Source organism: Solanum dulcamara, chromosome 3 (genome assembly GCF_947179165.1).
Source record: "Solanum dulcamara chromosome 3, daSolDulc1.2, whole genome shotgun sequence".
NCBI lineage: Eukaryota > Viridiplantae > Streptophyta > Magnoliopsida > Solanales > Solanaceae > Solanum > Solanum dulcamara.
Genome location: NC_077239.1, coordinates 77,911,742 through 77,983,830, shown reverse-complemented (window position 1 = coordinate 77,983,830; position 72,089 = coordinate 77,911,742). Strand labels below are relative to the sequence as shown.

General features: G+C 30.3%; 6 protein-coding genes across 7 annotated transcripts; 1 reads left to right on the top strand and 5 right to left on the bottom strand.

The window, feature by feature from the left end:
* Positions 1 to 22,931: 22,931 nt before the first annotated feature.
* LOC129883706 (transcriptional regulator TAC1) lies at positions 22,932 to 23,507 on the bottom strand. Its single transcript, XM_055958318.1, has one exon. It carries the CDS (start codon positions 23,505 to 23,507, stop codon positions 22,932 to 22,934), a length of 576 nt encoding a protein of 191 aa, XP_055814293.1.
* An 11,341-nt stretch (positions 23,508 to 34,848) lies between these two features.
* On the bottom strand, positions 34,849 to 35,749 carry LOC129881849 (transcriptional regulator SUPERMAN-like). Its single transcript, XM_055955958.1, has one exon. The coding sequence runs from the start codon at positions 35,584 to 35,586 to the stop codon at positions 34,993 to 34,995; it is 594 nt and encodes a 197-aa protein (XP_055811933.1). The 5' UTR covers positions 35,587 to 35,749; the 3' UTR covers positions 34,849 to 34,992.
* A 10,480-nt stretch (positions 35,750 to 46,229) lies between these two features.
* On the top strand, positions 46,230 to 48,191 carry LOC129881848 (beta-D-glucosyl crocetin beta-1,6-glucosyltransferase-like). Its single transcript, XM_055955957.1, has one exon. It carries the CDS (start codon positions 46,317 to 46,319, stop codon positions 47,664 to 47,666), a length of 1,350 nt encoding a protein of 449 aa, XP_055811932.1. The 5' UTR covers positions 46,230 to 46,316; the 3' UTR covers positions 47,667 to 48,191.
* Positions 48,192 to 49,246: 1,055 nt separating this feature from the next.
* On the bottom strand, positions 49,247 to 56,713 carry LOC129881847 (cellulose synthase-like protein G3). Its single transcript, XM_055955956.1, has 8 exons — positions 56,101 to 56,713; positions 53,817 to 53,903; positions 53,341 to 53,448; positions 52,931 to 53,143; positions 51,507 to 51,675; positions 51,225 to 51,403; positions 50,329 to 50,679; positions 49,247 to 49,724 (listed from the first exon to the last, which is right to left on the bottom strand). Exons 1-8 carry the CDS (start codon positions 56,689 to 56,691, stop codon positions 49,257 to 49,259), a joined length of 2,166 nt encoding a protein of 721 aa, XP_055811931.1. The 5' UTR covers positions 56,692 to 56,713; the 3' UTR covers positions 49,247 to 49,256.
* Positions 56,714 to 60,442: 3,729 nt separating this feature from the next.
* LOC129883100 (uncharacterized) lies at positions 60,443 to 66,396 on the bottom strand. Of its 2 annotated transcripts, none has more exons than XM_055957677.1 (6): positions 66,297 to 66,396; positions 64,240 to 64,309; positions 62,707 to 62,927; positions 62,093 to 62,209; positions 61,618 to 61,669; positions 60,443 to 60,993 (listed from the first exon to the last, which is right to left on the bottom strand). In XM_055957677.1, exons 1-6 carry the CDS (start codon positions 66,390 to 66,392, stop codon positions 60,734 to 60,736), a joined length of 816 nt encoding a protein of 271 aa, XP_055813652.1. In that variant the 5' UTR covers positions 66,393 to 66,396; the 3' UTR covers positions 60,443 to 60,733. The 2 variants fall into 2 exon arrangements, with proteins under 2 accessions (XP_055813652.1, XP_055813653.1); XM_055957678.1 differs by having other exon boundaries at positions 60,443 to 60,957.
* Positions 66,397 to 68,405: 2,009 nt separating this feature from the next.
* Positions 68,406 to 68,882, bottom strand: LOC129883705 (secreted RxLR effector protein 161-like). The gene has a single exon (XM_055958317.1). It carries the CDS (start codon positions 68,880 to 68,882, stop codon positions 68,406 to 68,408), a length of 477 nt encoding a protein of 158 aa, XP_055814292.1.
* Between the last annotated feature and the right edge of the window lie 3,207 nt (positions 68,883 to 72,089).

Sequence of the window (72,089 nt, the reverse complement as noted above, 5' to 3'; positions counted from 1 at the left end):
TTAGTTGATAGTTTAGAAACCCGCGCATAACTAATTCATGTATAAGTTATGAGGAAATCTATGTATTATTTTATACAAGATAAAAGATGAAATAACGAATACATAAATAACTAATCCTTTCATAACTAATACATATATAAAATAACACATAAATTTACTCATAACTAATAATTCCTATATTACTAATACATGCATAACTCTAATCAACTATCCAACGACCCTAAGAATTAAAATATATAAATTTGAGCAATATTTTAAGATGTAATTTTTACCATTTTTTTCCAACCGAGTGGAAAATAAAAAAACGAAGATGGACAAAATATTTCTATTTTAAGAAATATATGTGACTCTATTACTGTTTTGGCACTATCTTTATTTTATTTTTTTGTTCCTTGAATGGTTCTGTAGAACATAGATTTGTCAATCCTTGCTAAAGTTACGTTTCATCTCAACTCTCTAACTTTTCTCATTGATATATCATTTGGATTAAGCTAGATTTAGATGTGAAAACTCATTTTATTGGGAGAAACAAGAGAAGAAATTTGTATTATTTTTATATTTTTCTAAAAGTATTTAAAACGTTGTATCAATTGGTTTTGTAGTTTTTTTTTTAATAAATTTATATTTAATTTATCAAAAATTTTCACACATAAAATGAGATTAAATAATAACACGCTAGATATCTGAATAGATCATTTTCTTTTGATTCAAAATTGTAAGCGGTCATAAATTAAATATATGTTAGGTAGGTGCCTCTCCTCTCTCCTTCACCGTATGAACGTATTAATACTATTTTTCATTTGAATACATTTATTCTCATTTGAACCTCATAACTCAATTAACACTATTTTTCATTTGAACGACTTATAGGCATGCTACGTATGAATGTATTCTTTTAGACAATTAAGTACAAGTGAGTATGAGGGTGTGTTCGATACATAAATAAAAAATATTATTCAAAAAGTATTTGTATATAATTTATATAAATATTATGGGAGGTAAGGCTTTGAGATAGTGGCGAAGACAATAACTTGATAAAGAGTGTGTAAATTTTCTTCTGAGTTGTGTTAAAGATGTGCAAAATTAAATTATGTTCTGATAATGACTGACATTTAAATTTTATACATCATGTAATTTTTCGATTAATGATATGCACCAAACCATTCTTCGCTTAAGATGGTTCCCATCATGATGTGCGTTGATGAGGGTAACGGCTAAGAATGAGGAGAAGATGATATGTGTTGGTCGAATGTCAATAAAAAAAAATCTTTGTCTAAAAGAATTTAAGTGAATTCAACTTTTTCCAATATGCAATCAACTAATGACCTGTGATCCCATACACATTAAATTGATTGATATGACTGAATTTCATCAACCTTAATTCATCCAAGATACTACTATAGTTCCTCATGAAACTTTGAAAATTATATCATGTCTAGTAAAGTTTTCTTTGTCTACAATGGTGCACTCATGTTGGCCCCATAAAAATGATTTTTTGTTAAATAGGACCCCAAATAAAAACAAATTAAGAGCCCGTTTGGATGAGTTTAAAAAAAGTAACTTTTATGTATGAAGTGCTTTTAGAACTTTGAAGTGCTGAAAGTTATTTTTATAAATAAGCAGTTGAGTGTTTGGATAAAAGTGCTTAAATGAGGAAAATGATGTGAATTTTAGGGTTAAAAGAATAAAAAGGGTAGTTTGAGAATTTAGTTAAAATATAAAGAATATGGTCAAAGAAAATGACTTTAAGTACTTAAAAAAAAGTTAGGAATCCTAACTTTTCATTTTTGACTGACTTTAAGAACTTTATGGCTTAAAGTTAGCATTAGGCAAACACGTCCAAAAGCTAAAAAAAGACTTTAAATTATTTTGACCAACTTAAAGCTCATCCAAACGGCTCTAAATCAACTAACAAATGTATGGTTGGTTAGAAATAAAATGTTCATTAATGTAATCATGGATCGGAGTTTAGGTATATATTTTTATTATTATAATAAGACTAAGTCAAAATTTAGTTAGATACATTGCATGAGAATATAAATATGCTATCAATTCAGTTAGAAAAAAATGTCAGGACCTAGTACCCCAAATTGACATTTTCCATAATGTTTATCATATCATCATTTAGTATAAGAAGTTGATTAATGAAAAGTATAGTGACTCAACATAGAATTATGCTGGGCCTGGAATAACATTATCTCTAAAGTAAGCCACGTGTGGAAAGGTGAAATAAACTTAGCTTCTATTTTTTTATAATTAATATTGGTCCGACTAATTTAAATTGATGTAGTCCAACACACATTAAACATGGAATTGTTCGTATTAGAATTTGTTTTTTTGTTCCAAAGCCTCAAATTTGAGACTTTTAGTTATATTATAAAGATGAATAAATCTCATTCATTCCACCATATTTATAAGCTCATTTGTTAAATCAATATCTAGAATATTCAGATTATTCTTTAATCAACTTATTCCATACGTGTTGAAATTTAGTTTGGTTGATTAATATAGTTTAATTGGATGACTTAAAGTTAGTTAGACTTAGTTTATTTTAAGCAGTTTATAAACTGAAAATAACTTATAAGCTAAAAAAATTAAGTTGAGGTAGCCCAACTTATTTTTTTGGCTTATAAGTTGTTTTCAGCTTATAAGTTGTTTTAAATAAGATAAATCAAACAAATTTAATTAATTTTTGAGCTTATTTTAAGCACAAAATAACTTTAAAATGATCAACCAAATACTCAAAAAACTGAAAACAGTTTATAAGCAACGGACTCTTAATATCATATAATTTGGTTTGAATAAATTGACACCTTGTCGGTATTTCAAGGTTTTTTTTTGTTTTTTTTTTTGGGTTCATGTACCTAAAGAGAAGCAACATTTCTGCCCTAACCAACTTTACATTAGTCCAGTGTTGAATAATCTTAAAATTAAATCAATAAATGAATAATGCATTTACATATAATTTGCGTTCCTAGCTAAATCAATAATTGAATAATGCATTTATATATTTAAATAATTTAATTTAAACATCGAGTGCAAGGAAGTACTATTCATAAATTTGTTTTCCTAGCTAATCCCTCAACTCTTTGCGTTGATTCAAATTCATTATTTATTGATTTTTTTTAAAATTTACTTATTTATAATTGGGAAAAAAGTAAAACATTATCAACCCACAATTCCATTTTATTAAACAATTAGGCTTAAAATATTGATGTACCAAATGCGGACAAACATCTAGAGATTTCTTGTACTTAAATTAAGGAAGATAAATAAGCGTTAGCTTCCTTTGAATCATCAAATCTCTCAATAGGGCCCATAAAAATAAGTATCATATTCATATGAATACAATTTATTCCCACCATTTAAGCTTCCCTCAATCTATTTATGGAATCACAAATCACTATTGAATAATGATAAAAATTATTCCTATGTGATCGGTATACTTCACGAATTTAAATTGTGAAAACAATTATCTATTAATATTTATATTATAATAGATTATATTTTTCCTTCATAAACACGAAAATTTGTGTGCATCTAATTGTCCATTACTAGTCACTATATTGGATTTATGTATCTATGAAAACAATTTTTTGCACGTTGGCATTTAGATTAGGTTAGGGGAGTAGGTATAACAAATGGATTAGGATAATTTAAAATCATTATAATTATTGTTTTCTATTAGTGTAGAATAACACGTGAATTTGTCTCATTGTAGTGTCCTATTTTATGTTAAATTAAATAAATACTCTCTCTCCGTTTCATATTAAATGAATTTTTGAGGGATTTTTGATTGTTCAAAATAATTGAATTGTACAAATTTCAAAATAGATTTTTAAAACTTTTTTCATATTTGCCCTTTCATTTATTGAAGTTTTATATTTTCTAGGAGATAAATCACACTGCTTGCAAAGTTATATTTATGATTTTACAAAGAGCAATAGTGAAAAGTATGATTCAAATTATGTCTTTGAATGTTTTTCCTAATATGTGTGCATTGTCTCACAAATTCACTTAATATGGAATAGAGGGAATAATACTTAGTAGAAGATTATATAAACACAATTAATTAGTACTAAATTCTTTGATATTTAAAGTGATCTCCCTTCTATATATATTTCACACTAATTTAATTTTGGCATGATGTCCCATATAATTGGAGTCGAAATGTTGGAGGACTAAATTTCACTAAGTTTTTTGAAGTTATAGGTTTTGAACTTGTTATTATCATACTCATATAACTCGTTTAATTAGTTACTAAATTTATAATTAAATATTTATACATAATTAATAAAAAATTTAATATAAATATAAAATTTAAGTAAAAATTATTAAGTTCGTTCGAATTTATACTGAATATTATAGCTTCGTCGAGACACTGAAAGTGACATGTATTAAAGAAAGATAAACAACTTTTTAAATTCCATTTCTATTTTTAATAAAATTCACTTTACATGCACTTTAACTCACACTCTTATTATTGGATTTCCATTGATTATTCTAAAACATGATTTGATTAACACTTCAAAGGCCGTATTTCAAGGGATTTGCTTATTTCATTTCCTTTTTAAGGGTAATAGTCTAATCATAAAAAGTAGTACTGCTAATTAATTGTTTATATGTACCACTTGACTTAATAATCTCCCAAGAAGTAGAAAACACAATAGGTTTTGGGAAAATATCACCATAGGAATAAAAGATTTTGCGGCTATTATTAATTAATAGAAATAATATAATCATCGTTATATTATATCTAGTAGCAATAATATAATATGAATATTTATATGGAAAATGGTTAAAAATATTTCTAGACTATCCCAAAAGGTTTAAATATACCCCTCTTCCATCTAATGGGCTAAATATATCCCTCGGTCCACTTTTTAAAGGGAAATTTATATAAATGTACTACATTAAAAAAATATTTACCATTTATAGCAATAATATTTTTTTTTCACTGAACACTTGTAATATAATTATAATACAATTTTAATACATATTAGCGAGAATAATTTATAAAACTCATATAATACAAGTTTTATTCATGGATAATATATTTATCACATACTTTACTCCACTTATAATACATTGTGTCAATTTCTTACCAAACAAGTATAATATATTTTAAAACACTTATAATATATTTATATTGCATGCATAATTCACTTTTAATACATGACAGATATATCATAATATTGCTATATATTGCTATAAATGGTAATAAATAAAAAGTATCGCTAAAATCAGTAATTATTTATTAAAAAGTATTTTCCCTAGTAATTTTTCCCTTTTTTAATCCATTTCTACTCCTAAAACTAACAGCCTTTTATTTTATTTTTATTTTTATTATTAAGTATTACGTGTCATTTTTTTATTGGACAAATTTAAATTCAAACCCATTTTTTTCTCCTACCAACCCCGATCCATATCCATATCCCATACCCCGATCCATATTCATAACCCATACCCAAATTCAATTTGGGCATGGGGTATGGATATGAATTCGGGCGGGTAAGAGAAAAAAATGATTTGAATTTAAATTTGTCCAATAGAAAAATGACACGTAACACTTCATAATAAAAATAAAAATAAAATAAAAGGCTATTAATTTTAGGAATAGAAATGGATCAAAAAGGTGGACCGAGGGGTATTTTTAGGTGGAAGAGGGATATTAAAACTTTTGGAATAGTGTAGGGATATTTTTGATCCTTTTCCGATATTTATAATCAACACTTTATATAAATAATTAAATATCATTAAAGATTTTAGCGATTTTAAATACAATGATATTAACTCGATTACATCTAAATATTTTTAAAATAATAAATATTATTACTAAAAAAAAAAAAGCTTGGATTTGGGAACATAGTGTCAAATATCAATTGATAAGAAGTTGATATTTTTATCCCCATTAAATTAATTAAACATTCAATGTTTCTACTGAGTGGGTTTGAAACCTGAGGTACGGAAAGCACCATCACTTGTACTACGTACATGTCTAATTGTCTCAAAAATATCTAATTAATAGACCATTCATATTATATGATGGTTTTAACTTCGACATATACCTTAAGGAATTCAGTCATCCCTAAAAAACAAATAAGCAATATATTCACTAAATTACTGACAATTAAATAGTAAGTACATATTTAATATGTTTTATTGATTATGTAAAAATTCACTTATCTAAATAAAATAAATTTAAAAGAATTATAATTATACCTTTTTAATTATTCATCAACAACAACAATGCAGTTAAATTCCACTACCTTCTTAATTATATAATGAATTATTTATTTTGAATCAAGTGTAAAAGTTAAAAACATCATATAATATAGGTCGAGGAGAATTTTTTTTGTCGTTAATTAGTTTTATTGGGTTCCCAAGATGTACCTTCAATTAATTAAGCAATGTTTCCTAAAAGTCTCTATTCATTGAATCTGCCCAATTTTCATAAAAATCCAAATTTTAAGCCGTCTACTAATTGTGCTTTTAAAAAAAATAAAAATCTACTTCATTGATTTGCTTGTGCGACTTATATTAGTTGATCTCGTTATTTCGTTGACATTAAGGCTCAATAAGGCTAGCTAATTAAGAAAATAAGATTTAAGTTATATATCATATTAATAATCTAAAATTTTTAATTATATTATTAGCCTAATTTAACTAATTATCACAAATTTAATTTTACCCTATTTTTCCAATCTATCATATTAGACTTGATCGCAAGAGTTGTCTATTTATTATTGGAGATTTGTCCAATAAAGTAAAAATTGACACCTCGTCAAGCACAAAACTTTTATAATTCCAAAAGTTTGGTGCAGAGAAAAATATTTATGGAATTTTTTTCTGCGAGAACTTTATTTCATGTTACGTGAAAATTAAATCCAAAATAAATAAAAACAGATTTAGTCCCTAAGTTATTGAGTATTTATAAAGTTTTATTATCATTAAATATAAAATAACGATACAAATTTAACATAATTCTTAAATAATTAAGTGATGAAATTGTAAATAATTATGATTGATTTGTGAACATTCACTAATAAAGAAATCAAAAGCGCATAATTCAATTAATTGAAGATTTGATACGTTCAACGATACATCATAAAAATTAAAATCAGAATTTAATAATAACCAATAATCCAAAAATACTATTAATTATTTAATCCAATCTAAAGTATTAGTGCCAGTGTTAATGATAGAATGGAAAAAAGAGAGGGTCAAGATTCATGCATTTGTACAAAAGAAAAAAAACACGTCTTTTGAAAGTCAATTATGATACGCCATTTACAAAAAAACAAGGACAAACGTTGTTTTTACGTATTACTAAACATTGTTATATAAAAATAAATAATGACGTTGGTGGTTATATAGTTGTTTCTTATAATCCAACCAGCTGGTTGGAATATATATGAAAAAACTTGTAGGCTATCGGCTAGCTTATGTAGTACGCCAGAAGTGGATCTATATAGGAGTTTGGAGGTGTTACGACATTTAAATCGTAACTTATATAAATAAACATTGATATATAGAGGTATCAAAATGTGTGAGCTTAATCCATCATAAATTTTAAATGATTTGGTCAGTTATTTTTTTGATCATGTCAATTTGGATTAACAGTTTTAATTTATCTATATTTATAAGCACACTATATTTTATTATTTTTTTAGTTATAAATGAAAAATGGTATAATTATCAATTCTACCGTTCAAAACTATAGACACATAATTCTATTGTTTTTTTTCCTTTTTTTTTTTATAAAACGAAAATAATGTCATTATCAATTTTATAGTTAAAATTCTTGTTTCATAAGTGGAGTAAAGGAGGATTCAGTTTTTTCTAGCACTGTTATTGGTCAAAGTTTAGTAGACACACAACATGATTTCAATTTTCACTTTATTTCCCCTTTTGAATTTTTTTCTCCTCCTTTACTGTTTATTGCTTCCCTCTCATATTAATTGCCTACTTTACTGTAAATAATTATTTTAAATTACTTGTAAATTTACAAAGTCAGATAGAATTAATATTTTCTTGAGGAAATTTCACAAATAGCTACTATAAGTATTTTAATTATGCTCTTTGGCTATAGTTTGTCTAATTACGCTCCATAACTATAGTTCCATTTATTGTGGGTATTTTCGTTTGTATAATTCGCTGCCAATATATAAACAAGGTAAGTACATACAAATTCTGTATTTTTACATTTAGAAAATTTTCAGAACTTATACAAATCAAATGTATCTGCATGATAATTATATACAAGTTAGGATAAGCATACACAAATTCTGAATTATACAATTAGGAATATTTTGTATTTATATAATTGAGAGCCGAGTTATACAAATTCTGAACGCGGGTCACATAATTATAATTATAAAAAGACTACAGAAAAATTATGGCTTTGAGGTGTGAAAGATCACTTTCTTTCAAGAGTTATTGTCTGTATATTCTTTCAGGAATTACAAGTAATTCATAAAATAAAGTCTAAAACTTATTTGCAATTGAATACACTACTTTAGAAAATGCTTCGCATTTATATAATAATAATAAAAAAGACCTTTCAGGAGAAATAATCACTTTTTTTTTAACAGATGCAACTTTTTATTTTATTAAAATTTAAATATTAAATAAACAAATTGTCCAAAATAAATAAAAAATTATAGGCACTTCTGTGTATATATATATAGAGAGAGAGAGAAGTACCTTCGATTGGCTCAATTTAATAGATTTAATGCTTGAGGCTTTAAATTAAACTTACTCAACTAAATAAGTTTAATTTTTTAGGCCTTAAATTGCCTTAAGGGTGGCTTCTAGCCCCCGATGTGGGAATATTTACAACTAACACAACACTTCACACATGCAGCTAATTATATATAGGATTTAACATCTATCAACGTCTAAACATATTGGTTTATACATATCAATAGTGATCAATCTCATTCAGTTTCAAATAAATGGAGACTTATGAGTATATGGTACCAAGTTTCAACAAAAAAATGTTCTAGATATGCCCCATAAAGTTGCATGATAATATATGCTTTAGGAACACTCCATGTGTTAAACATGTACATTAATAGGGCTTTTATTTAGTCCTAGAATAGCTTTGAAAACAACCATCAATTTATTCCAATTTGTTTATTGCTTATTTTAATTTGACACGGAATTTAATAACGTAAAGAAGATCTTTAAATTTTGTGATCTTAAACTAAAAATATGTAGAATATATGTACAAATTATCAAAATACTCTTTAATCTTGTATTTATAAACATGTCATGTGAAAAATCAAAATTAAAAATTGACAAAAACAGAAAGAGATATTTTTTTAAAACGGACAAACGAAAAGTTAGAAAAAATCTAAATGGACAAATTGATTAGGACGACTAATTCCATATGTATAGAAATATCAGTATTTGATGGATCTAAATTCATGCAATAACAAATTAACGAGGAAGGAATATTACTTTTTGGCCTAAGTTGGAATTCATCAACTCAATTCTCAATTCTATGAAATATTATGCTTTTCTCTTTTATCTTTTTTATTAAAACAACAATATATATATCCTGAAATAGCTACATATATACATGTTTAGTTGTTCTTAAAAATGGGTGCTAACCAGATTTCTCATGTTATATGCAATATCATCACTAAGAAGCTTTAGCGAGCATCATAATATATCATGTCACGAGAGAATTTCAGTTTGTTAATGCATAAAAGTGGCAGGGTCAGCCATAAGTTGGATTGAATGCATGAATGAGTATAGAAGTCAAGTCCACACACCATTAGGGCCTTGTTTGTGTTCACACTTTAACATATGATATTAAAGAGAGAAAAATTGTAGTAAACTTTACCTAAATCCCAAAGTGAAAAGACTCAATTACAATACATCCCTCATTTTTTTTAAATTATCCGATTTTCCCTTTTTAAAAAAAAATTTCTGATACATTACTTATTATGCTGATACATCAGGTTTTGGGTGTAAAACAATTAATGTTGTTGGGTTATTTATGGGTAGTAACGTAATTCAAGCTATGATTGGTTGTTTCAATTAATTACCGTGCTAATTAAGGCAAAGAATCCTTTAAAAAAAGAAACAGTTCTGACTATGAAGGAAAACTCAAAAACAGAGCATAAGTTCTAACAAAAAATTCAATCCAAATTTCGAGTTTCATCATGCGAATCAAGATGAATATCGCGATACTACCGAGACATTCTGGAGTTTGGTAATCCGAGGTGAGTTATGAACTATACAAAAGTGATGGAATCGTAATGGGCGACAATGTATCGTACTTGTCTCTAAAAGTAGCAATAGCTGCTGAATTGACCATAGATGAATCAGTAAAAAATATAGAAATCCGATACATAGTTCAAGGTAATGCATTGCCAATGATTATTCGTAATGATATGTGTGTTAATCTTTACATAGAGTTGAAAAAGAACGAGCCGGAATTCGTAAAGTATCCCCTATGCATAACAATATCTGATAGAAAGAGACATGAGTTACAAACATTCGACGCTACATCTGGAGCAATTGTTTGTGCCGAACCAAACACGAATGAGTCATAAATTTTTGGTTTAGTGGAATCTGGTAATTCTGCAGCTTGTTATATATTAGAATTTGATGTGACGAACTACATAACTGATACAAATGGTGCGGAAGTGAAGGAAAATCAATTGTATAAGGACAAATCAATACTAGTTGATCTAATGGCCAAATACAAAATTGATAATGGTTTCAATTTCAAAGTTAAAAGATCTGATAGTAAAAGTGTATGTGCATTTGCTGAATTTAGAAATCTGTTTTTGTAGAGTTAATTTTCGTTGGTTAATATTCATGATACTGATACATACTAAGTATTATGTATCAAGTACAATTGTTAAAAAAACTGTTGTTAGAATGTATCAGATACATAAGAATCTCTGTGTATCTGATACATGTTAATATTTTTATTTTATTTTACCTGTCATGATACATCATAACATTATGTATACAACTAATTTCAATACTTTTTTCAGATATACTGTTGATTTTGTAGAGTTAATTTTGTTGGTTTATATTCATGATACATACTGATACATACTAAGTATTATGTATCAAGTACAACAGTTAAAAAAACTGCTGTAAGAATGTATCAGATACATAAGAATCTCTGTGATCTGATATATGTTAATATTTTTTAATTTTACCTGTCATAATACATCATAACATTATGTATATAACTTAGTTCAATACTTTTCCCAGATATACTGTTGATTTTGTAATTTTGTTATTTATATTCACGATACATACTGATACATACTAAGTATTATGTATCAACTACAACAGTTAAAAAAACTGTTGTTAGAATGTATCAGATACATAGTTGCTTGATACATAGCTATATGATACATCAGTTCTATATTTCATGTGATCATTATTTACTGATACATAAGTTCTGATACATATCTGTGATAATTATTTACTACAGGTTATTGCTTCATCGGAATATATTTATTCTGTTTATGAGTTAGGTATAAGATATATTGTGTGGCTCGAAAGAAAAATATGCAATTGTGGCAGGTTTCAACTAGACGAGATACCATGTCCACAAGCAATCACAGTGTTGAAGAGCAAGAACATTACAGACATGCACCCATACTGTTCTTATTACTACAAGTCAGAGGCGTTGACAAATACTTATGAATTGCCAATGGTTTCAATTGCCAATGATTTCAATGCCACATAAGAATCTGTAACATAATCTAGATATATCAGAAGCTCTAAAGCTTAATATATGAGATGCTGATACATAAATGTAGATGTATCAAAATTTTTAAATCTTGATACATTACAATCTGATGCATAAATAATATATATCAGAAGCTGTAAAGATTGATGAAAGAGATTCTGATACATAAATGTAGATGTATCAGAATTATTAAATCTTGATACATTACAATCTAGTACATAAAGTAGATGTATCAGAAGCAATCAAGTTTGATACATGAGAATATGATATAAAAACAAGATGTATCATAAATATTAAAGATTGATAAATGAAAACTTGATAAATAAATAAGAAGTCTCAGAAGCATTCAAGTTTGATAAATCAGAATATGATACATAAATATGAGAAAAACTTAAAAGTCTGCTAAATTATTGAATAGCCAAAAAAAATATTTACTATTAGTGCAAAAACATAATTGTACATTCTACTACTATAAAATTAAAAAAAAAAACTACTCGATGTCAATTGGTTCTCCTTGACCAGGAGATATGAAATCTCTCTTAGATTTTTTTGGATCGTCGTTGTCGATAACAAAATCATCCTTAGCCTTCCGACAATCATACTTTCATAATAGTGCGGCATATCTTGAACGGAAGAATTCGGCATGTAGTCTAGTAGTTAGAATAGAAATTTCATCACTAAGATATTCAACAAAAATAGCGATGAAAACACCACAATCCTTGCAAAAAAAAAATACACAACTTTAAAAAAATTTAAATTTGACACAGTAATGATTTAAATATACATATTTATTAATACTCACAAGCTATCACTTTCTTGTTGATTTGTCCTTGTATGAATCAAGCGATGACCAATCAGTACGTTCAGACTTCTCAAAAAAATCACTATCGTGAAGGTATGTAGGTAGCATTACTGCTATCTTTTGAATCTCTGGGAAAGGGTTGCTACTTCTTCTTCTAGATGATGAATCATAGACGCGTATCAACCTCTGTTTCAACACAATTACTGTCAGAATCCAATAAAAATCCACATCAAAATTTACCGGGATGTATACCTCTTTTACCAAATGTCAGGGCAACCCTGCGAGTATTGAGAAACCTCTTATTATGTTCTTCACAGATCTCTCATGATGAGCTACAACAGAGGCCCTTGCCATATCTTCTTGGATAAAAATGACAGGTGGAATGTGATAGTATCTTGTGTGTGCAAATTCGATGAAAATTTTAAAAATACAGTTTATTGTTGTGTATTGATACCGATTGCCCAACTACATCTTGGATTTCTTTCAAAGGTAGTAAAATATTACATCAATGTGCTGCACATTTTAAGAAAGTATTAGTCATACAACTGATACATATTCACTAAATATAGTAGAAACTTCTGAACTAGATATATCTGATAATGACCAAATATGGTTTGTCGAAATAATTGTATAGCTTCATCACCTATTGATGATTTGAAATCATCAATAAAATTAGTCGTATATACAGTGCCGAATCTCAGGGAGTGTGAGAGGATCTTCTTGAGGACGTACTTCATTCCCTACATTAACATGAAAACTGATTAAATACAACTTAATCTTGATACATAAACATGAAATATCAGAAGCATTATAGCTTGATACACGAGATTCTGATACATAAACAAGATGTATCAGGAGGATTAAAGCTTGATAAATGAGAATCCGATACAAAAACATGATGTATCAGAAACATTAAAGTTTGATACATAAGAATCTGGTACATAAACTAGATGTATCAAGAATCAGTAAATCTTCAGAAAAATGACATTTTAAAAAAATATATAAACAAGATGTATCAGATTCTCATGTAAGCTTGATACATAAGAATCTGATACATAAATAAGATGTATCAGAAGTAGTAAATCCCGATACATGAGCATTTGATACAAAACCACGATATATCAGAAGCATTAAATGATGATACATACGAATCTGATACATAAAATTATATGTATCAGAAACAGTAAATATTCATAAAAAACAATATTAAAAAAATATCTTATATGAACTCATACCTATGGGAGATTAGGGCGTGTTGAAACCCCTTCAATCTTCTTGTCGACTTCTTTGGGTGAATGTTGAACTTGGAATTTCAACTTCGATTTCTCTCGTAGCTTATCCATCACTGATGGATTGTTACGATGTTTGGATCTAACCTCGTCCGGTGAAACAAGAATTTCTTGATTTTTATTCAATTGAGTGAGACCAACACTAAAAGATAGAGCGGATTCCATGTGTATCAATGAACAATATGAGTAAAAAAAACATTACAGAAGAAAACAGAGGAAATCGAATGAGGTGGGAAAGAAGTGAGATACCAGTAAAGAAAAAACTTGAATATACCTTAATTATAAGCTTGAAATTGAGTAATAGATGGACTAAAATTGAAAAAATGAAACTGCCGGCGATGAGGCTGAAGAATAAGCGTGAATTTAGGATAACTGATTTAAAGTAAAAGTGATGTATCAGTGAAAGAGTGAGAGGGTTAAAAAAGAGGATTTTAAATATTTTTTCAACTAGTAGGGAGTATTAGTAAATATGATAATATAACATGTGTAAATGGGTAATTTTCCCAAAATTATATACTATGCAAGTCCATAATAGTCATGATGAGTGTTTTAAAAAGCAACTTAATTTGGGACTCGCCTCGAGGCTCGTTTCAAGGGCACACGTGTGTGGGTTAGTTATGTGAGGCTATGCATGTCACTTGTGAAATTTATTTTTTCTACTTTCATTAGAAAAATTATTTTTCTCATTTTCAAGGAGCTTGTTTTCCACGAGACATTTTGCTAATTCATGTCATTAGTGGGTTATAACTTCACAAGAATAAGAGAAACATTTCCTTTTTCCTGCTGCAAGGATAACTTTAGAATGTACTATTCAAACAAAAAAATGTATACATTATACATATTGGATAAATAATTTGAGGAAAAATTACTTAACTACACTTCATTACCTACTATATTTACTATTATTACCTACCATTCTAAAATATTTCAAAAATCCCTATTTATATTCAAAACTCACCTTCATCCGGATACATCACTCTTGAAACTCAAGACACGATTTTCTTTTCTATTTTCACTCCATCTCTTCCTAATTTCATTCCCTCAAATCACTGCAGTTAATTACCATTTTAAATTTTAAATTTTGTTCTCTCTCCACTCAATCTCAACTTCCTTTTACTCTATAGGTAATTTTCGTTCTTCTTCATCTTTAGTTATTCTATTTCAATTTTTTTTTGTATCTTCTTACTTCTGATACATATGGATGATGCACCTTCATTTAGTGTTGGTATTACCCAATTAGACATACATAATATTGATTGTCTTCATAATGTTGTTGAAAATGCTTTGACACAAACTAGATCCAAACTAATAAAGGATCAATTAAATATGGCGAAGCAGAATTCTAAGAAGGAGAAGTCGAAAAATGATGTATCTTTGTCTTTCAAAAGCAATGTGGAAAAAGAAACCCCAAAAAGGGTAGAAAAATTGGATCTTAGATTTCTCGACCTACATTACCCAAGGTATAAATTTTCATTGTAAATTTCTTAATTTTGATTTTTGATTCTAGAATTGTAGTTCATTGAATGCTGATAATATTTCTTTTGATGTATCATGTTCTAAATGGTGTTTGTTGATACATAAAACCCTAATTTTGTTATTAATTTCGGTTCTTATTACAAGTCGAACAACATAAGGATATACAGAGTTTAAAATTTTAAAGTGCATCTCGAGATATTTGTAATCAAATTTATGTACCTTATACAAAAAAATAATACATGATACATTTGTTTGATTAAGGTCTTAAGGGGCATCAAGTATATATTTTGGTTTGATGTGTATCTGATACATTGGAATCATCATTATGTATCAAATTTATACACTGGTTATGATACATGATTTAATTCTGTTTATCTGATATAGTTTGATCTATTTTTTGATAAATAATTTGGACTGGTGTTTATGTATCATGAACATTACTTTTGTATCATTGCAGGAGATTTTGTAGAAAAATCCTCAAATCCCGATATATCTTGTTGTTGCACTGGCTTGGGCTTAGCAGATGATGTGGAAGGCTCTGAATGTGAAACAAGTATATTACCATGTATACACTTAAATTAATGGTGGCTGAAGAGAAACAATCTGAAACATTGCCTGAGTCAACTAAACTTTCAATCCCAAGTTCTGTTTTACCAACTTTTTCATCTTAATGTTCATGGGTTTCAAGAAAATAGGTCCATTCCGAGGAACAATTTATTAGGGACAACGAATCTGTAAATGGCGAAGAGAAAGAATGTTCAATCTTCGAATTCTAGGTTGGAAGTTGATGAACCTTCTGAAAAAATCTTTAAGAAAAGGGGGAAAAAGTTGTTTCTGTAACTACACGCCCAAAGTTTATGTATCAGGAATCTTAAATTATTTTATTTTGAATTTTGTAGTAGTAGAATGTACAATTTTATTTTTGTACCAATAGTAAATATTTCTATTGGATATTCAACAATTTAGCAGACTATTATCAGATTCTCATGTATCAGATTCGAAGTTAAGATGAAAGTTTATGTATCAAATTCTCATGTATTAAGCTTTACTGCTTCTGATACATCTACAACCTATATCAATACAAGATGTTATGTATCAACCATAATCCAGTTGAAAACTAATACAACAATCTTCAATGTATCAACCCTTAATCTATCGAATGCATCATATATGGTTATGTATCAGCTATTCTTATGTATCAGCTATTCTCATGTATCAGTGTATGTATCAGATTCTCATGTATTAGAAGCTTTACTGCTTCTGATACATCTACAACCTATATCAATACAAGATGTTATGTATCAACCACAATTCAGTTGAAAACTAATACAATAATCTTCAATGTATCAACCCTTAATCTATCGAATATATCAGATATGGTTATGTATCAGTTATTTTTATGTATCATATTTTCATTTATCAGAAGCTTTACTGCTTCTGAAACATCTACAACATATATCAATACAAGATGTTATGTATCAACCACAATTCAGTTGAAAACTAATACAACAATCTTCAATGTATCAACCCTTAATATGTCGAATGGTCATGTATCAGTTACTCTCATGTATCAAACTCGAATATAAGATGAAAGTTTATGCATCAGATTCTCATGTATCAAACTTTACTGCTTCTGATACATACAACTTATATCAATACAAGATGTTATGTATCAACCACAAATCAATTGAAAACTAATACAGAGTCTTTAATGTATCAATACTAAATCTGTCGAATATGTTGAATATGTCGAATAGAGTAATATAAGTGTCAGATAAAGCAATGAAGGATGAAAAGGAGAGTACACTGGACGGAGGAACCTATTCAGAACTATTATTTGCCGGCGACGATGATGGCGGCCTAGCAGGATGTTTCAGTTTCACTACTTCATCTTTCCAAAAAATGCTCTGTTTTGATAATGATACTCCGATACTTGAAAATTGTTCTATACAAATACCAGAAGCAAAAACCCAAAAATCTGGACTCACATGTAGTGGAGATTCACAATCTACTTGTCCAAGTAGCAACATTAGCAAGCCCAATGTATGTAAACAATTTTAATTTTCCTTATTTTTGTACTAAATCTGTCTAATGGTCATGTATCAGTTACTCTCATGTATCAAACTCAAATATAAGATGAAAGTTTATGTATCAGATTCTCATGTATCAAACTTTAATGCTTCTAATACATCTACAACTTATATCAATACAAGATGTTATGTATTAACCACAAATCAGTTGAAAACTAATCCAACAATCTTCAATGTATCAACACTAAATCTGTCAAATGGTCATGTATCAGTTATCAATGTATCAAACTTTACTGCTGATTTTAGATTCACGTAACATATATTATCGCCCACTACGATTCCATCACTTTTGTATCGTTCATAACTCACCTCGGATAGCCAAACTCCAGAATGTCTCAGAAGAATCGAGATATTCATCTCGAATTACTTGATGAATTTTGAATTTTGGATTGAAGTTTTGGTACGATCCTATGCTTTGTTTATGCTCTGTTTTTTTACTTTTTCAAGTCTCTTATAACTGTTACGCTTTGTATGGGTTAATTCTCTTATTTAGCTAAGTAATTGATTGAAACAAGGAATCCTACCTTAAATTACGTTACTATCCATAAATAAATCAACAACATTAATTATTATACACCCAAAACGTGATGTATCAGAAGAACTACTAATGTATCAGAAATCTGGGAGAAATCAGGGAAATCGGATAATTTAAGAAAAATGAGGGAAAGTTGTAATTGAGATTTTTCACTATGGGATTTAAATAAAGTATACATATTTTGATTCTTGTGGCCCAATCCCTCCCCAGATGTTTTGTGCACTGTGCTGCTTTTTGTCCCCAAATAAAATACAAAGATCATAAATTACGAGATATAGATAATGAAAAACTTAAAAAAATCAGTGCATTCACCAATTTAAAATCACTATTTAATTTACCTTTATGTTACTCTTATCACTCCTAAAAGAGAAATGAAACTAAACTTTAAGAGCTATTCAATAACTTGATTTAAGAACTCAAATGAATAATGGTATGGAGTACAGTGTGTTATATCAAAATGATCAGTATTCTATTTTATATGAAGGATCTTGAGCACAAATTTGTATAATATATGGCCACAGAAGTCCAAGTATGTATATGAATCCACCTCTAAGTGAAAATTTTGTTCATGTTGAGTTTGTTTGCATACCTAGCATTAAATTCCTTAAAAGATTAGATTTAAATTTAGATTAGGTTTAAATTTTCACTCGATTTACTCTCAATTTCTTACTTATATTATAGTCTTATACCGAGTGTAATATAAAGAGTAATATCTTTTTAGCCAATTCAACATTATGCTAAAGTTCGAACTTCTACAAGTGAAATTCAAGCACACTCTGATCGAGTGTAACATGTTGGAGTCGTGCTTAGCAAGCACTTTACTCTCCATTTGGCGAAAACTCATGACAACACTATTCGTCGAGTCAAATTCCTACGAATTTCATCGGAAATTAACGATTTATTAATAGTGAAAATTATATGTCTCTATATACATTGCATTAGAATAAAATAAACAAAATAAAAATAAATAGACTTTAGTAAAATAAAGCTCCAAACTTGATCAAATTCTTCTTCTTTTTTTTTTTTTTTTGCAGTGATAGTCCACTAGATAAGAAAATATCAAAATGATATTCATAATATCTTCGGACCTTAATTAACAAAACATATTTCAATATCATTATATCCGCTCAGATTTGTCAACTGAACACGGAAACTATAATATGAGGTCCAATATCGAGTAAACCAAGCATTAATATTAACCTAACTGATTGACTCTATTATCATGATAAGAAATTAACTTTATGCCTAATATACCCCTAATAATTAACTTATGAAGTAAGTATGTATTTGATAAGGTATTTCATAAGTCAATTTAGGATACATATTTATCAGCCCCATATTGAACAAATTTAATTAAACGGATCAAAATGAATTAAATTAATAAATAAGCAAATTTTTCTTTCATTTGGCTAATTATTTAGCCACCCCTACTCAAGATCATAGAAATAAACCTTTTCATCTCTAAGTGGCAGATGTGGAAGCTCAACAATGACTATCTAAAGAAGCATGATCAAGAAAAATACCTAGTGTAAAATTCTTAAGGTTATAAATTAGATCTTCCCACCTTCTGAAGAAAAGCTGAAGACTAATACGTGGCAATTCAATTCACCTTGAATACTTTTCTGTATATACATTAACAAATGTGGTTTAAATGCAAAAGTATAATTGTTTTTATTCTAATAGAATAGAATCTCTATTGTCCTAAAATATAAAAGAAGATTAGGCTTTATGTCCCCTCCATTTGATTGGTAAAAAGATAGAACGAGGGCCCTTTGATAAACATAAATAAATGTGCATACAAGAAATGCTATTAATTCCTCCTAGCTTGTCAATTAATTACTTCTATACTTATCTTTCTAGGCAAATGAAGCCAATAAATGATGACTAGTTAGTCTTTACCACAAGATTTTATCATGTTACAAAAGCAAGGGCATCATTTTTGAGCATTACTAAGGATAAGTTTCTTGACCAATACACACACAAAAAAAATAATTAAAAATTAGCACACAAGTGTAGTTCACTTGTGCATAGTACTAAGGAAGAAAATCAAGAAAATTCAAACTACTCTTTTAGAGTTTATTTACTATATCAACCTAAATAAAGTAACTTTAAAAAATTAAAATTACATAGAAAACATCTAGCTAGCTACAAGAAAATAATTTCTAGATGTCTTAGTAAGAAAGTGAAATATCTCCTTCCCCCCTAATCCTCCTCCAATCTATACATTTTTTGTGATCAATAATATTCCTAGCACATATCTAATTTTGGAAGTTGGGTGGTTCCCCCCAAAAAAAAAAGTATAACTATGTTAAAGCTAGCTTCTTGTTCAGTTCCTATGCAAATATGCTTCTTCTTTTTTCCGGTTTCTCACTTGGTATCTGATATTCGTATTGAAGTCTAATTAAATTCGTATACGCATTGCAGGGTCCATTTGTAGGAGCGACGCTCCCAAAAGAATTTTTTCATTCTCAAAGGCTCAAACAAAGACCTCTGGTTAAGAATGTTTGAATCTCAACCAACCCACCACGACCAACATTGATGTTTGCGATGCTCTTAGACATTAATTGGAGTTTAATTCTTTCTAACAATTTTGGTTATTACGCATAAATAGGTGAATATATAAAAAGAAGAAACAAACATTAATGTGCAATTGTAATTCTCCATTGAAATATCATATTTGATGTCATTAATTAACTTGTCATGACTAGTTGATCCTAGTCTTGTTTCCTAGGATTCTTAGAGAAATTCGTATATATATTGATCATTTATGGGGAAAACACTAAGCTAATAACCTTGTTATTTCCTAATTTCCTATGGTGGAAGAAGCTAAAAAAAATGAAATTAATCAGCACTTGTAGTATCCTATATGATTTTGCTAAGGAATTGAAGCTCCCCACAACTAAGTCCAGACAAATTGGCAGTCCATAAAAAATATTTTTGCTACTTGAATATGATCATTCTGTTTGGATTAGCATGTATAATACTCATTTTAGAAGCTTCAATAAACCAAAAAGCATATGCCAAAACAATGACACTTGTGATCATCAAGTTGTGTTTTTAGCTCATGTACTAAAACAATATCTCTATAATAAATTCCGTAAGATTAATTCCCACTTTTACTTTTTTCTTTGTGTTGGGGTTGGGGCGGGGAGGGGGTTGGTGTTTATGGACAATATAGATATCTATTGACATGCAATTCCAAAAGTAGAGTGGTTGTGATAAAAGAAAATTTGGGGCTTAATCCAATCTCAAAAGTTAACTCATAGTTTTTTTTTTTTTTTTTTGTATATATAGAAAAAGTTAGCTCATGAGTTGAGAATTGTCAAGGATCATATAGGAAGATTAAATCCAACAACAACAACATATCTAGTGTAGTCACACAAATGGAATCTACGGAAGCCAGAGTATATGTACATCTTACCTTTAGCTACCACAATAGTAGGTTGTTTCTGATAGACCCTCGACTCAAAAAAATATAAGAAGATTAAATCACCCCTACATAATCGATGTGGGAAACTCAATTATCCCCAACAACAACATATTTAGTGTAGTCCCACAAATGAGATTTGAGAAAGACAAAGTGTACGCAGACCTTACCTCTGGCTACCGCATAGATAGAATAGATAGGTTGTTTCTGATAGACCCTCGGATGGAAAAATATAAGAAGATTAAATCACCCCTACATAATCGATGTGGCAAACTCAATTCCAAGCAGAGTGTACGTAGTCCTTACCTCCAACTACCACAAAGATAGAATAAATAGGATGTTTCTGATAGACCCTCGGCTCAAAAAATATAAAAAAATTAAATCACCCCTACATAACCGATGTGGGAAACTCAATTCCCCTTCAACCCCAACCCCCACACTCAAACCTTTCAATTGGAGCATGGATAATATAATTAGGGGCGGGGGTGTGGGAATACTTAAATGATCATCATTACTGTCCATGGAGATGATTAAAATGAAATGATGAGTACAAATATTGAACACAAACTATTTTCATAGTATATTTTTACCTCCAAATGTTTAACAAGTAATTAACTCCTTGGTGTCGATGGATTATCGTTTGCTTGGCTTGGCTTAACTTATATAGAAGATTGCTCTATATAGCTAAGAAAAACAATTTCTAGATTTACAGTTGCTGTAAATGGCATAAGGCTAGGAAAGTTAATAACTCATTGATGATCACTCAATTTTTAGGCATTATTGTACTAGCTGACCATCATCATTTCTTGGCATGTGAAGATCAAATTGGGGGAAAATGACACAATTTGTGGACTAGAAAGTAATCCTTGTTTACTTTTTTTTTTTCTTACCAAAAGCCATTCGCACAGGAGTGTTCACCTCCCGTGTGATTGGGGTTGGGGGGGGGGGGGTTGGCAAGACCCCTACACAAAATTATCTTTCTCGTTTACTTATTCTGAAGTTAATGGCACGAAAACTAGAAGAACAAACAATATATGTATCCAACACAAATGAATTGAGACACAACAACAACAATAACATAAATCAGTATAATCCACAAGTGGAGTCTGAAGAGAGTAAAGTGTTCATAAACCTTATTCCTACCACGAGAGACAGAGAAGTTGTTTCAAAGCATAGCGAAAAAAGAAATAACGGAAGTGAAGAAATCATGTCGAAATAATATAGAACATTTTGAGGCACAAATGTTTCTTTAATAATCCATATATATAGCAATAGAAGAACACAAAAAGTACAAAAATTGCAAACAATGTTCATATACCTACACACTAAAAAGATTTTCACTTAATGTGTGTAAATATATGCACATCTTTCTTGAGATAGATATTGAAGTTTTTTTTAAAAAAAACAAACTTAAACATTTTACTCACCAATCGGTCCCTATTTTCCCCTTTTGGCTTCTGAATAAAGCACTTCAAAGTTCAATGAGTAACCACTTTCCACTTGATTTTTGTACACCATGACCAAATATTTCATCAAACTACTAAGTATAGAAATAAAAATTGATCACTAACGACGATTTAATTAGTGATTATTATAGCCAAGACGAAGCTCCAAATCGAGTTCACTTTCATCTACATCTTTCTTCCCTCCTCCTTCTTCATCATCATCGTTAATAAGAGTAGGTCCAATTCTCAGACTAAGGTTATTAGCATCATAATAATTGTCATGCCTCAGACGCGAATCATCGTGGTGATCATGATGATTATAAACATGTTGGTAACTAGGGTTTTGAGGTAATTGGAAATGATGAAATTGATAACTATTCATTTGTGCCCTAGAATAGTTATGTTGTTGCAATTCATCATGACTTGAAATAGGTGAAGCATAGTACCTTGAATTATCAAAGGCATAATTAACTTCTTTGGATAATTTTGATGATTCTTGATGATGAGAATTATTTTGCTTGGCCTTCAACTTGTCTTTTCTATGAATATTCATGTGACCTCCTAAAGCTTGAGCATTTGTGAATCCTCTTTTACAAAAATTACACTCATAGGAACGTCCTATACCGTTGTTATCATCGTTCAATTTCTCCGATTCGCGATCCATCGTGTCTTCGCTTGAGCTATCGGAATAGTTGTTCTTTTCGGATGCCATTTGATGATGAAATTAAGGTATCTAAAATTTCTCTTTCAAGATCGGAAGAATTGAAAACATACTTGAAAACAAAACCCTTATGCACTTTTTTTTATTTGTTTTTGTGTGTGAAAATATACACTTAGCTTGAAAGATGTTTACATGGGATTTGAGAAATTAGGGATTGCAAATCGAAGTTGTTTTTGTAATTCTTTAGTTGAGATGAACATTTTATAATGGAAAATGACAAGGACAATAGAGAAATTTTTGTTTAGTTTTTTAGGTAAAGGCTATTTTTCTTTGTTTATTGTTTTTTTAGTTGAAATTTGGACTAGTTTTACCACCCTGCCGGCTTCCTATATACTTGATTTCAATTATTTGTTGATTTCATTTATAAACACTTATAATTAATGTATTTAGTTATATGGTTAATTACTTCATTTGTCTTAATTTATGACTTATGTTAATTTTTTTTAAAAAAATTGTTTCAAAAAAGAATATCATTCTTGTTTATATATATAAAAATAATTAAACTTTTTATTTTGACTATATATTTGTAGTTATTTTTTTAGATGATTTAATAATATAAAAAATTTAAAATTGTTATTTTCTCCTTTTTAATATATTTGTCTTACTTTATTTTTTAATCTATTTCAAAAAAATGTTTTTTTTCCTATTTTGGCAACTCACACATAAAATGTTTATTAACATAAGATTAAAGTGTAATTTGATACATTTTACATATCTTTAGTTTAGAATCACAAGATTCAAAAATCTTCTTTACGTTCTTAAACTTTGTTTCGAGTTACCAACAAACAAATTGAAATGGAGGGGCTAATATATAGAAATTAATATATAATTTCCATTCCATGTCTCATAGCTTTATACATGAGAATACAGCCATACGTGCAGCATCGACTAAGAGCCTGTTTGAATTGGCTTAAAAGTTGGTCAAATCAATTTTTAAGTTATTTTTAGCTTATGAGAATGTTTGACAAATTTAAAAATTACTTAAAATAAATTAAAATTGACTTAAAATAAGTTTAAAATCAAAAGTAAGACTCTCTCTACTTTTTATTTTTTTACTTATAAATCATTTAAAATTGACTTTTTATTTTTCGACTTAAAAACTACTTTTTTTGCGGTCAATTCAAATGGGCTCTAAATCAGCGGTCACTAGCAACTGCTATCAAAGAAAGTTAATGAAAGTTTAATTTTTCTTACGCCATCATTATTCTTATTTTTCTTTTGTTTTGTCTTCTTGTTCTCTAAGTTTGGAGAGATCAGACTAATCTGATTAGTACTACTATATGTTGAATTAGAATGTTCTAATTAAGATCTAATCTCTTCCCAGATCTCTTCAAATACTTTTTTCTATTGTCCGTTTTAATTTTTTTGTTCTACTTTCTTTTTTAGATTGTTTAAAAAGAATGTCACAATTTTTTTAATTTCAACTTTCCACGAATCATATTTAAAACCATAATATCTGCACATCTTTAATTTAAGACCACAAGAAATCTTCATAACTTTCTTAAACTTTATGTTAAAGTTAAAACATGATAAACAAATTAAAACAAAGGAAAAGTATATTTACTTTTACAATTACTATATGTACATTTTAATGACTAGACCTTAATTATCTCTTCAAAACTTTTTTTGTGTATTAGTTAGCTTTTATTAATATCACAATGCTAATTTTTGATGGCTTATAAACATGATCCTAACGAGAGTAATTGCACTTCCCCAGTGCTACGATGATGATAAATTCATTTAATTCATATAATTGATATATAACATATGTTATTATGAATTGATTACCAAATATCATATACATATATATATACCATGTGAAAGTACCTATCAATATCATTCTCATACCCCATAATAGGTGAAATAGACAAATTCTACTTTCTCACACCTCTTCTATATATATATATATATATATATATATAACTTTTATAGTATTAATGCAACTTAAACGATTATTACTTTGTTTTTTCATGTTACTGCATCAATTTAAATTATCACTCTCCTACTCGCTTTTTTTTTTAAAAGTCGTTCAATTTTACTTGGTTAGTTTTAATGGTTATTTTAACTGGAAATATAATTTCATTACCTATTCAATAACGTGACAACTCACCCACATCATTACAATTTCTTTAATGGTGATCTTCGAATTGTCCTCCGCCAAAGAAGTACATAAAGTTCTCAGAGTCTCACAGATCTTGGAATTTCGTCCTTAATTTCCAACACATTTTAATAATAAAGCTGTCATTACCTCTCTTCTAATATATATATATAGTAATGATCTAGAACATAATAATTATATTAAATACTTTTTCCATTTCTTTTTAGTTGTCATCGTTTTTTGATAGTCAATTTAACTAATTTTTAAAACTAAATTAAATTATTTTAATTAAATGTTATAAAAAAAAATTTTGGAACATTCAAAACTATAAAAAAAATTATAATTAAAAAAATTATATATAATAAATTATAATTTTTTTCATATCAATATAATTTTAAAAAATAATCATCTTAAAATGTTAATTAAAATTTATATCATTTGACTATCTAGAGAAAAAACTGTGAAAAGTGAAAAGGAATGTAGGGGTATTTCTTTCTGATATATTTTTCCTTTTGTTTGAGGTTTTCTTCTTTAAGGCACCCTAACCAAGTTGACTAGGTCAATTAAGAGCCTGTTTGTATGGATTTATAACTTATGACTTAAATTTATATTTCTAAACTTTTTTTTATTTTGATTTCAAAACAAGTACTTGAAAAATATTTTTTATTTTATTCAAATACTACAAAAATATTTAAAAACATCAAAAATAAATCAATTCAAACAGGCTCTAAGTCAATGAAAAATAATGTTGATAATAACATGTCTTGTTGCGCCTCCATAGCTTTGCTATAAAATGATTAATCGGCCAATAATCCGTTTAATTAAGGATTGAAACAATCAAATGTTATTATATTCTATTTTATTTTTGACAATGTCTTAATAACGAAATTAGTGTTAGCAGACGGCAAATTTAGTCAAAAATGCAAATCCAGTTAAGAGTAAAGAGATATAAATATTTAGTGGACAAATCGAAGTTTAAGAATCAATGAAAGTTACACAAGTGGAGTTTCTAATGCATCTTATTGAATTGACCAAGCCCTTTTCATTTTAGTTCTGTTCATTTTAAAATAATTTCAGATATGCGATGCGTTAACTGTTAAGATAAATGTCAATAAATTTACATGGTTGAAGTTTGAGTATTTCTACCTAAAGTTCATACAAAAATATAAGAACTTCAATCATATGTGTATTATATCAGACAAAAATGTCATATTTATGTGAAATTGCACTTTGTTTATTGTAAATTTAGATACATGGTGTCTAAAGTTACCTACTAGTTCTGTTGTAATGCTATAAGTTATATATTTAAAATATCCCATTTTCTATCCAAAAAAAAACTTTAGACACATGGTGTCCGAAGTTATTCTAAAATGAATAGACTTGCAAATATTTACCCACTTACTTAAATGGTGATTCCAAAATTGGATATCGGTGCACTTCGGCTAGACCTGAGAAAGCAACCCGATTGGGTGTCAGAGGATCCATAGTACCTGCAGCCTCGACTCTCCATTAAAGAAGGGAATCTTACATAAATCTTCTAGTTTTGGAGCTAATTACTTAGATACACTCGAGTTTGCAATATTATGTATATGATAAGATTTTTGTGAGTCCAGATACGTTCAGATATATGTATCTCGGGATCCGTGAGGTCAAAAATAAATGTAATTTATTCTAAATACATTGTATCCTAGTATATTCACATGAATCTGGATTACATAACAAATCTCCCTCGCCTTCCTTGCCTCTCTCCCATTTCGTTCATCACTCCAAATACATATATCTAGTGTGTATCTAGTGTGATTCTCATGTATTTGAGATATATAACGAATTTTGCTCGTCTCTTTTTCTATTTTAGTGTATCTAGTAGCAAATATACATGTATATAAGTGTATCTTCCTCAATATATGATAGAAAACTCTTAATTAGTGGTAAGATATGTAATATTTTGAAAGTACAGGTAAATGTATAAATGGCAGTGAAATGTGTCTAATTAGGTAGTTTTTCCATTAAAGAAGCCAAGTAAGCCCATCTATCAACAGTTGGTGTGGCAGTTTTGTTGAAGAAATCTAGGTCCAATCTCTGCCTTAGTTGGGCCTAGATTGTTTGAAGCCCAACGTCTTATAGTTGGACTCCCAAAGTGTTCCGTTTAGGCTTTTCATGTTTTTGCTGTCGGAGAGCCCATATATTACTAATTCAGAAACTAATTGTTTTGTGTAATTTTCTTCCTTTTTTTCTCTATATATTTGATGAGATAAACATTTTTCTGAAACTATTTCTAGTAATATAAGCAATTTTTTGACATTGGATTGCTAGAAAATTATTTTTATTTTTATTATTATTATTATTAATAATAATATTATTATTTTTTTTGAAATTACTTTTATTTCCAACCAAACAACATAAAATAGTTTTCAAAAAGTAAATCATTTTGCAAAAAAAAAATCTTTCATGATAACACTTCTATTTGTCATTACAACAAAGAGACATTTAATCGCAATAAATTTTTCTTGGTGCAAAAGTATTTAGCTGTAATTGAGTTAATGACCATGTATACAAAGTCGTTAAAATTTTTAGCAATATTTATATAAAATGTTAATTATAAATAATCTTATTTATTATTATCTCTAAACATAATATAATATTATCGCAAAATTCTCCATTTGTTGTAGCGTATGTTTTGTTTTGTTATTGAAAGCTATGGTTTAGTAGGGGTGAATTATTTGGCTGAAGTAAGGAAGATGTTGATGAATTGCTCTACCTTTTCCCATACCTTTTCATTTTCAGAGTGTCACTATAATATAGTACAATTCAGCATTGATTTTCGAGCCTGAATATCCCACCTCGTGATGAAAATGAAAGGGATCGAAAACTACCACATTAAACTACATGAAGAAATAAAAAAATAATAAAAAGGAAACATTATATAATTGTTCTTTTTGTTGTATAAGAAAATGTAATACGTAATAAAGTAGTTTGTATTAACTTTTATATTTTCATTCTAGCTCAAATATTGGATGAATATATATATAGTCTTCTTAAGTATTTGTCTATTTCTCATCCTATAAAATACACATACATATATAATGTACTTTAGTATGAGGGAGGGGAAAAACAATATTTTCCACTGACAATGTTTTTTTGGAAAAGAAATATTTCTTTTTTATTTACTTTTTAGTATTTGGTAAACTGAAAATAATATTTTAAAATTATTTATATATAATCTAAGTAAACATTATAGATGAATTAGGTGTTGGCCGGTGTGTAGGAGTCAATAATTTCACTTATATATGGAACTTGTCAAGTAGGGACCATTACTCGGAAAAAATTATTCCTAATTTTTAATAAACTTGTTTATCTAATCTAGATAAAGCACGGGACATTTTGACCAACCATGGTCCATGGATGTCCTCCATATTAAATTCGGATTTGCACTGGGAATAAGTCATACATTGAGGGTAAAACGCTTCCTAACAAAAGCTATTCCGTATCCAAGGGGTCTCAAATCCGAGACCTCTTGATTAAGGATGGGGGATTATTTACCACTCCATCACAACATTTAAGTTAAGTTCATAAAGTAAAATAAAATAAAATCTCACATTACAATACCAAAAAGAAGAAAGTAAATACTAGGGAGTATAATTTAAAAGACATATCGTATATATGGAAAGGAAGTAATTCCAAATGAGCATTTTTTTAAATTTCTTGTTGGACTTTTTGTTTAGAATAGCAAGGCATGGTATGATGAAAGAACACAAGAGACATGACGTTTAGAGGGTCAGAATAATTCAACTGATGTACTGTCTTCAGAGATCATTTTCAAGGCTATTAAGGTCACATTTGAATGTGCCCTTTTGCATTCAATTTGCTTTGGACTCATCATTCATCACTTCCATTCAATAGCTAGGTAGGGTTTTCTTTGACCATCACTTGCTTTTCTTGTGTTGCACCACATCAAGAATCTCCGGATCTTACTTACGAAATCACATTAAATATTTATTGTTATTGTAGTTAGTAAAGCATTCATTTGGGTAAATCAAGATTGATCGAGTTATAAGAGATGAGTATATTCGTTAATATGAAATCGATCCACTGAGTCAATCTAGCCTAACTCCTTATTTGATAAGGTTGGACTAAGATTTTTCAAGCTTATTTGAAATCGAAGATTTTTAGCCTTGCATAAGTAAGCTTGAAAGCTTGACCAAGGTTGGACTGGGCCAAGCTAGTGAAAAAAAAATAATATTTAGTTGAGATTTAATATATAAAAATTGAAAGAAAATAAGTTAATAAGTAACTAAAAATAACACGAGGCTAAACTCAAAATCTACTTATTGAACCCATCAAATTAAAAGCCCAAATCAAGCCTTAAATATTACTCCTGTCGTTTCAATTTTTTAGTTTGATTTTGACGTGATACAAAATTTTAAAAGTACTTAATATTTTTGAATTTTGTGATTTTAAACTAAAGATATGTGACATATACTAAAATGCCAAATAATCTTTTGGTCTTAAACATGCCACACAAAAAATATTATGTTTTTCCCTTTTTAAGGTTATAATTTAAATTGAAAAATAACCATAAAAATCGTATTAATATTGAAGGGTTGGCCCTGTCCAGTTCGATGAGTTGATCATTAACTAATTTGAATGATTAATGTTTTTCCAATACACCAAAAAATTTTTTTAGGTAAAGTTACGTATATATATACTTTTCGGTCAATCCGTTTATCAATATGATCGAAATATACACAACATATAAATTGATACATATGTATATTATACAAATGTTTGATATATTATATATACTACGTATAAACTTTGCACATGTTTTGTAATCTAGATGACCGAATGGACAGACCCATAATTATCACTTAATTAATTTAACTTTATTGGAGTATCATGTTACTAACCACCCATTTTTAATTTACCAACTTTCGATCCATAAATCTTTTTTTAAAAAAAAAAAATTCCATTGCTTGGCCTATATATAGCATCGTTTGCTATTTTGGTTGAAATTTATAATTTTGTATTGCTATCCTTTGCAACTCAGTCTGGTAATTTTTCTTAGTCAATTGATACTCATTTAGATCTAGCATAGGCACATAATTAGTTTTTATCAACACTTTTTACCTGTTATTGAATATCATCTCTATTGTACACAGTATTCATGGATGTTCCCTATATTTTTATTTTTATTTTGGTTAAAAGAAAATATTTAATAGACGGAGTACATTCATCTTGGTTATTTAGACCCTTTTAAGTCCTTAACCAAGCAACTCTCACATAGATGAATAACGTAGAACAATATGATATTTAGTAAGAATTATAAAATCTCGATATAAGTGAATCATTGAGTTTTTGATTTCTTTATACCTAAAGCTCGAACTCGAAATCTCTGATTAAAAATATATGGAGCAGTCTCACCACTGTATCACAATCCATGTTGGTCCGTCAATACTAAAATCATTATGTTGCTAGTAAGACTCTTTCAAGAAATATTGAAATGCTATACCAGTTCAGTTGGGATCTTTTAAATTTATTTTAAAAGTATTGTATATTTTTATATTAAAAATAATTTAATTTTTATATTATTATATATTTATATGTTGACTAGTGAATCTTTATAAATTTATGTATATTTGAAAGTTTGTAAATTTAAACATTAACTTAATAAAGGATGCGTTTTCTCAATGCACACCTTACAATATTTCAATACCTTGTTTATATATGAACTACATTTAATTTTCTCATTTGGTAAGATTATATAAGAATTGAATAATTTTCACAATTTATAGGGTTTTCAAATTGGCATAATTCATATATATGTCATTTATCTTAGCTTTAACTGACATTTATGTCTTCTAACTTTAGTTATACACAAATAAATATTAATTAAATTTATATAAAATTAAATAAATAAACATATAAAATTTAAGAAATCTAAATTACATATTCAAATAAAATTTCAATTTTATATGGTATATCCAAACGACGTATCAATTTATCACATATAAAACCAGTACCTAGCAGGGTGTAGTTGGGGGCATATTGTCAATGATTTAGAATTTTGTCATTAGACACTTTTACCCAAAATCTGATAGTTTGCATGTTCCCGACAACCTCTGGGTGTCAAAGGGCATGATGACATTTCCTAAAAGAGGGAATGAGAGTTGTTTTGGTCAGTGTAACATTACAAACAAGTAAAAGAAGTTTCCTTAATTAGTACAAAGGAGCACTTGTATACTTTCCTCTACTTCACACATGCCCTTCAACCCTCTCACCATTTTTTGTTATCTTATACTCCATTCGTTTCAAATAGAATGATTTTTTTTTATAATATTTTAATTTTAGTTTTCAATATAACATGTTTAAGATCACATGATTAAAGGGTATTTTGATACATTTAACATAATTTTAATGTTTGATAAAGTCTTTTTTATTTTTTTAAACTCCATGTCAAGTTAGACTAGATTTTTTTTAAATGAACAGAGTGCTAATATGATTTAATATACAGTACCTACCAAGTACCACTTCTTATTCAATGGCAATGACACTCGATGACGAAAGTAGAATTTTTATTAAAATCGGTCAAAATATATAAGCTGAATACAATAAGAGTATTTTATGTCAAATTATTGATGACAACTATTAAATAAGGGTTATTTTTTTCAATTTTACATGGTTTAAGAATAATTTTTTTCCCATGATATTTATCAAGAAATTTATTTGATACTTACCTAAGACCCTTTTATATAGTAAATATCTTTTACGCATCACGTCATATAATTTAGCTACCGTTTGATTATAGATCTTGAAGTTGAAACTTGAAATATGAGTTCTTATAGTTGTGATTTTTTGAATTTAAAGTTTTGCGAGTAAAAGCGAAATAATTTCTTTCAAAAGCTCATTCAATTTTTGAAAACTTGAAAATATTTTAAAGATAAATTTTTAAAATATAATCAAATTTTATGACAAAATGGATATTTTAAAATATTTTTTTTGAAATTTGATCCAAAAGTTATGATAAAATGCTAGCTTAAACTCTAGGTAAGAAAACTTAAAAAAGGAGAAAAGGCAATACTGCATGACTTATACTAGCTCCAATTCTAGTACTTCATCAGATAGAATTGTCATTCTTGAATTAAAGTTTTCACAATGGTTAAGGAAACATGAAATTAAAAGTACAACAATATTATTCAGTTGGTCCTTATATAAGCTACATGAATTTTTGTAAAGTTCAGATACATTAATTAAATGTTGGAAGCTATTTTTTATATTCATCATATTGCATAAAAACATCTTAGCTTACTACAGTCTCCAATGTGATAAAAAGCCAATAAGACTTTAGATGCAATAAAATTTTAGTACCTATTTATGTGTTTACTGTCTTTATTTTTCAGTCAACTATACTCATTGCCTAGAGTAAGTTACTTAGTACAGTAGATGTATGATAAGTACTGTTGGTATATAATGCTTAACTCTAAAGTACAATAAAATCTTATGTGACATAACAACACCCTTGAATTTGTTACAAAATTGAAATATTACTGGAACTAGCTAGTGATTTCGGTCGACATATTACTTTTTTATAGTGGTACTTTGAAAAAATTATATAACATTATATTGCGAGATTATGTAATTTTGTTTCATATAGACACTTATACATGTATTTTTGTATCGAAAAACCCTAGTCGCACCTGCCCACATATACAGTTGATTCGCGTGATTTTTAGTTATGATGAGATATTATATGTGCGTGAATACATGTATTCTGCTACGTTTTGAGATATAACAAAATCTCTCTATTATTTTTTTTTAATAAATGGACGCTAATTGTGCTATTTACAAAATTTGCTCCCTTTTTTCATCCAGGAGGTAATACAATAATAATAATAATAATATATACTCCTCAATATTAGGTTGAGGGGCAAGGGAATGTGGGATCGTCGAAAAAAAATTAATACTTAAAAGAAAAATTAAACTTAAAGTAGATTAAAATATTAAATCTCACATTTTAAAGTTATAAATTATAGTACGTACATAACGTGCTTTATTTTTATAATTATAAATCTCACATTTTGAGTAATGGTGGTAGATGTTGAACCATCTTTAATTAACTTCTTCGTGTGTTTACTTTTCATATTTTGAATCTTTTAACAAAAATCATATCTCCGCCACTGGTTCAATCACAAAGGCTTCAGTACTGAACATGAACTTTTCATGAAATTTAATATAAACAAAAAGGGCGGTACTTCATGTCGATTCACTTTCCTGATAAATGCAACATTTTTCCATGTGCGTCAATGAATTTTTACATGCTTGCAAGGCCATAAAAATGAAAATGATTGTCCTTTCTCAAAGATTGTTCATTTACTTGCTTTGTCTAATATAAATTTTATTAATTCCCAAATAGAAAGTAAAGCAAAGCATTAACCATCTTTATTAAAAGATTGATGAAGATAATATAAACAAGTCATGTCTTAAGTTAAAAAAGGTTATTCAGTGCACAAAACATCTCGTTTACATAAGGTCCGCACTCCAAGGGGTGTAAGGTAGCAAGCTAACTTATCTTGACACAAGCATAAGTAATTGATTCCATGACACGAAGGGATATTATTAATTTTTGGTCGTTAAACCAGAACAACTTTATCATTGCTCCAATAAGCTTCTTTCATGTGTCTAGGTAGACTTACTATGTATAATAAATACGAATACTATATCTTAACTATGTCTTTCTAATACCCTAAATTCTGGTATTAGATCAAAGATGCAGACTGTTCATCTTTCTTTGACAATTTTATAGCTAGTATTTTTTCATAATAGATAAAGGAAGCAGACTCATTACACAAAATCTTCTCAAATAACCACTTAAACCCATTAATTATCACATAAAATCATAGCAATAACATACACGCTAATAATAACATATTAATCAAAACTACAAGAAATTGAAAAACAATATAGGAGAGAAAGAAACGAAGACCGAAGAGAAGAACCTATGATTAGCTTTTTGGGAAATTTGTAGTTTAGATTCAAAAGCTTAAATTATATATTTACATTCTAAAAGATCAAGCAAAAGATAAGAACTTCGATAACAATATTAATTTAAGTAGATCTACTAAAGTACAATACATACATAACATAGAAATTAAATATGGAAGGAGACAATAGTAAGAAATTACATAAAGAAATTAAGATAAAATAAAACAACAATATTATCTTAGCTGTCTTCATGGCAATCACACCTTTACATCTTCAATCTCAACTACAAAGGGTGCACTTTTTGTTAGACTTTCTTTTATTTTCTCTTCTTTTTTTCTTGAACTAGTAATTAAAAAGCAACAACAAGCACCACAAACCTTAAAGCAATGGAAATTTGTCCTAAATGTAACCAAGTCTAAGCTCCAAATCCAAATCATCTTTTGATTCACTAATCAAACCAATTCCCAAATCCAATCTCAAAAATTCACCCCTCTTTACCATTTCATTACATTCTTTTCCATTTTTCTCAAATTTTGCACATCCCATTTTTCTCAAATCTCCATTTTTCATCTCATGAGAGCCACCGCCGGTGGTAGAAGAAGAAATTGAATTAGGAGATAATAGTGGGGGTAATGTAGAAAGAAAAGGAGGGTAGAATTTTCTTGAAGGTGAAGATGGTGATGAAACAAAACTAGGGTTAGGGTTAGGGTTAGGGTTAGGGTTAGGGTTTGATTCAAGAATTGTTGGGGGTGATGATGATTGAAGTCTAAGCCTTGCTCTATCTCTTCTATGAACATTCATATGACCACCAAGAGCTTGAGCTGATTTGAATTCCCTTTTGCAAAAGCTACATGTGTAGGATCTTGGTGGCCATAAAAACCCTCCAACGAAATCTCCTCCTTGAAAATCTCCATAATTATTATCCCATGAATATTCTTTAACATTCTTCATGGTTTGGTGTTTGTTAAAGTACTTGCTACTATCTTTCTCCATGGACTACAAAGACAACTAGGAACAATATTAATTTTTCTATTATTTTTTCTTTTTTTTTGGAGGGAAGTGGTGAGGGAAGATATATAGGGTTAAATGGGAGAGTTACTAGCAGAGCATAGGTGATGATGATATAGAGCTTACATTTGGGATATTGTGCTTGTATTTGTGAGAGACAAAAAAGCAGTGGGGTTTGTTGGGGTGTTGGGGGGGGGGGGGTTGAAGAATTGAAGAAAATCCCATTGGTGACATTATATATAGGAAAAGCAGATTCATAAATAGCGAGATGTGATGATTCTTATATATAATTTTTGAATATATTCATAAGTAAGTTGCGAGATTATGAATCTGCTTTTCCTAGTTACGATCCTTCTGTCTCAATTAATTTACACTATTTTTTAGTTAGTCCAAAAAGAATGACATATTTCTTAGTTTCGTAAGAATTTAACTGAAAATTTCTCATTTTATCTTAATAATGATATGATGTATAGTCACGCAAATATATATGACGTATTTTAGACTACGAATTTCAAAAGTCTTTTCATTCTTAAACTTCTGTCTAGCCAAACACCTTCACATTAATTGGGACAGGGGATCGGAATATAACGGAAAATGGTATGATTGGCTGGTCCAGGCTATTATTGAAAGGAAAAAGGGCTAAATATACCCTTTTAACTGTTCAAAATAGGTCAATATTACCCTATGTTATATATTTTGCTCAAAATTATCCTCGTTGTTATGTTTTTGGCTCCAAAATATTCTTTCTACTGATGCTTGTTCCAAAACAATGGAAAATGCACCAATTTTTTCCTTGAACTATTCTAAAATGGGTCATTTTTACTCTTAGCTTGAACTACATTTAGATTAATTGGATTTAGGTAATTATACGTAAGTTTTTGTAATAAATATTACTTCATCTGTTTCAAAATGAATGGTCTCCGTTTTTTTTAATCTATTTCAAAAAAATGACCCTTTTCTCTTTTTGGCAAAACATTAATTTCAAATTTTCACATGACATGTTTAAGACCACAAGATTAAAGAGTATTTTGGTACATTTGACATAACTTTAGTTTAGGACTACAAGATGGAAAAATCTTCTTTATTTTCTTAAACTCCGTCTCAAGTCAAACTAAGTCATTCTTTTTGAAACGGGGGAGTAGTAGTACTAGTAATATATTACCTGATAAAAACGCCAACTAAGTTCCTTTCATGTGCTAAAATTTATTATAATGTGATGAATTTATACCGTAAATATAACTTAATTGTTGGGAGGAAATAATAAATATATATATCCTATCTGGCTTTATCCTGCCAGTTTTAGCCCTTTGCTTATTCTAGGAAATATAATCAGAGGATGTTCCTCTGATTTACAATAAATACAGTTTAAACCTTATGTCATCCTCTTTCATTTACATTTCCAACGCTCAATTTAACAATTCAATTCAATAGTTTTGGATATTTTTATGGATTTTAGTTACAAGAACTTTATAAGTGAGGTTATATATAGATACAATTCAATGCACTTAGACTCTACTAAATTTGAATTCGGGCATCACATAGCTCATTTTTGGAGGCAGCGCTTTCAACGGAAACTTCATTTTCAGCAGTTTGAATTCGAGGCTTATGATAATCAATGATGGAGTCAGAATTATAAATATAAAGAAATAACATATGTAGAAGTCACCAACATAGGTTGTGGTGCAGTGATAAGACTGTTTCACCCTTAACCAGAGGTCTCGGGTTCGAGCCTTGCGTATGAAAAAAAATCTTGTTGGGAGCGCACCCACAAACGGATCCTGTAGTACGCGATCTGAATTTAGTCGAGGCTCCACATGAGCTCCGAACATCGAGTTGAAAACCAAAAAAAGAAAAACATACGTAAAAGTCGAAGAGGGTCGGACGAATGATGTAAGCCCTACTTGGCTAGCTCCACTCCTGCTCATTACAAGTGGAAGGATCCCAATCATTACACCGCAATCCATATTCATCTTAATGCTACTTAATTATTTGAAAATAGGAGTTTTAATATTTTTCAATCCCATCTATTATATTAAAGTTTTTCTTTTCTAGCTAATACACAGTCAAAGCATTTTAATTTGTTCAATTTGTAAACCTAAGAGTTGATGCATGTCAAATATATGTCATCATCAATTTTTCTCATTCTAATTTCCAATTCGTAATCATTATTTATGACAGTTGGTTTAATTTATTCATTTATTTATTTTAAAAAATAGCTTAAAAGTACCACAAGTAGATTTCATATATTCCTTGTATTCTTAAAGTAGAAATCACTAAAAGAGTGATTTTGATCTAAAAATGATAGTATATGCTTAGCAACTGATAGAGAAAGACAATACCTCAAGTGAAAGGCTGTTATTTGTTTAAAGGAACATGCAATTAACCTTGGTTCTAATACATAAAAGCTAGTAGTCAATATTCTTGATCTTAATAATTATGAATAGTACTCTCTATATTCTAATTCAAAACATGTAATGCACTTTTCTTGTCTGTCCCAAAATATAATCTAGAGGTGACATATGGATGGATTTGATTGAATTTGGACGGGTGAAGATAAATTGAGTTTAAGGGGATGGTTATTAGTCCATTTTAAAGTTATTTGGTGTGAAATGAGTTGAAAACTCGGGTCAAAATCTAATTTTCCGTCAAATTCTTACTAAGTTTTAATTGTTTTATTTATTTATTTTTATAATTTTTTAGTATCTAAAAAAAATTATTGCTTTTCTTTATGATGGTTACATACAACATATCAATATATATATGTAAAAATATTTTGACAAAATTTCTTATGGATCCATTTGAGCTAGATATCATCCCAAAATTTGAAAATAGGTTGAGCTAATAAATGAGCGAGCCAATAATCATCACAAACTTTTATGGGTTGGGCGGGTTATGATTTTATGGGCTAATTTTGTCACCTCTCAAAAATAAACTTATCCGACCTCTCAATTTATGTGACGGTGTTTGATAGGACATACATTTTAAGCTATAGATATTTATGTCATCATAAATCATCTCACTAAGGTAAAATGTGAAATTTGAAGTTAAATTGTTCCTTTCTATGTCCCAAATTAGTTGTCTTGTTTTGCTTTTCCAGATTCAAGTTGACTTATCTTTGAAGCTAAATTGGACTAGATCAACTCAATATTCAATATTTTTCAATTAAAATTAAGAAATTAAAAAACTATATATGAAAAGTACTACGAATTACAATTTTTCTCATATAAATTTAATAAAAACATACATTTTAAAATATTGATCAAATTTACATAATTTGACGATCTCAGAAAATAAAAATATGACAACTACTCACGATAGATGGAATGTAAAATATAGAAAGATCATTCTCGTTAGAGTAAATAAAAGGAAACTAGTTTTCATATAAGAGGAGTGCTTTTTTATAATTAAAAATAATTTAATTATAAACTTTTTTTTATTTTACCCTTAATAGCATTAATAAATTATAGCCACACAAATAATGATAACTTGTTTTAAATCATAAGTTTTATTTATTTAGTTTTAAATTCTATGTTTAATTAAATTGTAATCACATAAATTGAGAGTAAGTTACATTGTTGGTACAATCAGACCTCTCTACATATAACAATCATTATTTATGATATTTTTCATTATAATAATCACGTCTTTTGTGGAACCAATGTATCTTTTATAAAATTATGTTATATTATATAGAGAAGTAACTTTTTTTTAATCAATTACCCAGATAGGGTTTTGTATTAGCAAAAAAAGAGCAAAGAGCTAAATCTGACCTTAATACAACATTGAGCCTTGAGTGATGTAATCACTCAAAAAAAATAAATTAGAAGGCTTATAAAATCTACTACGTACAGAGTCTTCTGGGAATCTGCGAAAAAGAAAATAACTAGCTTAGAAATTTGCTCTTTCATATTTGCTCCTAATACTAGGCATTTGCCATTTGTCCAGCAGAAAGAAACCTTTAGCTTATCTAGGGAGAATGGAATAGAATTGAGTGATGAGCATCTGGTGAAAAGTATAGCTAAACAGTCTGCAACTCGATTTCCTTCTCTGAAGCAATGTTTAGTTTGTATTTGCACTTTTTTTTTTTGATAATATTGATGGAATCAATGATTTGTTTCAGCTTCATAGTTGTAACTACATCATTAGCATATTGAGTATAGTCATGGAGTCAAGTTCCAGAATAAAATTAGTATACCCATGCCAATCACATCATTTTACACCAAAGCATTGAAAAACATCCCTAAATTCGGCGTGAATTATGAGTTTCATTTTTGACTTATTAACAATCTTAAAAACTCCCTTTTACTTAATTAACTGAGTTTAAATATACCCATCATGTAACATGAGTGAAATACACCCCTAAATTCTCGCTAAGTTTAGGGGTGTTATCAACAATTCTTTCAATTTTTTATTAAGAATCTCATATTCCTAGAAGAGTTTAAGACCACTTGCGATGTTATGTGGCAGATCGGAGGTGTATTTAAGTTTAGTCAAGTAGAGAAATATTTGTAAGATTGTTAATAATTTAAAGACAAAACTAATAATTTATGTCAAATTTAAAAGTGTGTTTAATATTTCTTTATATTATATTATATGTTCTTTGTATATCGTTTTATTAGAGAACTCATAAATATCAAAACAAACAAAGCTGTCATTTAGAAGTTTTGACGGGAATTGGAACTCCATGCATGTAATGATGGGTACTAAGTAGTAGTTCGTCACGTCGCCCTTTGATTTACAATTCCAAAGTAAAGAAAAGGAAATTCAAGGTAGAGATATACATGATATATATAATGTGAGTGAATTTTATTCCCAAGATTTGATTTCCATTTACAACAAAGAAAAAGTACTTCTTTTTCAGAGTCACTCAAACTATACAAAAGATCGTACCATGTTTACCTCTAGATTTATGGAATGACCGGTGGCCAATTAGAGTCCACCCCCTACCAACATAAATTATGGTGTAAAGGTGAAACTGTTTTACTTTTAATTAGAGATTTTAAATTTGTCAGAGTTTTAAATATGGAGAAAATTTTATTGAAAATGATAATTCTCAAATAAATTTTGCAGTTCATAATTTGAATTTAATTGAGACTTTAATGTAGATTTCGAATACACGGCGAGAAATAAAAAAGAGTCCACCCCCTACGCCTAACCCCTAACCTCCCAACAACCACCACACAAACATAGTTATCCAAAAGTATAATTCAGAGCCGAAATTGCAGTGAGTATTTAATTAATTTACACACCTAGAATAATGCTTTGCTTTTTGTTTTTTTTGCTTTTGACGTCTCTTCTATTAAAGGGTTTTAGTATGTTAAGGAATACTTATGTGTGACAAAAAAGATGGTCAAGAAAGATATCTTCAGTCAACACTGATTCCAACCCTCACAACAATTAATTAGGAATAGCAAACGAGCGGGTCTGCTGGAATATGAACGGATCGAAAGTAAATTATATAAAAAAAATTAAACTATTTATATTTTTGCTTTTGCAGTCTCTTTTATTTGAATGGTTATATTTTTGTACCTTTTAGTCAACTCTACTCACAAATTTCATGATTTCATTTGAGTATTGTGAAATTATTAGATATTTGATATTTATATTAAAATTTGATTAATTTGAATTCATATTATGTAGGATTCTATTTGAGGAAAGCGCTCTCAATCAGAACTTGAATCTAAAATCTTTAATTACTGGAGAATCAATTTCATTCAGTGCATTATATTTTTTATGGTGAAATTTTTTAATATCAGTCCAAATGGCCCTAAAATATTCTCTCTTTTTGGTATTGTTTGGTGATGAACTTACATCAATGTCTATTAGGATGAATGGATGGAATAGAAATTAAGAAACCAGTGGATATTTTGTAAGTATTTATTTGTTTGTTTGCTAGTAATCATGACACTTCTGTTTTTAGTACAACTCACGACATGTATTATTTTTGTCTTTTTTCTTTTTATATGTTAAAAAGTTACTAATATATGCAGTATGTAAAAGCTTCTTATATACTAGTATACATTAATTTCTCCGGATTCACGGTAGAAAGTCATATATTCTAGGAATAGGTAATTTCATATTTAATAGGATTCAAACACAATTTTGCTAATTAAAAATTTAAAAAATATATATTGATTGGGTTTGGATTTATCTTTTTTAAGAATTTTAGGATCAAGTATTTATTATTATGCTAAAAATTGTAGCTGATCGCAAAAACTCAATTTTATTTCTTAACTAAATTCATCACACAAACATCATGTTCGATCATGACTTCGACTCAAATTACTCTGTCCCTCGTGGGCCTTGCCATACATAAGATGTTGCCATTGCCCAGCATAAAGGTTAATTGGTGTCACGATCCGAATACGGGTGTGATGGCACTCATTTCAATCTACCGAGACAAGTCAGCCTAATACCCAACAGAAAAATAGATACGGAAGAAAAGAAATAAATCAAAATTTAACTTAATCGAGAACATGTAAAACAAACTCAACATCCCCCAAAATTGGTTTTCACGTGTACAAGCCACTAATAAATTACCGAAGTACGAAAGAGAATATAGTCACAATGTCTTTGTCTCTAGAATAGGACTAAAACATAATAAAAGAGTAAGAGGTGTCCGCTAGATGGATGTAACAGCTACCTCAACACTCGAGATGATAGCCTCGGATGTGGTATAAAATGCGAGGAGATCAAGCAGGTCCGAGCTCACAACCTACACAAGTGTAGAAGCAAGGGGTGAATACCAAACAACACGGTACTCAGCAAGTGGATAACTAAAACTAAGCCAAGCTCAATAGATATAAGTACTCCTGTCCTCTCAACCGAACCTCCTTAACTAGAACCTGCATAAAATCAGCCCAACTCTACACTTGTGCAATAACAACAGTAATAAATTTCTCATCAATAGTCTCATCAATGAATCATACCAAGTCAAGTTCAGCATACACAGAGTAATATAAGGGTAAACACAAATTAACAAATATCAGAAAGGTGCAATGCAATGCAATGAAATGATGCATGTCTGTCCTATCGGTACACATCCGCTAAATCACAGTCCGGAACCCATGGGGACATTTCTGTCCATGTAACCTGCCATGGAGCGTGTGGCCTTTCCCCTCAATATATATATCCTGCCACGGAGCGTGTGGCCCGACCCCTTTTGTTTCATATCATTTTCAGTCTCAACACAATATGTCAGAACCAATGCAATCAATTCATGTTCATATAATTCACGATAATAACATAACAACAAAAATAATTTTTCCTATCTCATATCAATATAGTCATTTGATCGCCATTTTATATCCCTCACCTCCATTATTACGGCCAATCATACCATCAATAGCCCAGTCCAATTCTCATTACTCCTCAGTGCACATAACAAGAAAATACAAGTAGCTACAAGCTTAAACCGATATTTAGAAATTTACTTGTCTCAAATAATCAAGCAATTACTCCGAGACCTGAGCCTTCCCCTTTCGCTGGGTTTCCAAATCAATATAATCTAATCAAATGAATAATCACCATAAGATTTTGAAATTAACAACATTTAGTGGCAGAAACCAATTGTTCGACGGCGGCACCATTCAAAATTTCAATATTATAATAATAGAATGCTAATATGAATCTAACTATATATAATCTTACCTGATTGTTCTCTCTTTCTTTGCAACGTTTCTCTTCCGTCGTTCGAGCCGCGCAGGTAAGTTCTCGCCTAATATCTTTAACTTTTCTCTTCTAATTAATTATGTACTACAAGTGAAAAAAAATCTACTACTTATTTTAATAAATATGGGACAAGTGGTATAATATATTAACTACATTATCATTTTAGCCCACCAATTAAATTAGTTATCTAAAGTTACCCCTCAACTAGATAACTGTAGTTATCGAATAGTCCAAATAAACCATTAAATTTTATTTTTATTTTTTTTACGGAAAATATCTTTTATAAAAGGAGGAGAATTCGTTCTCGAAAAGACCTAGCGGGTCATTACAATTGGCTGGTAAATGGGCTCTTGGAGAGTATTCAAGACAAGCTGAAGTTATTCAGAATAAGAGAAAATCCTATAGCAATAAGTTTGAATAAGATTGATCGAATAAGCAGTAATTTATCTTAACAATCCAGTAATGGATCACATCCAATTTTTGATTTGTTTTGAATTTAGAGAACATTTCTAATGTTAAAGCCCAATGAAAAACGAATGGCCTTAAAATATAGAGAACTTTATGTAACTATACAATGTTAAATAAGGGAACTTATATAAATATACTATATTAAGAAAATATTTATCGTTTATAGCAATAATATATTTTTTTATTGAACGCTTATAATACATTTATAATACAGTTTTAGTATAATTTTAATGCATATTAGCGAGAATAATTTATAAAACTCATATAATACAAGTTTTATTCATGAATAATATATTTATCACAAATTTTAATACACTTATAATAGATTATGTCAATTTCTTACCAAACAAGTATAATATATTTTAAAACACTTATAATACATTTATATTGCATGCATAATTCACTCTTAATACATGATAAATATATCATAATATTGCTATAGATGGTAATAAATAAAAAATATCGCTAAAATCAATAATTATTTATAAAAATATATTCTCCATAATAATTTTTTCGTTAAAAAACTTACCCCAATAAAAAAGAATGGCCTTAAAATATAGAGAACTTTACGTAACTATACAGTGTTAAAAAAACTTACATTATATATTTCCTATTAACTTTTTATACGAACAATAGTTTTTTTTTTCTTTTTCTTTTTCAATTTGGAATTCAAATGTAAATATTACAAATATTATATTAACATATTAGACGAGGTTAGACATCATCTATCTCGTGTTACATATGTTTTCTCTTTTTGAATTTTAATATACACTAGATAGGGGAGCCTGACCTTCCACCATGAAGATGGCTTTAAATAAATAAAAAAAATACTATCATCTAATAATCTATAATATTCTTATAAAAGCTTAACTTTCCTAAAATCTCATCTTCATGATAGTTATGTAGAGTCAAAATTTTCATTAAAGATGTCAAAATATTATTATGCTATTAGAAGGGTTAGAATAGATAACCTCAAATAATTTTTGCAATCTTTTAACCAATATATTAAATTTTGGACTTATATATATTAAGAAGCGTCAACACTATATATATATATATATTAAATCAAAATTTAACCTATATAAATAATATATTTTTTTATAAAGAGGTGTTACTTTGACACCCGAAGGTAGCTCCGCCCCTGTAATATAATAGTATTGCTGACTTTATATAAAAAGGCAGTCACGTTTTTTTGTAATCTATAGCTAGATACTATATTTAATACTTAGTGACCATGAATTATTTTCTGATAATGACAATTTTAATTTCTTTATCCAGTATGTTGTAAATAGTGGCAAAATCAAAAATTTTATTAAATATATTCAAATTTTAGTATGTATGAAATGTAATTTCTAACCATAGACTCAGTATGGTATCATTTTTTATATACATAATAATTTTTTAAAGAATCGTTTTCTAGTGTGACCATTTTTACTGCACGTGGCTACTGATCATAAAATATTAAACTGTTCTTACCGTCGGTGTTGTTCTTTAGTCCCTGATTTGCTACCTGATGATAACATCTTCAATTAATTAGTGCATCACATTAATATAATTAGCCTATATTTGTTGGATTTTTCTTATAATTGTACCATGTTTTAAAAGTTTCGCTGTAGACTTTTAGTACGTAACCTGTCAAAATCCAAATTAAAAGATTCACCATATCTAATTATTTTGCCGGTGGTTATTATATCATATGACTATGTTTAGAGGGTCCATGCCATTACTTTAGTCTCAATTTATTTTTGTCTTATGCAATGAAAGAGCCAAAAAATTTCGTAAGGGTTCAAAATCTGAAAAGTAGATATATGAACTAGCCGAAGGGGGTTCGACATCTATTATATATACATAAAAAATTATTTTAACTATATATAAATAGTATAATTTTTTGTCGAAAGTGGTTCGGATGAACACCTGACTGTAAGGTGGCTTCGCCCATGCCTATATGTTACTCACTCCGTTCCTTTTTAGTTGTCGCAGTTTCTTGTTTTACAGTCAAAGAATATGAACTTTGACTAACATTTCAAGATGTATTTTTTATTATATTGATATGAAAATAATTACAATTTATAGTATTTGTCGTACAATTTTTGAATTTCTAAATTTTTATGTGAAAATATCGAACTAATATAATCTAATTTAACTTTGAATATTAATCAAATTAATTTTCGAAAAATGTAAAATAACAACTAAAAGGGAACGGACGAAATAATAACACAGAATAATTATGCTCTAAATGAAGAATGAACATTCAAAAGTATCTGTTTCTTTTTAACTTCATTCAAAAATATCTGTTTCCTTTAAACTTTTATATAGTGCTAATGTAAAAATATCATATGATTTGAAGTATAACTATTAACAACAATCCATACAAAAAAATGATAATATAAATTGGTTAAATTCTTTTTAACTTTTTTACTTTGAATTCTCTCAATTGACATGCAAATAAATTGGTTACATCCCAATCGAGTAGTGAACATCAAAAACAAAATGAAAAGTCCATATACCTAAACTTATTTTCTTACCCTATAAACTGTGATATATGCTTTATAAGAATTTCCATAATTATTCCATTCATGGAGAGAACTAAGGTAAATAGTCCTAGTATCCTACTGTTTCCATGGTTAGGTTTTGGCCATGTAAATCCCTTTTTGGCACTAGCCAAGAAATTATCAAAAATGAACTTTCACATATATTTTCTTTCCACACCAATTATTCTCAAATCTATCAAGGAAACCCTAGATAATAATAATCTCTCCATACAACTTGTTGAATTTCACTTGCCTTATTTGCATGAGTTACCTCCTCATTACCATACAACTAATGGCCTCCCTCCCCATCTTAATTCCACTCTTATTCAAGCCTTTCAAATGGCTTCTTCCAAATTTCCAAGCATAATTGAAATCCTAAAACCTAACTTGATTATCTATGATGGGTTCCAACCATGGGTAGCAACTATGGCTTCATCATGCAATATTCATGCTATTATGTTTTATGTTTCTTCAACTTCTTGCCTTGCCTACCTCTACCACCAATTTCTTTATGGGACTTCAAGCCTTACATCTTTTCCTTTTTCTTCCTTATACCTTCATGACTATGAGATCAAGAAATTAGATATACAACCGATAAAACCACGCGATGAGAAAGCCTTTGGATACGTGATCCTTAAATCCTTTGAACAATCTCACAACATTGTTTTGTTGAACACTTGTAGGGAGATTGAGGGAAAGTATGTAGACTATGTTTCTACCTTAGGAAAGAAGGAGTTGATACCAATTGGACCACTCATTCGTGAGGCGACCATAGGTGAGGAGGAGCATTGGAGGACAATTCAATCATGGCTAGACAAGAAGGATCAATTTTCATGTGTGTATATATCATTTGGAAGTGAATGCTTCTTGTCAAAGCAAGAAATTGAAGAGATAGCCAAAGGGCTTGAGCTAAGCAAAGTTAGCTTTATTTGGACAATCAAATTTCCAAAAAAGGTGAACATTACAATAGAAGAAATGGTTCCACAAGGTTTTCTTGAAAGAACAAAGGGAAAGGGGATGGTTATTGAAGGATGGGCTCCACAAAGTCAAATTTTGAAGCATTCAAGTATTGGTGGTTTCGTTAATCATTGTGGATGGAGTTCGATGTTAGAAAGCATGAGTTTTGGCATACCGATAATAGCCATGCCTATGAATCATGATCAACCATTTAATTCAAGATTAGTAGAGGAACTTGGCATAGGGGTAGAGATTTTGAGAGGTGAAAATGGAGAAATAATGAAAGAAGAAGTGGCAAAAGGAATAAGGAAGGTGGTAGAGAAGAAGACTCGGAAAGAAGTAAATTTGAAGGCAATGGAATTGAGTGAGAAGATAAAATTGAAAGGGGAGAAAACTATAGACGAAGGGGTTAAAAAGTTGTTGAAGCTTTTGTGTTGATTTATAAGGGAATGATGAATTGGAATTGGAGACACTATAAGTATTTAGATAATAAAGATTGAAATAAGAGCATTTAATATATACAAATTGTATCGAATGCTGTAATTTAGAGATAGGCTTCTTATGATCATATTGTCTTGTATATGAGTTCAAACTCTAGTTGAACAAGATCTCTCTTCCTTGCATTGTGTATTTAGAGAGGATTATACCTCTTAGTTGAAATATTGAGAAATACATACAAAGCATAAATTATTTCAGACGCGAACAAGATACTTCAAGGCTAAAATTCACCATCAAAGAGTGCGATGAAATGGATGAGATCATATTACTTCACCATTTCCAAAGATCTCTGGCTCGACTCCTGGAAATAGATATCAGAAACTCTGGCATTTTTCCTTTTATATCAACACAAATCTATGTTAGTTGGAACAAAAAATTTTGGATACATATATACACATGCCACATGATGAATACGACATGCTTACATTAGTGGGCTAAGACAGCCATATTAATCAATCGAACCCATTATTTCTTATTGTCTATGTACATTTATCCTCAATCCCCTTGAGAGTTTATTAATTTTTCAGTTATGAGTTAAATTTATTTTTGAACTATGTCAAAAGGAACAGATTTGTTCTCTGTTAATAGCTGGGATCATCATTATTAGTTAGGATCAAATTTTCCCCTAAACTATATAACCTAAGGGGGGGAAAATTGCCCTTATTTTAAAACGATTTTGACTTTTTATATATTACGTTTTTTACTTGCTTACATATTTTTCTAATCAAACTGGACTCTTAACTCTATCACCTTCAAGGCTTCAACAAAGCTTACGTGAACAATATTGTTGTTTCTATTATAGGAATGTGTCACATTATCAACATGTGATTTACAACGGCCATATGATTATAGCTATATAGGAATATGTCACATTATTACTTTGCAAATGACTTAATCAACTACAAAATATCTTTACAATATAATCCATATATATAATTGATTAGACCTTTTTATTTTGCAATGAAAAGATGAATACAGTATACATTTAACTTGAAATTAGAGAACTCTCAAGCTTGGCAAAAATTAGTTCAACTTACATGTATAAATAGTGTAAAAAATTATTACACACAACCAGATCACCCCCAACAATATTTACACGTAATCTTTTTTACTATTCGATAGAATTTGTAATTTTGAAAATAAAAAATAAACAAAAAACAAGTTACCATCGGACAAAAGGAAACGATTTTCCCCGAATGATGATGAAAGGGGACAGTCTTTGGCTCAAGTAAATTAAAACCCGGCCTCCCCTTCCATCCAAGTGGACTATGATCTTCTTATGAAGTCTACGTGCATAAGGCAAAAATTTGATGTCCTTCATAATTTTAAAAAATTCAAAATTGTTTATCTTTAACTCTCGTCTTTCTTGATTATGAATCAAGATGAAAGCTCGAATGTATGAAAATTAATATTGCCAAAAAAGAGGAACATAGTGATAGTGTTAATGCAATAAATTGAAAACATAAAACATTTGTGTTATTTTCACAATATTAAATATTAAAGCATTATTTATACATGAAAACAATTTTTTTACTTGTCTTTCTTTGATACTACTAAACCCTCTAATATAGGATAACTGAGAACTAAAACATAAAAAGAAAGAAAGCCTTGTCCAAACATCTCCTCAAAGTTCCTCTCTAAGACCAATCTTTTCATTCCAAATATGAAGCACACCACATTAAACACCACTAAAAATGTCAAAGGAACCATGAACAACTTAGCACCTTGGAAATCAAATTTACCCTTTTCATATGTCCTTAATTTCTCTTCATCTATGGCTTTGTTTGTTAACCTGAAATTTGCCTTTGCAACACCTAACCACTTCATTAAAACATCTAAGCATCCAAATAAGCAAGCTGTGACTGTTTTTATTATCCAAATTCTTTGTTCATTCCACCATGTCCTCAAGTTGTCACCACTAGACAAGACTTCATATAAATGTTGACTCAGAGATGATAAGAATATGGTTGTGAATAGTGCAAACCATGGGCTTGTCACCTGTAAATGGAGGGGAAAAGTAAATAAATAGATAAAGATAATTGAATGAGATCATGTACATGAATTTTAAAAAAAAGTCATGTCTCACTAAAATAGTTCTATAAATTGTTCTTAATGGACTAGCAATTTACCACAAATGGATGGGGTGGGATAGATGAAATCTATTTTAATCAGAGGTCTCGAATTTGAGTTTTGAAAATATAAATATTTCTTATAGAAAGTGCTTCCTTCTTAACGGGCCATAAGAGATATGACCTGACTTAACCACACCAATAAGTTCCAGATACCAAATGATTAAACCAAAAAAAAATAGTAATTTTATTAATAGTCACTATAGTTTAATGAAAATTCCATCAAGCCTTTTGGAGATCGACCTAATTTCTTTCTCTTCCATCTAATAAGTCGAGCTTCTCTTGCAATCAATCACTCATATGTCCATTTTGACTATCAAAGTTGCAATTTTTTGCATTTTTTTAATGATATTATACTTGAAAAAAATGCTTAATTATATATAGGTGATAAAAAAGTTTCATACTTGATTATAGAAACTCTAGCAAATTACCTAAGTATTGAAGCATGTCAAAGGGATAAATTAAGTTTTTACCTTGGGAAACACTGGAGTGCCCATCAAGAAGCACAAGGGTGGAACAATGCCATAAAGGATGCAAGGAATGGATAGAAAATGTGAGAACATGAAGTATGCATAACACATGTTTTGGGCTAAAGGCATTCTTGACATGAGCCCATAAGTGAGTGGACTATATTTTGAAAGCCCAACTTGTACTAGCCCAGAAGCCCACTTCATGAGTTGGACCAAAGCATCTTTCATATCAATGGTGCTACAACCAAGAAAGCATGGCCTCTTTGGATAAAGATATACTGATTTCCAACCCTTAGAATGCAAGAGATACCCTGTGTATGAGCTCTCAAGTAAACTGTTGTATGAATACCCTATCTGTAAATGAAATAACAGACTAAGCTTTTAGATGAAATGTTCATAAAACTAAATAAAAATGGATACAAAAGTATTAAATAAGACATATCTAAGTTTGGATGGACTAACGACTTGTTCATTTGTTAATTCATCTCTTTTCACTCACTCAATTTAGTCAATCCAAAAGTTGGGCCTAATTCAGACAAGATATTTCACACAAATTCAACTCATGAAAAATTTTGTCAATTTTTTTTTGTTTGTTAAACAACTTATTTTTTTTTGGTTTGATATGTGTTATATACGATCATAATAAAGAAAAAAAATCTTTTTAGTATTTTTTTTGTTGATAATCAACATAATTATGACAATACAAATGAATAATTTAAATCTTGGTAAGAGTTGTCAGATTCGATTATGATTCATTATTTATCTCATCTTGACTCGGACCATTTCAATCTTGGATGAGTTAATAACTTGTCTATTTATTCACATAACTCAACTCATTCCAACCCGCTTATTTAACATTCCTAAAATTATATAGAGAGTTGTAATAATATGATACTTACTTCTTTACCCCAGCTTGTATTTTCTTCAAAGGTGCAAGAAGCAAGAGTTTTAGCTTCATCTATAATATCATCACATAAAATAATCTCCCTTCCATTTCTTTGATCATTCAAAGAGTTAATAGAATTGATAAACTTTCTAGATGCACCAAACTTTTCTTCTGCCTCTTGAAGTGACTCCTCTGTGAACCAAACATTTATTTAAATAATTATTAAATCTTCAAAGAATTATATGCTAAAAAATAAAAGTAACTACAATTCTGTGTAAATTAATAAGTTGAAGACCTGATTGATACAATTGAGATTCCCACTTGTATTCTGATTGAGCTTTTAGAAAAAGTGGAGTCATATTATCTTGGTTAATTGGACTACCATATAATGCTTCTTTCTTCAAATAATAGCCTGTGCCTGCACAAACGGTCCCTCCTACTCCATCCATCCCTTGATACTTATTCTAAAATTAAAAATAGAGAGAGATATGAGATCTTAAGAAGTTTATACCGATAATTCAAAAAATATCTATACAATCAGATCATTTATAACAATTTATATATAATAACTATAAGCAAACTTCTATGATTAGCATTAGTGGCGACCTAGTGAAAATGGTCACTAACAATATTAAACAATAATATTAAAAAATCTTGTTGTAAGCTTTGAAATTGCAAAGTTATCAATGAAATTTATTTTCAAATTCGTGTCCACTTAAGAAAGTTCAATAGCTTCAAGAAAAAAAAAATAGTTACATAGCCAACAAAATGAGATAATTACAGTCCAATGTCTTTGGGTGATCTAATTTACAAAATAATCGGCAAATATATAATTTTTGTATACTTAAAGTACAAATATACATAGCTATACATGTACTATACATAATCAATATATAAATTTCGTATATTTGAGTTAATTAGCATCCATAATTTATGTTTGATCGATGGGCCAAAAACAAAAGAAGCTCAAAAAAGGGCAACAACCTGGCCCATCCCAAGCCCAACTAAACCGTACGGTCAGAGGTTGTGTTAGGCCACTTTTTTTTCCGATGAAACTATCTTATTAGACATATATTCATACGATATAAACTAATTCTATCTATACTTTCAAAAAATAATGTATTTTACCACTAATTAAGAGTTTCCTACTATATAATAAGGAAGATACATCTAGATGCATGTATTTTTGCTACCAAATACATTAAAAATAGGGAGGGAAGCGAGTGAGATGGGTAGGGAGACGAGCGAGATAGTCATGCAAACACACTAGATACATGTATTTATAAGTATCTGGTGTAATTCACATGTTCTGGGATACCAAGTACATAATAGAGTGGCGAGCGAGATTTGTCTATGTACTCAGATATAACAAATCCACTTGGATACAATGTATCTATAACAAGTTCCACCTAATTTTGACCTCATGTATCCCGAGGTACATGTATATGATCGTATCTAGATACACCAAAATATGGTAAGATTAATAATATTGCAAATTAGAGTGTATCTAAATAATTAGTTCCTAAACTAGTGGGGTTTTGTAAGTTTTCCACTTTTTCCCCCAAAAGCCGGCCCAAATCTGGCCCATTAAGAGCTCCAAATTTTGGATCAGGTTTGTTCCAGCCCGGCCTTGTAGACACCAAAAAATTGTACATTGAAAATATACTCATAGCACACAAATATTGCAACATATATAACAGGATATATGCACGTACATACCTTGTATGCGGATCTTGATTGAGCATCATATATGTCATTTTTACTAACATTATAAAAGGTTTGAGGGAATTGTACATAGGAAAGAGTAGTAGAAATGTTTTGATCAAGATGAAAACACATTGCTTGCTTGGCTGAGGAAGGGTCATTGCAATACATGTCACAATCCAAAACAAGCATGTATGGTGCATTGCTCATTATTCCTGAAACTCTAAGCTGCATGTCATAATAATTAACCATAAGTTTCACATTCAATATACTATGTTGTAAAACAAGAAGATAAAGCTATCGCAAAGGCTACGAACTGCATGTCATTAGTCTTTTCTTCCAAATTGCACGAATTCTGAGTGAACACGAGATGCATCGAATAAAAAAGAAAAAGAAAACCTTAATTAGGAGAAAATGTTACTCACAAGAGCATTTAAGGCTCCAGCCTTGAAACGATGAGGGTGCGATGGTCGCCTCTCACGTGACATATAAACTAATAGTGGTAACTTGCTTTCCTTATTCTCATGTATCACCTGCACCTCATAAATATTATTGTTAATCTCACCTTAATTACTTTTTCTAACTCTAAAAATATTCTTTAATATTCACTAAAAAATTAGAAAATTATATCCTCACTTTCTAATACATCATATATAATTTTTACTCCCTCACTTCATTTTTACTTACGACAGTCAATTTAACTAATATTCAAATCTAAGCTAAATTCAATTAGGTTAATTTAATATTCAAAATTTAAATATTTAAAAATTATATTTAAAAAAATATTATAAATTACAATTTTTGTTATATTAATATAATAAAAAAAATTATTTTAAAGTATTAATTAAAATGCATATACAATTTAACTCTCGAAAAGCAAAACACGGGAGCAAGTAGGCACCTCAATGTATGGAGGTCGATCCATTCTGACGGACCCTTCAACGCTACTGGCTTTCTCTACATTTTTCTTGAATACTTCGTATGCGGCCTGCATAATAAAATAATAATATTTCACTGTCTTAAATATGTGTAAAAGTCCATATTACCCTTTATAAAACAATTAAAACTCACCTATCCTGTCAAAAAAAAATCCAGTTCTAAGATTTCTAAATAAAAACTTCAATCGTGGACAAAATTATATGTCGAAATCATAAGATACAAGATAATAATAAACAGATAAACTAAAAACGTATATTATTTATGGAAACTTACATAATTCTCACTAGTTTAGGAGTTAATTATTTAGCTACACTAGTTTGCAATATTACGTATTTTATCAGATTTTAATGCGTCCAGATACCTTTGGATATATCCAGATACATATATATTAGGATACATGAGGTCAAAATTAGGTGTAATTTATTTGAGATATATTGTATCCAAGTGAATTCGCATGTATCTGGGATACATAACAAATATCGCTCGCCGCTCGCCACTCTCCTATGTATTTTGTATTCTAGATACATATAGATACATGTATCTAGTGTGGTTCGCATGTATCTGAGATCCATAACGAATTGCGCTTGCCTCCCTCCCCTAACTCACTCGTCTCTCTCCCTATTTTAGTGTATCGGTAGCAAAAATAAATGTATCTTCTTCAATATATGATACGTAAGAAACTCTTAATTAGTGGTAAGTTATGTAATATTTTGAAATTATATATACTAATAGTATATATGACAGTGAAGTATGTCTAATTATATAGTTTTTCCAATTATTTAACTATATTGAGTTTTGGTTTGATAAGCCTAAGTAGAAGTTATTGGGATAAAGAAAATTTAGAAGTATGTGATCATCTCATTTAAAAGTTTTGAGTTATTGAAGAAATTATACTTTTTATTTACTCATTCGTGTGTTCTACAAAAAGTAAAGTTAACTCTCTCGTGATGATAATTTCACTACTCTGGTCCATATTAAGTGATTAGTTATTGAACTATTTTCATAGTTAAAATAAGTCATTTATTTAATGTTTAAGAAAATTGTAGGGACTTCCTTTTATATTTATTCGTCATTTGATGAGTTTCTTAACTATTTAACATTTTTTAAAAGAATAGTTTGGGAACAATCAAAAGAATAATAATAAAAATTAGCATTTAATAACTGAAAAGTAAAAATTATGAGAGGGATCTATACCAAACCCTATGTCACCACAAGGTGGATTTTTTTTCTTAAAACAAAAAGCAAAAAAGCAATTGATAATGTCATTACTTTAAAAGAAAAAAGAAAGTTATATAATTTTGGAGGTAGTTGTTAAAGTTGACGGTTTCTATTATATTATTGTTCTTAAATTAGTCCGCCAAGATTTTATCAACGAAGGAAGAATTCAAGGTTACTATTACAAGAAAAATTTTGTTTTTATCCTAGTGTATTAATGTTGCTCAATTTAAATAATTAATATGCTCAAATTAAAATGTTTTATGTCTAAATTACTTCCAAGTGAGAGAAGGATTATCAAAAATTATGGTGGAGTGTTAAGTACATATTCTTTCATTTTCATTTAGAGGTTTCGGCGAGTCCAAGGAACTAAAGTCACCTGCGATAAGGAGCGTCTTAGCCCTCAAGTGAGATTTCCTGGTGCGAATACTCATTAGTTGGGCTCCAATATGATGAAGTTCCGCATCGATTGTGGGAGGAATAATTAATTTATTGATATAACTTTGGACAATCCTGACCTCATGACCTAACTTTTGGGGGTGAGTTAGCCCCTATGTCTATTTCTTTAATTCCATGGTATCATCAGAGTTAAATCTATCCTAATTCTTAATTTACTTGATGTTGGATTTCCATGTTATATTGTTCACACGCTCTAGATATTTAGTCCTAAGCGTGAGAGGAAGGTTAAAGTTTCCTATCAATTGTAGAAATTGATTTATTTACTGTCATCCTCTCTAATAACATTTCACTATAACAACAACATTTTTTGTAGAATCAACATTTCATATTAAGTTATTATTATCTGTTCTCTATAATAATATTTCGTCATAGAAACTAAAAATTAAATATCGTGGCAAACGATCTTATTATAAAGAGCTAGGTTTCACTATATATGATTTTGGACAATAATCTTACCTTGTAAGTTAACTTTTGAGATTGATTCACACTCTTACATCTATATCTTTACGATACCAAATATTAGAACGTTTTATCATTCAAAAGGGTTAAAAAAAATAAAAATAAAAAATTACCTTAATATTTTCCTCTTCATTCTTGAATTCATTTCCTCCCATCAAACGTTCATCATCACCAAAACAAGAGAAAAATGCATCGGGACAAATAGTCTTTATTCCATATTTCCTACAAAAAGGCACCCAAATCCTAGCAAATCCACATGCCTCCTTTATAGCAAACAACGTCACGGCAGCGCCACCGTCATCGGAGAGATAAACGGAGAGTTTTTCCGGTGGATAATCAAGTGACATAGCTGCTAAAACCGTATTCATAACCTCAACAACCGGTTCCTTAGTAGGATCAGCCGTGCATATAAACACGTCGACGCCGGGCAACTCAGTATGATCCGCCGGAAGATTTTCTGGCATGACGGAGCGAGCCACCGGGCGCCAACGGAAGGATTGTGTAACTAACCATATTAAAGTGAAAATAAGCTCAGAAATTGTAATAAGTCCCCATGAAATAATTGATACATCTCCTTGGAATAAATGTTTTATTCTATAGTAAAGTAACCCTAATATGGCTGAAAAATGTAATAAGATGTGGATTCTACTAAATATTGCACGACGTTGTTGTATTGTGCATGTATGTAGATAAGATGCACCCATGACCAAATATATTTATTTTTGCACCTCGTTCTTGAGCTTGTCTTAATTATGGATTGCTCCTTCTGTATATATAGGAATTTAAGAAAGAGGGTCCAACATGATGGATAGGTTAAAAACAAGTTGAGGATTTAATTTTGGGAAAATAACACAAAATAGGCCCAATTGTGAAATTATTTATCGATTCAATTCAAACTATTTATTCTTAATAGACTATGACTTAAATTATTTACCCTCTTACCACACTTTCTCCCTTTTAATTTCACTCATGACGTCAGCATCATTGTTATGAAATAATCTTATGTGATAGTCGATCGGTATATTGATACCATATTGGTATCATATAGAATTGAGCTTAATTCTGTGTGATACTCTGTCGGTATATTGATACCCTATCAGTATCATATAGGATTGAGCTCTTTTTTTAAGAAATAAAAATAAAATAATTAAGAGAAAATTATTAAAATCACAATCTTATATATTAAACTAATTAGTAAATATATTCTTTGTGATACACCGTCAGTATAATTATACCATATCGGTATCATATAGGACCGAGCTTAATCCTCTGTGATACTCCATCAATATATTTATACCCTAGTGGTATCATGTAGGATGGGTGCTGACGTCAGCATGATGCCAGCGCGCGAATTTAAAAATAAATTTATGTTATTTTAAAATAAAAATAGAGTATGAAAAAGGCATTTAAGGATAAATATTTTCCCTTTTTTGATATAAGTGTTATTTTTCCTTTAATTTTTATGAATTCTGAATTTTAGGATAGCAACCTCAAGTGCTAATAATTACATCAAAATTATTAAAATCATATCTAACTGCCTAGATGCGTCCCTAAAAAACAAGTGACAAGCCTTTTTGTAGAAGAGTAAAATTATTTAAAAATAACAATTGACGTTAAAGGAGTATATATATAAATGACAAGAATTTCACAATACGAAGGTTAAAATTAAAAGTTATTTAGTAACAACGTGAATCTCTTTCTTTAATGTTTTTAATTACTTTATTTATTATTTTCTTTACCATAATTTAAATAAAATTTATATAAGATAAAAATATTAATTTTAAAATTTTAAATGATAATTTTGTTAATTATAAAGTTTTTTAATAAAAAACGAAAAATTTAATTAATAATTTTAAGGACCTTCATATTTTTAAATAATATTAATTACCTATAAATAATGTGAATGTGGTAAAACGACATCCCTGTGAAAAATGACAAAATAAGATACTTATTTTTGTTACGTAACGTCTGTGTTTTTCATCAATAATATTCAATACTTTTTATATTTAGATTTATTGAGCACCCAATTTCATGAAATCTTCTATTTTAAAAAAGATAACAACAAAAGAACGGCAAAGAAAGGGAAGAAACAAATCCATACGTCAATTCTAAATTTAGTGGAGAGTCTATGAAAAACAATCTATCTATTTTTTAAGATTAAGTTATTAATTAGTCTGAATACACATTATTCTCTTCAGATTATATTGAATATGTTATTATTCTAAAATCGAAATATACATGTAGAAGGGTGTTTCTATTATTGTTATTTATTTATTTTGCAGGAGCGTGATAAAGTATATTAACATTTTTCATAATATAATTAATGGCTTCAAGCAAACATATATCTCTTTATTTGAAAGATAATATGTCCATCATTGTTATTCTTTATTCTTCTTGGGGGAAGTTGCAAAAAATATTCATATATGATTAACTATTTCTTACGTATCTTGCTCATGAATGTTAATTTGTTCGACTGAATTGTCGGCCAAATATATATATATATATATATAATGTGTATTTTCAAAGAGATTTCTTTATGAAAAATGAAATATTTTTTAAAAATCTTTGGACTATAGCAAGGAATAGAAGTGGGGAATGAGATATCTTGTCTTTTTATAATTTGAATAGTAGAAAACAATATTTTATATGTGTAATAATGAAAATTTCTTGCAAGAAAAATCGTAAAACTAAGAAAAATTTGATCCCTAATGTTTGGTGAGTTCGACTAATTTGGATTCGCAATGTGTAGGGTTTCATTCGAAGGAAAGTGCTCCTACCAAGAATTGTTCTATACACAAGGCTCAAATTCGAAACATCTGATTAAGGAAGAACATCTAGCTCCATATGCTGGACAACATTCGGGGGTTAAATTTTAACCATTTCATAAAATTCAAGACAAATTTAATAGTTTATAGAAGTATTGGAAATTGTCCTTAACCTCCCAAGAGTTGATCCTGTATAAACGAAAACGACTAAAATATTGTTATTATTTTCCATTCTAAATTGAAAATCATGTAATCCTAAGATTCTTAATTATGTCGTCCACGAGTATTTAATACCATCAAAGATAATGACTACAATGTAAATTAGTCCCATTATTTGTCTAAACGTAAGCATGGATAAGTTTTACTACTATTATTAATTAAATATAACTTATTTTTAATTGAGATAAGTGTCAAAAACATATCTAAATTATTATTTTTTTGAATTTCATACCTAAGCTATTGGGAGTGTGAGTTTCATGCCTAAATTATTACTTATTAGTTTAAAAACACACATCAGTGGTGTGTGTAATATCGTTAGTGCCTTGAACCATTTGACTAAACAACGAAAAGAAAAATAAAATATAATATATGTTATCGATTTTTCATGTTATGTGATAATATTTCATACATAAATATTGTAAGGCTAATTGTGTTGATTGATTAATTATCTCTTGTATCATCTTATTAAAAAGATGAAATCGTACCTTTCTCTTTCTCGTTATCTTTTTATATACATGCAAGTCTGTATTAGTCGATCGAGAAAATACTATCTATCACTGTATTTTAATTAGTGGTCTTGCATCGATCATTTAATGGTGACATTGAAACGATGAGCTCAAGAGTGTATACTACATGCTATCGATAAAATCAAGATGTATGAATTAATAACATTTAACAATAAATAAAAAATTAACAAATGCAGAGCTAGAAAATGCTCTTACTAATGGAATTTTCACCAAACTAAAATATTTTACTTCTACTTCATTTGTAAGAAGAAAGTAATTTCTTTTCCTATATGCATTTTAAAAGAGAAACTTGCAAAAATTTCAATAGTTTATAAGCTAATTACTTAGATACACTCTAGTTTGCAATATTATAAATTTTACCAAATTTTGGTGCATGTAGATACATGTATCTTGAAATACACGGGGTCAAAATTAGGTGTAATTTGTTCTAGATACACTATATCCAAGTGGATTCGCATGTATCTGGGATACAAAACAAATCTCGCTCGCCTTCCTCCATATCGCTCACCATTCTCGTGTGTATTTGATATTCCAGATAAATGTGAATCACACAAGATACATACTAGATATATGTATTTAGTATGTATCTTGTGTGATTCACATGTATGTGAGATACATGACTATCTCGATCGTTTCTCTCCCTATTTTAGTGAATATGATAGCAAAAGTGCATGTAATTAGGTATATCTTCCTCAATATATGATAGAAACGCTTAATTAGTAATAAGATACGTAATTATTTGAAAGTATAGGTAGAATTAATATATATGGTGTGGATGTATGTCTAACAAGGTAGTTTTCCCATTTTAAAATGAGTACTTCTCCTTTTACTTATACTTTTATTTCTAGATAGGTCACTTTGCTAACCTTGACTTCAAATCTTGCAAGCTTTCCACAGATCTAACATCATTATTATTTGCATTGATAACAGAAAATAGGAAACTAAGTTTCATCTTACTCAGACAATGCAATTGGGGCAGATATCCAACATAGCAAGTACCAAAAAATACATCTACTACATAATATCAATTTTATCAGTTATAGACATCCTCTTTGATGAAATATAAGTTGGAAAGTTCATCCACAGTTTAAAAAGTAAAGGAGTAGAACAAGTGACTAAAGGATCAAGCCAAACTTCCTCAAACGACATTCTCCAGCTGAATGTAGAGACTGAAGGACTAACCTACATTTTCGGAGTCACAGACAAGAAGGATCAAGCCAAACTTCCCGAAGCCATCAATTCTTTCTCGATGTTCTACGGTGTTTTACAAATTTCCATGAAGGCGTAACACCATCAGACAGAGGCCTTCCACGTTCCATAAACCGTTTGAGCCAACTCATTTTCTTTGCAAGCTCCTCCAATTCCAGAATTGATGCCTCCAATGCATCTGACTCCAAGGCTGGTAAAGATGAGTTTGATGACAATCTAGTTGTTGCTTGTCCGTCCCTTCTCCCTTCACCTATAGCATGTCCAACAGTTAGAACGTCAAAATGAGCTGCAATCATAATTACAAGCAGAAATCAAATCAGGTACAATGATGCAGGAATCTTTTCAGGAATTATTCTTATTTTACAGAAAACAAAGACGTGTAAACTTACTCACACATAGTGTTTCACACCAAACAATATCGACTTACCATGAATACTAATTAAGTGAAAGAAGTCTACTTGTATGCATCTATTCTTTTTTATTGGTAACACATGTAATGCATCTACTGGTTTGGTGGGGATTAATGTCTACTGTTGATTAATGCGCAATACCACTTGCTTTCACCAGCACAACGTAACCAGGTAGCCGAAGGAGATTGAAGAGACTGATATATAGAAATTAGTGCACAAAATATCAACAGAATAAAGTTTGTCTACAAATATGAAGGTTAGTTTTGGATTTTAGTGTTATTAATCCATGTATTACTAATACCTGAATTCTTATTCCACTCTTAATCCTACATAAAACAACACAAAAATTCCTACATAACGTGGGCACGTGTTAAAGAATGCTAGATTCTATGTGGAGATTAAAACTCCTTCCTAGATCAACCAACCCCTAAGGTTTCAGAAGATCTAGGAGCAAGATCATGTTTTGATTGGACTAACAGCAATAAGTTCATGTAAAATACCTTGACTAACAGGTTTAATTAGCTGAGGATATTGACGAGAACTTTCACCATCCTGCAGTGGTCAAAAGACAAGTATAGGAAGGAAAAATAAGCACCAGAGGAAGGAGTATACAGCAAAATATAGGTCAAGTAATGTAATTCCAACATAAAAGATAATGGTTAAAATGATTGAATGCTTTTCTTGAAAAAATTCCTTGAGCAAAAAGAAGCAACCGTGCTCAGAAAAGCGCCCAATCTTCAATAAGCAGTCATCACTCAACTATGCCTCAATGTCATATGAGTTAGGGTCAACCATAGAATCCCCTATATCCATTCTGCTCAACTCAGGTCCATTTCATATGAATACTAAATTAATTTCCTTTCCAGACAAATTAGGTATTCTTTAATCCCATCATATATTTCCCTTATCCTTGCATGGATAACATTTTCTAATACTACTAACTAGTTGAGATAATAAAAGTTTTAAGGAAAGAACCTGTGATGCAGGAACAACCCAACCAAATTTTGGAGACCAATCCAAGGATGGACGCATATCCTTGACGAAGCCTTCATAAGTTCCACCTTCACCCAATGGAGTTGGCACCAACTCAATCTAAAAAGAAAAAACATGAAGTATTATCATACAAATCATTGGCTAAGATACAAAGCTGTCATGTATAGTGAGTAGAGGATGGATCTTCAAGATAAAAAATTTAAGTTCACAACTAAAGTTGCTTTTAATTATCACATCAATTTGAAAAAATAAATCTCAAGTAAAAGGCATCACGACAGTCCCCAGAAAGTAGTTGTTTTGCCTAAGGATCTCAATAATCAATCAATTGACCAGCTTTCAATCCCAAATAAAGTTGTGGAATCATATGTAATCATTCAGCTCAATCAAAGTTGAATTCATTCCTATACCAATGTTAACAATATTGTAAATACACCATAACAGTAAATACCCTGTATACCTACAGTATCCATAACAACTTTTTCAGTAATTTATTTCAAAAGGACAACTAGAGGATTCCTAACGCAGATAACTGGACATCAGCAGTAAGCACACCAACTTGTTAGTCAGCATGTGTGGAATTTAAACAATACTATTACCTTAGCTTTACCATTGCCAAGCAACTTTGTCACTTTTCCGGACCAATAACAGTTCTCGTACCACCAGTCAACCAAATTGCCTGCTTTCCAAGTACCGTCAACAACAATAGTTACATTTGAATTTGAGTTAACATCAGACAATTTGTTTTTCAAGTGGACTGGAGGATACTCAGGCCGCAACATCAGTTGACTCTTCTGATATAGCTCTGTCCATGCCCATTCTATAATGACAAGTCACAACAAGTAACAATTACTTGGATATAGTCTGAAAGCAACAGGGTATCCAAATACACAAGTTTCTCAATTCACAAATCAAGAAAACCCTGAAGAGTAACTTGTCATGACATATGAGGTAACCCATACAAAATGCTCATCATCTAACTGAACTCAATAGAGCAGAAATGACCAGTTACAGCTAACTTTCTCCATTTGGTATATCATAATGGTAGGTATTCAAAACTAGCTGAGTTTTCGAGTTGCAAGTTAATGTGACCATAACTAGGGAATCAGTAAAAAAATGCTGGAACTGGAGATAATTATGAGAATGTAATATAATATAATACAATATAATATAAAATTCAACCTCATACATCATTTATAACAAAATTTATGAAAGCTTGAAGTAGGAAGCAAGGAAGATGATGAGAATTAGGATTTGTAATTCAGTATTTCTGGGAAAGTGAAACACACCAGCGTACATGCTCATTGACATAAACACATGACCAACAACAGAAGCATTAAAGAACAAGTTGTAAAGAGCAAAACTCCATTGATTCCAATGGAATTAACAGAAAAAGAAGGTACTAGCTGAAGTTGTTCAATGACAGAAGGCAAAAGGGCTAGCAGCACAGTGACATTCTCCCTGACAAATACTAAAAGGTACCTAAAAGATAGATCCAGCAAACTAGGAGGTAGTGTTTCTGCTCAGTTATTCTAGATCAATAAACCAGCTCTCAAGAATTAAAAACATGAATGAAAGAACTAATAGTACTACATTAAACAATTTCTCTGTGATCGCATATTTATCAACTTTTTTTAGCCTTGGTTGGAACGAACATCAAGAGGATCTGTGCCTAGCTCCAACTCCCAAATTCTGTCAAGGGAAAGAGTAAAGACAACTTCACCATAGAATGTTTTTATGTCTACTTCTGATACTGCCAAATATGCCAGGTTTTCAAATGAGTTATAAGAATTTACAACTGCTACAGCCTTGAGATGGAAGTATCTTATGTAACTTTTCACAACAATATTCTGTACACGTATTTATCAACTACAATTGAAGACCCCTCTTGTGGGATTTGACTGGGTATGTTGTTGTATTTAGCAACTACAAGATATAGCATTAGATGGTAGTCTCTACATATAATCTTCATGCATTGTCATTTAAAATTCAGCTATCAAAAAAGTAAATTATCCTGTAAATTAAACAGAAAAAATGCACCCATGAATTTAAGCATTTGAAATTGCAAGGCTTAAGGCCTTCAGTTAATTAGCACGAACAATAAATTAACCAGAACATATCAGAGAACATACTTTCATCTGGATAGTCAAAATATTCCAGTAAGGCAGTCCAATGTCCTCCTCTGCGGCTTATCTCATGTATCTGATATCATATATATACAAGAAAAGTGTAACTGCATCAAACTCTATTTCTTTATCAATAAAAAGTCTTTTGTCTAGCAAAACACAATTCTTTTTGATAACCAGCAAAAAACAATTATTTAAATGCAAAATATGGAAAATAGTTGGCATCTCTAAAATGAAATGATAAAAAAACTAAAATCCTACATTACTGCTTACCCCATCAGCCTAACAAGTAATAGCAAGCTGATGAAACATTGATTACAAATGTGAAAAACAGTCTTAGTCCAAAAGGGTAAGTTCTGATACAATGACTTTAAATTGAGGAGAACTTCCAAAAGGTTCAACATAGTAGTTACGGCAGAAGTTTTACAAACTGAAAACTTAAGCAGTTAGGAGTGAAGCAGTAACAATACTCTAAGAACTTGCGAACCTCATACAAATTCAGAATATTACTGAGCAACCATAAGCATACGTTTACAACTTTTTTCGGTTCTTACTGATAGAAATAAGAAGCAATATCAGTCCCCTCAACAAAGAGAAGTCAAGCATATGCAGTACAAAGCTCTGAAAGAGTGGAAAACACACACATAAAGACATAAAAGAGTTCTTCCTTTGATTTATTTTTTCTGAAACAACGAGAGGACATAGAATAAGTAAAGAAATACAATTAAACTAGAACAAATGGATGAATAGCTTGAGACAAACGGATCGTGACCAAACTATCCAGCCAACAAGCACCCCCACCCCCTAGAATCCACCAAAATATCCCACTAATTTAAGTTTGTACCTTATATTGCACTTCCCACAACCACTTACTGCCTCCGAACTATTGACTGACAGCAAACAAACTAAAGCATTATGCATTATAGAAGCACAGAGCAAGTCCAGAAAATGGAACCCTTTGGTACCAAAACTGTTTTTTTTTTAATATGAAGTAAGATGTTATATTAGCATGCCATCAAGTGGATGCAGAGTAGTTACAGTTGGTACCAAAACTGTTTGTCACCAACAACACCACAAGAACGACATTATGGCCCTAAAATATGTATCTTCAACAATTTCATTCTTAGTTGTAATAGAAAACCCTCCCGATAATTGGGCTTACATAAGCAGAATATAACTTACTACATATAATCTGCATCCATGGAACAGTTAACAGTGGTAATGTTCATAGGATGTATGGTATCCTGATGAGAAATCCATCATGTCTATGCAGTCCAAGGTCAAATATTTAGCTTGCTACTGTACCCTGTGGCGTATTTTGTCTTATCATATTCACAAAACTTATACAATGTGATGCTTGTAGATAACCAGTCATCATTTTTTCTTCAAGAAAATCTTTTTAGGTCATTAAAGTAGAGAAAATAATTTTGCACAAAGCAAAGCATCAAAAGTAACAAAAACAACAACATACGTAGTATAATCCCATGGGTGGGTCTGGGGAAGGTGAGGTGAACAGACCTTACCCCTACCGTTGAGGGGGTAGAGAGACTATTTACAATAGACCCTCGACTGGAGAACAGGTTTGAAAGAAGAGCAAGAGTAAAAAGCATTAAAAGTAAGCTCTCAATAAGGCAAAACTCTGACAAGTGGACGACTTTGAATATGCTTATACTTTAAGGTAGGCATGAGTCCTTCAGCACACATTTAAGAACACTCACTGCACTTCTATTCAAGTCATAAGGATAGCATGTTCTGTAACAATTCAAACAAAATATGTCTATATATCTACTAAAAGAGTAGTGTAAGTTAAGAACATTGTTAGAGAACCATTTGAATATTAAGCTCAAAGTTGGCCAAAAATAAATATACTCTTGTGGCAAATTAATTTGGTAAGAGAGCAAGAAAACTACATCAAAGTGACCATGAACTTGTTCAAAAAGGACCAGATACGACTAATAAATATTTTTCAGCATTTAAAATGAACCCGTTCAATATGCTTAGAATCTAAATAATATAATTTGCAAGACTGAAGCTCATACTATAATCCTAATGTATTTATGTACCTTACACCGAAACCATGCTCCACGATATCCAACGGTCAAACACCTTGCTTCAGCTATTTGCCCAGCCTTGAAAGGTAATCGATACTTCTGGTCCATGATATCTTTACTAAACAAGCAGCTATATCAAACATTGATTATGCAAAATTATATGTAAATTTAGACAATCATAGTCGTATATAAAAATATTGATAATAAGAACCACACAACGTCGATGTTTAGGAGAGAGCACGGAATTATAATTCATGAATCAAGATCTCAATCATTAAGGGGTCGTTTGGTAGAGTGTATAAGAATAGTACTGAAGAAGGTGTATTAGTAATGTTGAGATTAGTTATGCTGGGATTATTTCTTATTCACTGTTTGATTTGGTGTATTAAGGTTATGTTTGACTTTAACCATGCTTATCCATGTATTAATAGCTCTTGTATTGCTAATACCATGATTTGCTATGTATTAGTTATACACCTTATGATACTGAATAAGGTGTATTACTAATACATGTACTAGTTATACATAGGCTGAAAATCTGAACCATGACTAATACATGTATTAGATTCTCTAATACATCCTACCAAACAACCCCAAAGTATCTTTGATTTTAGGTCTGAATCTTATCAATCAAATTTTGATCGATAAGTACACCTTTTTTTCAATTATTTAATATGTCGAAATAGGTTTGAATGATTAATGTAAGTATGGTATTTCACCAATACTCTACTTCCACCACTAACCACCCTCATGGACGCCATTGCTGCCGCCCACCATTATCAACTGTCATCAACCACTTTTGTCCATGACCACCATTGTCGACAATCATCACAATCAACTATCACCAGCATTAGCCATCATTTACATTCATCACCAACAATTACATGTACCGCAACAACCACATTCATTATCGATAATTACCACCTTCAGTCATCATTATATATCGCCAACTATGGCTATCAATTGTCACTATCATTAGTTATCACTATCATTCACCACAATTATTAATTATTTTTTTTGAAACTGGTAATGGGTATTCATCAGCATTAAGGGTATGTTGGCCACCTCCAAAAACGTGATTACATAGATGGCTAATTACAATAAGCCTAGAAAATCCACTATCTGTATTTCATCTACTATACATTGCTCTTTACACCAAAAACATAAAGTAGAAATACATTTTCCTTTGATCTTCTGAATGGAGTTTGATCTGCCTTTGAAGATTCTCTCATTCCTCTCCTTCCATATAGTCCGCCATATACAAGCTGGGACAGTTTTCCACCATCTCTTTTGGCTTTTGCTCCCACCTCTTTTGATCCAGCAACTCAATAGATCAGTCGTGTTCTCTGGCATTGTCCAGCTTTCCCCAACCATGGTGATGAATAATGACCAGACCCGAGAGGTTATCTTGCAGTGGAGGAAGAGGTGGTTGTTTGTTCTAATAGCTTCCGTACAAAGAGGGCATATGGAAGCTAAGTTAGATTTCCTTTTCTGTAAAGCTTTATGGGTAAGGCATGCCTTTCTTACTACCAACCAGGAGAAATATTTCACCTTATTAGGTGCCATGCTTCGCCAAATAGCTTGATAACTTCATTGATGGAGTCTTGTTAGACTACTATATGAATCAAGATGAGTTAGTCAAGAAGAAAGATGGAAGAAGAAGATGATGAAAAGCTGCAGTGCAGGAGATGAAGAAGCAGATGAGAAGTAGCAAAGAAGAGGAGAAGAGGAGAGTAGATTACATTGCTCTCTAAATCACATAGTACATACACACACTCATCATTTATTTGGTGTGAGTGAGTTGTATTTATAGAGTTTGAGTAGTTAGTTACAAGTCACTATCAACCTACAACTAACATCTAACAAACTTCAGCTAACTCTAACAAATTATTAACCATGGTAGCTTGCCTATGGTTAACACTCTCCCTCAAGCTCATGATTTGAACAAGTTCATGACTCCAAGCTCATTCACCAGCAGCTGATGTTGTGCCTTGCCAAGGCTCTTTATGAGCAAGTCAGCTAGTTGATCCTTGATGTGTGTGAATTCTATTTTCAGCATTCCTTGGTTGATCTTTTCTCTTACAAAGTGACAATCAATGTTTAGGGTTCAGGGTTCAGGGTTCAGAGTTCAGGATTGTGTTCTATTTTTTCATGGAAGATAGGATTAACAGCAATCTGAATAGCTACTTTGCTGTCACACACCATGGTTATGGAAAGCTTAATGTGTATGCCAAGTTCTTCAAATAGCCCTACAAGCCATGTAACTTCAGCAGCACAGTGAGCCATACTCCTAAACTCAACTTCAGCTGAGCTTCTGGATACAGTCTCCCGTTTCTTAGATTTCCAGGATATCAAGGCTCTACCAAACTTGACCAAGTAGCTAGTTATAGACCTTCTTGTTTCCAGGCAGCTTCCCCAATCTGAGTCATAGTAGGCTAGAAGCTTATTGGTGTCTTCTGCTGGCATTAGTAGTCCAAGACCAGGGGCTTCTTTTATGTACCTAACCACTCTCAATGTAGCTTCCATGTGAGACTCTTTGGGGCAGTGCATGAACTGACTCAGAACCTGAACTGAGAAAGCTAAGTCAGGTCTAGTCATGGTCAAATATAGAAGTCTTCCTACTAGTCTTTGGTACCTACTGAGATCCTGCAGTTTGTGATCTTCATGTCCCTCATTACCTGTACCTCTAATACACTCATCATATTGTGCAGATGTGAGCTTCTGATTCTATTCCAGGGGAGTTACTGCAGGTTTAGCTCCCCCTAAACCACACTCAGCTATCAATTCAAGAGTATATTTCCTTTGAGACTTGTGGATCCCTTTGCTTGATCTGGCATATTCAATCCCTAGGAAGAATTTGAGCTCTCCTAGATCCTTTATCTTGAACTCCTTCTGTAAATCTTTTCTGGTGTCACTGATGATATCCTGGTTACTACTAGTGATCAAAAGATCATCTACATATACCAGCACAATAAGTATATCATGTTTATCATGTCTAGTAAAGAGTGAGTAGTCATAGTGACTTTGATGAAATCCCAACTGAAGCAAAGACTGTGTTAGCTTGAAGTTCTACTACCATGGTGCTTGTTTGAGACCATATAGAGACTTGTGGAGTTTGCAGACTTTAGTGTTCCCCCCCTGTCTAGCAAACCCAGGAGGAATGGTCATGTAAATATCCTCTAACAGATCACCATTAAGGAAGGCATTGTGAACATCCATCTGATAGATGAGCCAACCCTTTGAAGCAGCAAGAGCTATGATGGATCTCACAGTAACTATTTTGTCCACAGGGCTAAAAGTTTCCCCATAATCGAACCCCTCCTGTTAGCTATAACCCTTAGCAACTAGCCTGGCTTTGTACCTCTCCACTTCACCTGTAGATTTATATTTTACTTTGTAAATCCATTTGCAGCCAATAGGCTTCTTACCAGGAGGAAGATCTACCAGACTCCAAGTTTTGTTGTCCATCAAGGCATCTATTTCCTGCTGCATTGCATGGATCCATTGAGGGTCAAGAGCAGCTTCATGATAAGAAGATGGCTCTGAGATAGCTGAGAATATCTTGATGCAGGAGCTGTAAGAAGGAGATAGGTGTTTGTAGCTAACAAAGTTAGATAATGGAAACAGACAAGAGTGACTTTTGGATTGAGTAATAAAATCCTGAAGCCATATAGGAGGTTTGGTTGATCTAGAGGAATTTCTGATAGGAACTGCTGCAGGAGATACAGTAGTAGATGGAAGTGGAGAATGGTCTTCAAGAGTAAGTGGTAGCTGAGAGTCTTGAGAAGTAACAGCAGATGACAAGCTAGTAGGGGGATGATCATTATCAGGTTGTACTAGAGTTAAGATAGGAAATATGGGATTGGATGAGGTTTGAAAGTCTCTGAAGGGAAATATGTCTTCTTTAAACACAACATGTCTGTTCATAAAGAAGGACTTAGTATGCAGATCATATAGGAGGTACCCCTTTTAAGACAAAGAGTATCCCCATAAGCACAGTAGGTATGGCTCTAGAAGAGAACTTATCTGTGATGGCTGGACAAGTAGCATAACATAGGCAACCAAAAGTTTTGATATGAGAGAGGGATGGAGGATGTTGATACAGTAGCTCAAAAGGAGACTTATAAGACAAAAGTTTAGATGGAAGTCTATTAAGGATATAGACAATTGTGGTAACACATTCTCTCCAAAACTGCAAGGGTACTGATGCCTGGAACCTCAAGGCTCTTACTATGTTTAAGATAGTTCTGTGCTTCCTTTCTACCACACCATTTTCCTGAGGAGTGTATACACATGTGGTTTGATGATATATTCCCAGATTTGACAGCATGGACTGAAAGGCTGTGCTCATGAATTCAGTCCCATTATCAGTTCTAAGCACTTTGATACAAGTTGAGAATAAATTATGAACTTGAGCAAAAAAATGTCTCATCACAACTATAGTATCAGATTTAGCTGTGAGAAGAAATAGCCAAGTAAATCTGGAGTAGTCATCTACTATAATAACAAAGTATTTCATTCCATTATGAGTAGGTACTCTATATGGACCCCAGACATCATAATGCACCAAGTCAAAGAGTGCATTTGAAGTGTGATTGCTTACAGGAAAAGGAAATTTTGTTTGTTTTGCTAATGGACACACTGTACAAGTTGAGTTGTTAGAGATATCTACTCCTGCAAGACTAGAGGACCTTCTTATTACATCAATAGGAGCATGTCTTAACCTTCTATGCCACAGTACTAGAATCAGAACTACTACCATATAGAGCACTAGTAGAAGAAGCTTGAGTAGTAAAAGTACTGCATATCCTCTGAGTAGGATCAATATGGTTGAAGCCTTCCTTGAGAATGTAGAGTCATTTATCTTCTCTACCAATCCCCTTGACCTGTCCACTGTAGAGATCCTGAAAGACACAAAAATCAGAAAAGAAGGTTGTCATACATTGAAGCTCTTTAGTTAGTTGAGAGATAGATAAGAGGTTGTATTTGAAATCAGGAACAAAGAGGAAATTGTCAATAACTTGATCTCCAAAGACTTTTGTGCTGCCAACATGAGACACTAATGCAACATTTCTTGTTGGTAGTAGTATCTGCCTTCTTTCAGGCTTAGACACTGAGGTACATTTATCTAGTGATGACAGCTGAGATGTCATATGGTTAGTGGCTCCTGTGTCAACTATACACTCCTTATTCATATATTTGGACACTAGTGTTGATAAAACTCTACCTGCTATGGCTGCTTTGGCTAAATGCTCTCCACTAGTGTCACTGCCTTTGGTTAGTAACTGCATTATCTATTGATATTGATCTTTTATAAAGAAAGCTACAAGTGACTTGTATGCTGTATTAGGTTCTTCATTGTGTGATAAGCCTGTACTTTAAGCAACTATAACTTGGTTAGCAAAGGAACTAGAGCTAGGGGTAGAGCTACCAGTTTTCTTCTTGGATCTCCAGCCAACTGGATATCCTTTGACCTTGAAACATTGATCTTTAGTGTGACCTCTGTAATCACAAACTTCACAGGTGATAACAGACTTTTGTGGTTTTTGAAGATTGAACTGAGCTTCATAGTGACTCCTAATTGGATTACCACCACCTCCACCAGGTTGATGACCAAAATTCCCATTACCAACACTATGACCACTTTCCTTTTGGCTAAACAATGCAGTACTTTCTATCAGTTTACGAAGGCATGATTCATAGTTAGTATATGCTACGTTCCTTTGACTTTCATGATCCATGACAAGGGAAAAGGCTTTGTTCAGATTTGGAGTTGGAGACTGCATCAAAATCTATCCTCTAACT

What these genes read in the sequence shown, in the direction of transcription:
- LOC129881849 (XM_055955958.1), bottom strand. Translation starts at nt 35,586, where the DNA reads ATGGAGAAAGATAGTAGCAAGTACTTTAACAAACACCAAACCATGAAG.
- LOC129883706 (XM_055958318.1), bottom strand. Translation starts at nt 23,507, where the DNA reads ATGGCATCCGAAAAGAACAACTATTCCGATAGCTCAAGCGAAGACACG.
- LOC129881847 (XM_055955956.1), bottom strand. Translation starts at nt 56,691, where the DNA reads ATGGGTGCATCTTATCTACATACATGCACAATACAACAACGTCGTGCA. An exon ending in ATGAAGAGGAAAATATTAAG is followed by an intron (nt 53,904 to 56,100) that starts GTAATTTTTTAT and finishes TTTATTATGCAG; the next exon opens with GCCGCATACGAAGTATTCAA. An exon ending in CTGGAGCCTTAAATGCTCTT is followed by an intron (nt 53,144 to 53,340) that starts GTGAGTAACATT and finishes TATGACATGCAG; the next exon opens with CTTAGAGTTTCAGGAATAAT.
- LOC129881848 (XM_055955957.1), top strand. Translation starts at nt 46,317, where the DNA reads ATGGAGAGAACTAAGGTAAATAGTCCTAGTATCCTACTGTTTCCATGG.
- LOC129883100 (XM_055957677.1), bottom strand. Translation starts at nt 66,392, where the DNA reads ATGGACCAGAAGTATCGATTACCTTTCAAGGCTGGGCAAATAGCTGAA. An exon ending in TTGGCAATGGTAAAGCTAAG is followed by an intron (nt 62,210 to 62,706) that starts GTAATAGTATTG and finishes TTTTCTTTTTAG; the next exon opens with ATTGAGTTGGTGCCAACTCC. An exon ending in AATTAAACCTGTTAGTCAAG is followed by an intron (nt 60,994 to 61,617) that starts GTATTTTACATG and finishes TTATGATTGCAG; the next exon opens with CTCATTTTGACGTTCTAACT.
- LOC129883705 (XM_055958317.1), bottom strand. Translation starts at nt 68,882, where the DNA reads ATGACTAGACCTGACTTAGCTTTCTCAGTTCAGGTTCTGAGTCAGTTC.